Source organism: Miniopterus schreibersii (assembly GCF_964146895.1).
Source record: "Miniopterus schreibersii genome assembly, chromosome: 10".
In the NCBI taxonomy this organism is placed as follows: Eukaryota; Metazoa; Chordata; class Mammalia; order Chiroptera; family Miniopteridae; genus Miniopterus; species Miniopterus schreibersii.
The window spans coordinates 24,822,118-24,894,206 of record NC_138110.1 but is presented as its reverse complement, the minus strand read 5'-3'; positions in this window follow the sequence as shown (position 1 = coordinate 24,894,206).

Sequence of the window (72,089 nt, the reverse complement as noted above, 5' to 3'; positions counted from 1 at the left end):
GTAGGCAAGCTGTATCAGAAAAAATCCTGAAGATCCTATAAAAAATCATGTAGAAATGTTTCTCCATTATAGAGTTCTTTCCTTAATCAAGCTTCCTACACTCCCCAACATATATACCGATCAAGAGGATAGACAGTTATCTATCCAGGGAACACATTAAATGAGCACTTTTTGCTTCTGTCTTGTTTCCCCAGCCCTGCCTTGGACTGCGGCTGCCTTAGTGGATGCCAACCAGAGACTTTCAGGAATAATGGGGCTCCTCAAACACTAGTGCTCCTCAGGCAGCTTTAAAAATACCTGATGCCTAGGCCATACCCCAGACCCATTAAATTAGGAACTCTGGAGGTGAGTCCTAGACATTGATTGGTATTTTGTAAAACTCCTAAGGAATTCTCATGTCTGTAGTCTAGGCTGGAAACACCATTCTAAAGATTTAATGCTTTAATATACTTTAATCAAGTATATCTCTAAGAAAGTCTTAAAATGAAAAGGTGCTCAGCTTTGTTGTCATTGAACCACCTGAAAGAGTTTGCAATGTGAATAAATGAGCAAATAAGACACCTTTAAAGTATCCTCAAAGTGGGAGAACGTAATTTCCATTTATAACATTGTGTGCTAATCATAGGCTTTTAGTAATCTAATTTATCTAATCTAATCTAATCTCTGTATTATTCTAAATTGAGTATCTCTGATGTCTAACTGAACAGAACATTTTTTCAGAGTTTATGATAATTACATTTCCTAACTAAAACAAATGCTTAGTTTATTCCAAATAAGAAGTAATAAGTTCCTTTAAAAAAAATGCCAAAAACTAAACAGCAGCCTTGTTTTCCTTTTAAATTTCATTTCTTTAATTAATGTAGTGAGTTTCTTTTCACTTAAGAAGCACACATTTTTAATTGATTTAACTAGAAGTATATGTACAACTCATGGTTAAATATGCTCCCTATGTCCATTTTTATGGACAAATTTATGTAACGTTAAATGTGATCAAGTTTATATAAGGTCCTAAGGTTACAGCTAGGGGACAATTTTAGCCAAGTCTCTGACTTCAGATTCTGCTATGCCCTTTTAAACTTTAATATTTTCCCTGTTCTATAGATTTTTTTTTTTTTTTCTAGGCAGTTGTGCCTCCTAATTTTTTCTTAATTGTTCCAGGGAGGAAGGAAAAACTATAAAATCTTACAATTAACTTTCTCTCTGTTGTAGGCAGTTAGACAGACATGAGCTTTTCCAAACTGGATCACACAAGTGACTGTTGACCCTCCCTGCCTTTGGAAAGGATGGCTGGCTTGGTTCAAAAATCCCCAAATGGCCATATTTTAATCCAATCTGTTTTCTTCCCAAGCACTGGATATAAGCATTTATGTAAACAAGAATCTGTGCATCAGAATTGAATCTAAGGGAGTGGAAAATGTTACTTACTAGCCAGGCGATCTCAGGCAAGTTAACATTTGTGTGTCATAATTTCCAAATATTTTGTATGGAAGCAAAAATACTTAACTTCCATACCTATTATAAAGATTAGAAACAAACTTTACATATGAAGTAGTACTAGCGAAGTGCCTGGCCCACGTTTTAGCCCCTCAGAAAGCGTAATTTCTTGTTCTTGTGTTGTTATTATGATTGCTAGGCTAGCATGAGTGACTACAGGATATGGTTAAAATTCTTCATCTATAAATATGGAATTAAAAATAGCTATGTTTACAGGTTTGCTATGTGGGGAAAAAATTAAGTTATATATTTGAAAATGATCTACAATTCATAAATCATTATGAATGTTAACTATTATAAATAGCTTATATTACTGTATTTTATACTCATATAAACTATTTTGATTTTTAAAGAAGTATCTTTACGAATCAGACTTTTGGGAAAACATATAGGGGACTTAACTAAATTAAACCTATAAAATTGAACAAGTGCAAGTCCCATAGGAAAATTGATTTTCTAAAGCTGCTAGAAAAAGGCCAATGACTTAGAGGGATGGAGAGTATATTGGAGGAGCTGTATTCAGTTACCAATTTTATAAGGTCTGTTTCCTCCCTGAAATTCTAATAAAGCACTGGAGATTCTGAAACCAACATGGACTTTTCTCTTTTTTTCAATTAAATGCTCTCTTGTTTCCATTCCCACCTCCTCAGGTCATCTCATTCCAGCCTCTCCGGGACAAAAATAAAAATCCACTTTGGAGTAAATTTCTAAAGCTGACATTTTGATGTCAATCTATGTTAAATTGGCCACCCACTGAATCTTGTCAAGACTGATGATGATTTATATGACTGCTAAACTTCAGTTGAACTCAGAAAGAACTACAACTGAAATACTAGGAGACTAATTTCTATTTGTATTCTTTCCTGAAGAGAAAAGACCCCAAATTTGGCTGTAATCAGTCTATGTGCACTGTAAGTGGTGTATAAGCTGAGTTAATAAAAAGTTATTTTTACACAAAAACTTTTTATTGCACATGTAATCAGTGTTTGTTAAAAATAAACAAATAGAAGAATATAAAAGTACCTATAGTTGCCTACCCAGAGATAACCACCTATAAAATATTATTTTATATGCCCAGAGAGAAGACTAAATAATTGTTACACAGATAATGGTGTGTGACTATTTGAATTCCCAAGTGCCTCTGAGAAGAACTCGTTCTTGTAACATTAAAACCAAGGTCATGGAACAACTGCTGCTAGAACAAGATTTGCTGTGTAAAACAACAACAACAACAAACAAACCTCAGATCTCAATGTTTTTCTGCTATTTCTATTGATATCATAGCTTGTGTCAAGATGCAAAGAGAATTTAGACACTGTGCTTTGCATCAAAGGAAATGGTCCCTAAGGGGGAGATAAGGACATTATTATTATTATTATTTTTAAACATATCTTCATTGATTTCAGAGAGAGGAAAGGAGAGGAAGAGAGAGAGATAGAAACATCAAAGATGAGAGAGTCATTGATCGAGCCCGCAACCCGGGAATGTGCCCTGACCAGGAATCAAACCCCGATCGTCTGGATCCTAGGTCGACGCTCAACCGCTGAGCCACACCCGGCCAGGCAAGGACATTATTAAACAGTGAGAGATACAGACCAAAAAGGAGTGAAATGAATGATGTTCCCACAATAGTTGAATTTGGGACTGATGAATCTCCTCTTCTAAGGAATGAGAACTTCTTTGGAGCTTCCATGGGAACTTTGAATAACTGCCACCAAAAAAACATAAATGTCATGGTGGATGCTAGGCCTATGTACTGGCTTGCTAGGGTTGTCTTCACAAATCACCACAAACTGGATGGCTTAAAGAATAGAAATTTGTTGTCTTATGGTTCTGGAGGCAAGAGATACAATATCAAAGTGTTGGCAGGATTTGCTCCTAGTGAGAGCTGCGAGGGAGAATCAGTTCTGTGCCTCTCCCCTAACTTCTCTTGGCTTGTAGGTAGCCCTTGGCATTCCTTGGCTTGTAGAAGCACCACACCAATCTCTACCTTCTTTACATGGCCTCCCCAGTATGTGTGTCTCTGTGTCCAAACTTCCCATTTTATAAGGACCTGAGTTCTATGGATCAGGACCCACCCCAATGACCACACCTTAATTTAACTCATTATATCTGCAAGGCTATTTCCAAATAAGTTGTACTAAGTCAATGGGGCTTAGGCCTTCACCATGTGAGTTTTAAGGAAATACAATCCAACCCATAACGTGTTAAGAACATTTTCATATGCTTTACCCACACAATACAATATTTAGGAGTGTTTTCTTTCCAGGGGCGTCCCATAGTCTTGTCTTTGTCCACTCATCCACGCAGGATTTTAGTAATTTCTACGGCATGTTTACAATGCAGGTTAAGAATTCAGTCAAACCATTGTTTTTTAAACTAAATACTAAACAGTACACTGGGAGAGTGGGAAAGTGCGTAGGGGACAATTCCCACTCATACAACTAAGGGAATTCTACTTTAACATGTCATTTTTTCTGAGTTTCTGCGAAGAAGTATTTTAAAAACTAGTTTCACTGCCTTAAAAAATGAGAAATAATGAAATTCAAAATCAAACTGACATTAGGGGTTGATGGAGTACAGAAAGTGTTCTAAAATTAGTGAATAGTGATGGTTTCACAACGTCATAATATATTAAAAATCAACTGAATTATATATATTTAAAAGGTGAATATTAATGTATATAAATTACATCTCAATTTTAAAATGCTTATTAAATCTCATCATGACTAAAACAGGATATAAAAGTATGTTTAAGCACCTTATAATCCTAATATTGCACCTCACTCCCCCCCCCCAAAAAAATAAAAAAGGTAAAAACCAAAGAAAAGTAAAAACTATTAGGCATTGATTATCCTTTACAATCCAACCCATAACGTGTTAAGACACCATAGGAAGACCTTCTTTTTATTGTGTCTTATCTTTTTTTATTTCTTGCAAAGCATTAGGGATGGACTAGATTATAACAGGTAATCAATCCATGTATGCTAATGAAGTCATCCCAGTGAATTATAGGTCTACGTTTTAAAAACAGCCCCACTTGCAGGTAATTTTGGTCCTGCTACTCAGTAGCCTGGTGACTTTGGGAAGATTTCTATATCTCTGTAGGCCTGCAGAAATGGGGTAATTACAATAAGTATTTCAAAGGGTTTTAATAAAGATGTTGTGTGATAATGTATGTAAATCATTCATTGTAGTGTCTGTTATGTAAGTGCTCAATAAATAGTAGCTATGCATTTGTTAGCATTATTAGTAGTAGTTGTATCGTTGGGTATCATTGAACTAACTCTCCTTCTTCATGAATTATAGCTAAGAAACAACAACTGTTAGAGTGAGGATGAAAGGGGAGCCCTGCACACTATTGGGGGGAATGGAAATTAGTACAGCCACCACAGAAACCAGTAAGGAGATTCCTCAAAGAATTCAGAATAGAACTACCGCATACTCCAACTACTCCACTTCTGAGTATTTATTCAGAGAATATGAAAACACTAATTCAAAGATATATGTACCCCAATGTTCACGGCAGCATTACTTACAATACCTAAGATATGGAAACAACCTCAGTGTCCACTGATGGATGAGTGGATCAAGAAGATATATACATAGAACAGACTACTACTCAGTCATAAAAAGGTGAGATTCTGCCATTTGTGACAGAATGGATGCACCTTCACAGTACTATGTTAAGTGAAATAATTCAACCAGAAAACAACAAATACTATATGATTTCACTCATATGTGGAATATTTTAAAAAATCCAAAAGAGACAGACAAAAAAAACAAAGACAAACTCATAGAGATGGACAACAGATGGTAGTTAACAGAGGGAAAGGGGGATGGAGGGAGGGAAAAACAGGCAAAGGGGGAACAATTGTATGGTAATAGATGGAAACGAGCGCTTTGGTGATGAGCATGATGTAGTATATACAGATGTCAAATTATAATGTTGCATACCTGAAACATGCATAATGTTATAAACCAATGTTACTTCAGTTAAAAAAGAGTAACATAAAAAATTGAAAGCCTAGTAAGGCTTTTATTGCTTTGGCCTGCCTGCTGTATGACTCTTTATAAAATTCACTTATTCAGTCAGATAGACAATAAATATTTATTGAGCAGTATGCAACAACTTCTCAGCAAAGCCAGGTGTCCGTGACCTATTTCTGGCATCCGCTTTTGTCTCTGTGCACATTCATCCTGATTTCAGGCACTCGAAGCCAGCTGTCTCCCGGCCCAGTGATGTGGGTTTTCTGTTTTGTTCGTCTCCAACTTTGATCTCCTTGTTGCTCAGCCCTCCTGGCTATTATGTCAGTCTGCCTTACCACCAGCCCCAGGGGTTATGCCTTTGATTGGCAGCTTACATTAATGAACAGATTTGGAGTTCACGTCAGGTGTGAAACCTCTTGATCCAGTCATCTGTGCTCCTTTGATGTAAATCTCAGCAAATGAGATCTATTTATTCTCCTACTGGCCAAATTTACCAGAACACTAGGCAAATAAAATTAGTTCTACGATCCCAAATTCTGCCTAAAAAAGCAATACTATTACCTTGTCTTTTATCTTTTCAAGGTATTTTAATAATAAATATCTCATATTCTCATTGATTTCCATGTGATAGTATGTAAGTTACTAACCTTGATCTTCTTTCATTCCTCCATCCATCCCTCTATGTCTGTCATCTATCTATCTATTATCTATCTATCTATCTATCTATCTATCTATCTATCTATCTATCTATCTATCTATCATCTATCATCTATCTATCTCTATCTATCTATCATCATCTATCTATCTATCATCTATCATCATCTATCTATCTATCTATCTATCATCTATCTATCTATCTATCTATCTATCTATCTATCTATCTATCTATCTATCATCTATCTATCTATCATCTATCTATCTATCTATCTATCTATCTATCTATCTATCTATCTATCTATCATCTATCTATTATCTATCTATCTATCTATCTATCTATCTATCTATCTATCTATCATCTATCTATCTATCTATCTATCTATCTATCTATCTATCTATCTATCATCTATCTATCTATCTATCATCTATCTATCATCTATCTAATCTATCATCTATCATCTATCTATCTATCTATCTATATCTATCTATCTATCTATCTATCTATCTATCTATCTATCTATCTATCTATCATCTATCTATCTATCATCTATCTATCTATCATCTATCTATCATCTATCTATCTAATCTTCTACCTACTTGCTGTTTAGGTTAAGAAGTTATTTTATTTCCCTAAAAACACTCCAGTCCTGAGCAGCAGTCAGGGTTCAGTAGCCCAACAGTTGATTTCATCTCACAAGCATTTTCCTCTGTCTCATACAGTCTACAGTCTTATCAAAAAGAACACTGTCTACATTCAGATACCAGATTTAACATTTTGCTATTTTAAATTCATCATTGGAGTTCATTAACCAAATAATTTAGTTAAGAATCTAGGTTTTTCCCCTTCCTTCTATCATTTTGTACATTTTTGCTTCCTTTCTTCCTTCTTTCCATCCTTCCTTCCAAGTCATTTGAATTTGACATTTGTTTGATTTTTAAGACATTGGTCATGGGACCTAAGGTGAAACTTATTATTTTTAGTATTATTGAGAAATATCTTCTAGGGAAAGATTACCATATATTAACTTAGATTACAATATTTTAACTTAAATCTATACCAACATTTACAGCATAGGGAATATAGTCAATAATATTGTAATAACTATGTGGGGTGCCAGGTGGGTGCCAGACTTATTGGGGGATCACTTCATAAGTCAGATAAATATCTAATGCTGTCTACCGGTATGCTAATATAATATCTAATGTCAACTGTAATTAAAGAAAATAATTTATACCAACATGTTTTACCTATTTTGGTTGGCCTGGGACAAGGTGAGAGAAAAAATAATATGGAATTAAACATTACTTTAAATTAAAACTTGCATCTAATGTTATATAATATGTTATATTATATACTCTCTTTTTATATAATTGTTAAAGCCTATTGTGGAAAAGATAAAATAAATAAATAAAATCCTGTCTTTGAAATGTCAAAGTGCACAGGGCTGGTGCATCTGTTTACATGGGATTAAGCTGGCTTGGATGAATCTCTTCATGGCTCTGGCTCCTGTTGTTTGTGACCTGTTCATGCTGCTGGCAGGCATTTTGTACCCATTTCTACCATTCTGACTTAAATGTCATGACACTTTCTCATTTAATTCCTGAACAGAGCTACCCAAACATTTCCATTTCCTTGTTTCTACTTCAACCTAAATGGAATCAAAATCAGTAGCAAAGAACTAAAGGTAATTGTGAAACATAACTGACCTGCTTGCTCTACAGCATGCTTGGGTGTTGGCCATGCTAATCGCTGTGTTCTGCATGGTCAAGGAGAAGTGCTGTCAATGGATCAATATCACTCTTGCTTTCTGACCTCTGCCCCATGAAGACTACATTAGTTAGGCTCATTTACCTGGTAAAAGACAAGTGCATGCTCAAATTGCCTCAGTAAGTGAGGTTTAGGGGCAAATATATGGGGATGCAAGGAGACCAAAAAAGAGCTTAGGAGTAATATAAATAGACTTAGAGGAGAACAGACAGTAATTCATGTATATCAATGGCTTTACTAATGTGACACAGGCTGACAAGTTTCAATAGCAGTTCTATTACTAATCATTTCCTCAGAAGCAGTTATTTGTTGAGTTCTAAGCCCTAGTGTCTCTTTTTATTTTTGGTTCTGACAGTTCCCTGGAGTAGATCAGACTAGTCTGGGCTATCATCACCCTGTAGGTAACAAGTCTGGCAGAGAGCTCCCAGTATGAACCACCGCACAGTGCTGACCAGCCCACGGGTGCTGTTCTGGTCCACTCTGGTCAGGAGGGTGGAGTCATATAGTTCAGAGCCTGATGACCTAGGACCAAGACACCTTTCTCAGGGAGGGTAGGTGCAGAACAGACTTCCTATAGCAGGTGTTCAAAAATCATCTCAAGAAAAGGGATGGTATCCAGGAGAGGGATTTAAAATTATAACACTGGATAAAGCTGATAAAACAGAATTTTACCTCTAGCTTGAGAAGTAATAAACTGAAGAGAACACAAAACCATTACTTTTGGCATCAGTTTCACAGTCCCCAGAAAACTCACTTTAAAGCAAACATTACGGAATGGGAGTTCAGGAAGGAGAGGAATGCCTGCCCCAACTGTATGCGCCCTTTAGTGATGCCATACCAGGAAGAGTCAACTGAAAAGAGGGCTCCAAGTGAGGCAAGAAAAGACTTAGAAGAGGCCCAATGGGCACTAACACTTTTAAATAACATTGTCTTAAAGAATTAAATAGATAATATGAAACTAAATGAGAATCACAGCAAAAGTAAGTACATGGAAATTATAGAGACAGAATGATTTAATAGACAATAGAGCTTTATAAGTATTAGAATGGTCCAATTGAAATACATTGCCCTAAAAATTGAGTAATTAGTAAATTCCCTGTCACTGGTGGTGATTAAGGAGAAATTGTGGGGCAATATTTTGGAAATACTACAGAAGGGTTTAATATTCCAGAAGAGATTAACTCAGTAGTTAAAATAGATTTCATTTAGCATTATTTTTTTAATTCTAAGGTTTTATTTTATTTTTACCTACATTGACTTTCTCCCTAGTTACACTAGGTATTCTTTTAACACCAATGTGTGTACCCAATATATTTTAAAATTTTTCTTCAAAGCTACTTAAAGCAGTATACCTTATACTTAATGTACTTGATAAATATGTGTTGATTGATTAATCTTTAAGTGTTTTAGAACAAACCTAATAACATACTAAAGACAAAATTCAACTACAGTGCCTCAAATTTGTCCATGCGACTCTTCGGATCAAGCTTTGGGAACTTCTAGTGGCTTCTTTTGTGTCAGTCATACCTCTTCTTTTTCTATAGAGCTGTGCTTCCCCTTATTGACCAGTGGGTCTGTTAGGAATCTGTTGTCATCCCTCCCTTTTAGTTTCAAGGCCAAGTCTTCGGTGCAGCTGAACTTTGAGAGTGAGGCTGAGAGGGAACCTTTCATTATGCAGCTTCACTCCTTAACTCTCCATTGTTGCCTCTGATCATGCAAAACTATGTCCAGAATGAACTCATTTCAATTAGTGGCCTGTCAACTCAGGGAGTCCTATTTAAAACAAATTAATTCTAGACATGCACATGATAATTTAAAGCCATGTGTAAATCCACATCATAAGACAGAAATAGAAAGAATTTCTAATAGTGAAACCATCCCGTGGTGACAAGGATTATAAGTCCTTTGATGGCCTCCTTTTACTGTGTATCCTTGGAGCCTTTATTTTCTACTTTCGACAGTCAGAAAAGGTCATGGGCTTCTTAACAGGCAGATGTATAACCTGCCATTGACTTTTGTTTATTGAAGCTATTTAACTAGTAAGTTACAGGAACACTTCAGAAGAAACAGGCTCAGCTTGCCTGTGGTGTTCTGCATCACTACTCAAACATCTGTGACTATGCTACTTGTTTGGTCAGTTCTCTGGTGTGCATTGAGAAGCCTGAATTGATATCAGAATAAATAAGGTTCTATTCAGTGAGATTAGCTTTTTCATTTTTTATTTTTTTTATTTCATTATTGTTGAAAGTATTACAGAGGTTCCCCTTTTTTAGATTCTTCATTTTAAAAATATTGCCTCTTCGAGTCAGTATTTTGAGTGTTCATTTGATAGTTACTATGAGCAACAATAAAGAACACAAATAAAGTGTCTGACTAGCCTATTATTTTATAAAGTAAGAGGGGGAAAAGACCAATTTCATATTTTCCATTAGAAAGGAAGATTTTCTACAGAAAGATAGAAGACAATCAGATGATGATGGTGATGATAAAGACAATGCCGACTATGATAAGGTTAAGTATAGACCTGAGATAAACCAGAACCATTTTTTTTAGTTTAGTGCTGCACGCTGTCCTATATTGGTTCAATGACATAGAAAAATCTACTGTTAAATAAGAAATAGGGGGTGGAAGTTAACAAAATTATGGCACCAATTAAAAATAAAATTCATTCTGTAGTTTCTGCTCACTTTTTCTATAAACCTAAACTTTTCTAAAACAATAAAATTTTAATTTAAAAAAGTATAGTAGTATTAAACTCATCATTAGGTCTTGTAATTTAATTATGTACTAAAGAAATATTTATTACTGATTAAAAAATTTTAACCCAAAGGCCTTATTACTAGCTGTGAGTGTATAAAGCTACACGAAATAAATAGCAAACTTAGAAGATCCTAAGAAAATCTTCTTTAAATGTCATGTGTAAGCAAATTGATGTATATTTAGCATATTAATATTTAGCATTATGAAAATAATAGATATTAACAAATTAACCTGTCAGTCAGCAGGCATTAATGAAGATTTCTGTTTCTAAGAACTTTTAAAGCTCATGAACTATATTTGCCTAAAGTAAGCTAAGCCAATCTTTTAGAAAACTTAAGGGACTCCTCTCAATCTAGGAGGCATATTAGAATGTCTTGATGTAGATTTATGAAACACTCTTGTCTAACCTTGAACTTCTCTCTTATCTGCTTTTGTCAAATGTTTCTGCATAGCTACTAAAGCTCTTATACAAATCTTGATGATGAATAAGAGATGACAGGAAAGGTTTCTTATAATAATTGATTCACTCTGCTAATTTAAAGTTGAATCCACTGTTGAAAGACTCTTGAGCAGAAATGACACCTGATACAAAGGCACTAGGATGTTCCAGTTTGGATCAGTGTCCACCACTAAGATAGGGTCAGGTTCACATGTGTTTGCGAATCTGGAGGGGCAGCTTAGCAGAAATCTATCAGCATCAGGACCTACACCGCTCCCAGGGAAAGAGGTCTAGAAACAACAAGCTTGACTCTATTACAAAGTTTACTTCCTAGGGAGAAGGCCATCCTTCTGAACACACATAAGTGAGCCTGAAACCAGGACTGTGTTTGGAACCTGGCCCATTGCGATTTATAGAGTGAGAGGGAGAAGCCACAGTCACAATGAAAAGATATGCTTTTTGAACCAAATCTACTAAGGCAGAGTTTCTCAAACTTTAACATAAATGGGAATTACCTGAGGATCTTGTTAAAATGCAGGTTCTGATTCAGTAGGTAGGTTAAGCCAGGTAAGGCCGATAATGCTGTGATCTAGAGAACAGCACAAGGTCTCCGGTATGAGAATCTATGGACCTGAGAGATTAGAATCCAGGATGATGTTATGGTGGTCCTTTGATATGGTATAACAAATAAAAGAATGACATTTTCTATACTTTGTCACCAGACGCTGAATAGCTTTGCAATCTCACAGGTTGCGGCCCCAGCCATCTGCCTCATTCAGCAGTGTCAGCAGAGCTGGCAGATACTGAGACAGGGCTCCAGCAGCAGCAGGCCACCCTACAGGGTGACATAGATTTTAATCTTCATTTTGGAATTTACTAGCATTGCAACCATGAGCAATTCGCATAAACACTTGAAGACCTAATAACATAACAGAAGGATAATTAACTTACTCATTGACTAGTGAGGATTAAGTGAGAAAACATGTGGACTAGCAAGCAGAGTGGATGCCATATAAATGTGCATTCTTAACATTCTTTGTGGGCTCTCATTTCTTCATCTGTAAAATGGAGGCAGTGTTATAATTATTCTCTATTTCACAGGGTTGTAGTGAGAATCAAGTTAACTAATGGGTATGAAATGAACATTTGTGATGATTTTGGACACTCTCCTTACATTTTGGTAATTTCCTGTATTCCTGAGGAGGGAGACAGAAAGCTCTCATTTAAAGTCTCTTTTGTAGCTAGTTTTTTCTCCTTAGACTAGCTAGATTGGTTGCTATTTATTGCAAATAGGAACTCTGACTAGCATAGAATATATTACATTTGCAATTTCTTTGGAAGCTGCATATTGTGACAAAATGAGTATGTTCTAAACCAAATCTTTGGAAAGTCTTGGACAAACTTCAGGATCTGAATGGCATTGGCGTTTTGTGTGTGTTTTTTAAATTTCTTTTTCTGAAATTTTGTTGTTAGTATGTAGGAAAGCAATGGATTTTTATAAATTGAATTTATGCTCTGTAACTTTACTGAACTTGTTTATTGTTTCTAATAGTTTAGGGTTCTCTATATAAAGAATCATCTTGTCTGCAAAAAGTAACAACTTTACTTCTTCATTCCCAATTTGGATGCCTTTTATTTCTTCTTCTTGACTGGTCCCTCTAGCCAGGGCTTCCAGTACTATGTTGAATAACAGTGGTGGGAGTAGACATCCTTGTCTTGTTCCTGATCTTAGAGGAAAAGCTTTCAGTTTTTCCTCATTGAGTGTGATATTAGGTGAGCGTTTTCATATATAACCTTTATTATGTTGAGGTATTTTCATTCTATACCATAGTGTTTTAATCATAAATGGATGTTGAATCTTGTCAAATGTTTTTTCTACATCTGTTTATATGATCATATAGTTTTTAATCCTTTATTTTGGTTTTTATTTTTTTCAGAGTGGTGTATCACTCTGAAAAAAAATATTTATTGATTTGAGAGGGAGAGAGACATCGATTTGTTGTTCTATTTATTTATGCATCCATTGGTTGATTCTTGTATGTGCCCTGACCGAGGATTGAACCTTCAACCTTGGCGTATTGGGATAATGCTCTAACCAACTGAGCTACCCGGTCAGGGCTAATATAACATTGGTTGATTTGCATATGTTGCATCATCCTTGTGTCCCTGGAATGAACCCCACTTGATCGTGATGCATTATCTTTTTAAAGTATTTTTGTTATTTTATTTGCTAGCATTTTGTTTAAGATTTTTGCATCTGTGTTCATCAGAGATATTGGTCTGTAGTTTTGTTTTGTGGGTATTATCCTTGCTAAAAAATCACCAGAAGCAAAATCAAAAGACAAATAAAAACCTGGAAACAATATATTCAACACATAGCACAAATGTCTGATTTCTGTTATGCATAATAATCTCATGTGAAAAATGAGAAAGAAATAAAAAGAGCCTAATAAGACACCAGATTTGAATAATTATTTCAACAAAATAATAGTAATTCAAACACCTTTTTAACATAGAGAAGATAACCAAACTTATGTCTATAAGGTAAAGGTACATGATAGTCATAAGAGATCATTTTTATATACCCAGTTAAATAATTTGACACTAGTGTGTTTCGATGGGACAAAGAGGACTAGCACTTTCAAACATTGCTGACGGGAGTATTAGTTGGTGCAAATTCTATGAAGAAATACTAGCCATAGTCATTAAATTATTAAATGTGTTTGCATTTGAGGTTCAATTTTTAGGAATTCATGCCCAAATGTGTTACTAGTGACCTCAAAGTAATATTCATAAGGCTATTTATTGCAACATTGCTTAATATAGAAAAAAGAATAGAAATAACCTAAATATCTATTAATAAGGAACTGATTAAATAAATTACAGTAACTCCATACAATAAAATGGGGTCAATTTTGGGGTTGGGGTTATACTTAATGTGAATGCTGAGATGTCCAGATAGCTTAAGTAAAAAAATCAAGATGTGAACAGTGCTTACATATCATTGTACATTTCAGTAGGTAATATTTAGTTTTATAAATATGTTTTGTACATATAGAAAGCATTTATATGAATACATAAGAAACTTCTAATCGTAGAAGACAACTGGCAGATTTACGAAAAGCAGTCTGACATTTTAGTTTGTAAATGTCTATATTTTGACTTTTGTGCAATGGGAATGCAGTATTCATTCAAAAATTGATTAATGACAAATAAATCAAGACAATTAAAGGACAGACTTCTGATACGTGACTTCTCTAAATTTAGGATGCTAGAGGCAGAGCTAGGGACAGAACCGTGTGTGAGAACAAGATTTTCTGATTCCAAGATCAGAACTTTTTCATGATATTACATGCAGATTTTTAAAAAAATTCTCCAGGGATGACAGAAGTAGCTTAAGTAATAGAATTTTATATTAATGTGAACATTTTTACATCTTATACAGATGAGAAAAAACAGATCGTATTCTTCCAGAGGATAACCAAAGAATCACAAAGCCTTGTACATCTGGAACTTATTGATTTGTCCTACTGAAACCTAACACCGTGTATGCTGTACATCGATTTTTCAGAAGAATGCCTTGAAATGCATCTGCACAGCTTCCCCTGCTGAGTCTGTAGACTTGCTATTAAAATCAGCATATTGTTTTGAATAAAGCTCCACTGAGAGCCAATTAGGTTTTAGTCTGGGTTAAAACTGAATGACCAGGAATCCATATTACATGATGTTAGCAAGCATTAACTTGAAATCATTAACCAGCTTTTACAATGAATCACAGCTTCGAGGATTGCCCATCTTTAATGCCTTGCAAGACAATTACATTTCTCTTGCTAGAACATGCCCCCTGCTAGGATGTATTTTCAAACTAAAATGTTTAAAACCACGAAAAGGTCAGTACAGTCTCTAGTCTGTTATCTTGAAATCTGTATATACACAGTAGTTTGCAAGATTCAAAAGGCAGCTTTAGTTGAAGAACAAATTGAAAATAATTAAGAGGCTACTCTATTTTTTCCATGTTGCTTAAGTCAATGATGTCGCCAAAGTATTTTTTTCTAGCAAGTTTTTCAAATGGCCATGGTAAGTTAAGTTATTTCCTGTCTGGCTACCTCTATAATAACAATGATTCACATTGAATGATACTGTAAGTATAACACAGGTAATATTTTTAAGAAGTTTAATGAAAGTATTTTTGATTTCTATGTCCAAGATCTTAATTGTAGCAACCCAACCAGTGCCAAAGTAGGACGAGTTCTACCTCAGAGGGTCCAGTGAGGACCCACACAGTTGTGTGAGGGAGACGGAGCTTCCCTCAGGTAGAGTGCTTAGGAAAAGGAGGGGAAGAAAAATCTCTTGAGAAAGGAGAAATAGCCAGATATACAAAAGTGCATTTTAAACCAGAAGAGATATTGTAATACCCTAAACTCACCACTAAAGGAAATAGAGATGACCGAAATTAGCATAATTCCAATCATTAAAGAAAATAACATCATTGTTGCATTTCACATTCAGAGTGTGCAAAATTTAAATCTACCATATGTGCTTTAAAACATACAAAAATATTTTTTAAAAACATATACATCATGGCAAGGGATATGTTAATATTGTTGGATTGGCCAGCTCAGTTCAATATAATCACAAGTGTCCTTATAAGAGAGAGGCAAGAGGCTCAGAGTCAGTAGAGGGAGATGTGTCAAGAAAGCAAGAGGTTGGAGGGATGCAAGGAAGGGGCCAAGATTGAAGGAATGCAGGGAACTTCTAGAAGCTGAAAAAAGCAAGCGAATAGGTTCTTCCCTCAGAGCCCCCAGAATGAACCAGCCCTGACGATACCCAGTGAGACTGCTTTTGGAATTCTGACCACTATGACTATCAGATAGATGATGAATTCGTATTGTTTTAAGCTATTAAGTTTGCCAACAAATGCACTGAACATATATTTTAATGAAGTCTGTTATAAATTTATTTAAATTTTTGTTTATTTAATTAAAACCCATTTAGGATCAATAGGAAATCAAGAACAAGACACCTCACCTTGCTCAGAGTTAGAGATGGCAAAAACATACAGAAGGAGCGCTGTACAGTGTGTGAGAAGGTGGACGTGAGGACAGGGTTGAAAGAGGAAACATAAAAGAAGTGTGGATGGGCTCTTGGTCTGCAAGATGAGCGTGGAGCTGAGGAAGCTCTGACGATATGGGAGAAGGCATGAAGGAGGAAGTGTTAAGAGAGGGATATTTACAAAGTTAGATATATCAGATTCAGTTTAAAATGCACTAGCCAATCAGCCATTGCAGGCTTAGCTCTGTAATTCTGAAAGGAAAAAAAAAAAAAAAATGGAATTCATGAGGAGTTGCTAGCATCCATGCACATCCTTTGTCTGTTTAGACAAATTTGATGAGTTAGACACAGATTTTGAATCCAATGGTGTGAATTACCTATGGCTCTGCTGTAGCAGACTGGGGATTTTATAGGACTAGATACTTTCTAGAGCTGAAAATTTTGACTCTGCAATTTTATTCTAGAAAAACCCCACACCACTTTAAATACAGGTCATATAAGTTCTAGGACACCTACAAAGAAAAAAATGCCAGATAAAGAAGAATATAGAGTTAGTGAATGACAGGGCTGGAAAAATCTTCTTAGGTTATTTAATCCATCCTCCTCATTTAGGAAAAATTAAACAGATCTAGATAAGAAAAGTATGTTATCTAATTAATATAGCAAATGTGTAGCAGAAATAATACAACCAGGACTCTTATTGTATGAACCATGACTCTACTACATACCAATTAATGAACCTGAAAAAAGAATTGCCTAATTGATTAACTAGTATGGGTGAATGTCATTCACAGAAACTGATGGACAAAACACCCCATTTTGGTCCCAGGATTTACTAAAATAAACAAAATATGAATTAAATTACTTCTCTGTGCCACACACATTGCCGCCAATACAGAAATAATAGGACACCCTGCTCTTCTTGGGAAGGAAGCACATCTGTAAGCTTCTATACATATGTGGCTATTCTAATTTGACTCTAAATTGGTCAATAGCTGGGATTTAGGCATTTCTCAAAATATCTGCCATATCAGTGAAAAGGACCACGTGGAATTATTTGAATAAATAGGAACAAGGAGAATTTGGGCGAAAAGTGGCAAAATATCCTAAGGGAAAGGGAGTCAGGGAAAATGTTGACTGAAGAATAGTGCAGTTACCTTGTACAGCATCACGGCCATCTTTTCAGATGTATTCCAACGAGGTCTAATGGTTTGATATGATGGGAAAAATTATCACTAAGAAAAATTATTAATATATTTCTAGATATTTTGTTCAACATCGTGAGACAAGTCAAAAATGCATCAGCACCTGTGACAACAGGAAGGAAGCCCCACTGTCCCATAAACAGGGTGTGTTTGGCACACTGGAGCTCTGCAGTGAGCATGGCACTAGGCATCCTGGGCTAGGGTGATGAAGGGCTCTGTTACTCAGCAGCCATGCCCTGGGCAGCTTGCTGGGTGAACTCAGGCAGCAGTGTGGAAAGAGCTTGCAGCTTCTCAGGCAAAGGTGTTCATCAAATAGGACCAGAACAGGGAAAGAAGAAAATGACAAAGCTGCTCAGTGGCAAAAGTCACTGGAGATCCTCAAAATCCTTGGAAGGATTTAAAAGGCTAGAGGAGCTGCATTAGTGGATAGAACGCAATGCAAAGAAATGCTATGTATTAAAGTTAGCATGACTCCTGTGTATCTCCAACAGCTAGTAATGATCTGGGAAAATGTGGGTTTTACATATGCAGGTAGCTAAAGAGATATAAACAGACAAATAATAGAGTATAATACATGCTATAGTAGGAAGTTATACAAGTTATATATAATTTATACACATACGTATTCACACAAGTGACTAAGGGTCATAAAACCTGTGCGTTTTATGTTTTAAACAATTTCTTCTTGCATTTTTCCAAAATACATATTCTGCAAATGAAACTCAGCCTTTCTACCTACAGCAAGAATAATAGAAAATTAAAATTTTATAAAAGCATGTGGCCCGTGTCAAATCATAATGACTTTACCTGTAATAAAGGGTCTATTAATATGGATGAGTTAAAAATGATCTAGTTAATCGGTTTGAGACGTGATGAAAATCTATCAGAGCAGAAAAGGAACTAAAAGTCTATACTTTCAAAAGCCGAGAACAATTAAATCTTCACAAGGCCAATGTCCAAGGGAATTTCACAATTGTGAGCAAGTGATGATGAGGAGACTCAGAGATATTGCTCAGTTAATTCCCTGCCATCATGAGATTGCTTCTTGTGATGGGGGTAGAGCTGTAAGTATGCTGTCTCTTCCCCAGTACACTTGTTACTAAAGGGACAAAAGTCTTTTGTTTCCTATAATCCCAGTTATCTCCTAAGAGTGGAGATTTTATATATATAGAGAGAGAGAGAGAGAGTTAATACAATGGCAATTGTACTGCTTGGTGCCTTGCGGGATTTTGTACATGTTAGATTTTTTAAAAACTGCTTGTTAGGATCCACTAGTGGATTTTGAAATCAATTTGGTGCTGCAATCTGTGTATAAGGAAACAGACTAGACTAGACTAGACTAGAATATACCAAAGCACCTCTTACCTAAGAAGGGTGCAGTGTGGACCTTTTGGTTCATTTCTGTGCATGCATTTGTACTGAACCAGTGTTAAAGGTGTTTCTTACAGTACGTCGTGGTGAAACAATGTTTAATGCACTGAATAAAATGGTGAGGCTTATGTTCTCATTTTGCCCCAAGATAGGAGTTCCTACAGTGGTTCAATGTAGTAGACAGAGGTCACCGTGTGGAAGTAATTTTATAACATTATTCTCCAAAAAATTGTAGCACTTTTGTCATTTTCAGCCTTTTTGCAAATGACTTCACAAGGGACTTAACATGATGGTGCCTCATTCCAAATATTCTTATCTCCACAAAGGCTGCCTCTTGCTAAACCTCTAGACTAGCTTCAGTTTTCAGTTTTTAGAACATCTCTGTTTCAAGATAGTAATTCTTGTTTGTATCTCATCTCAACTTTCTTACACCATTTTCCTCAATTGTTTCATGTTTTGATATTGTCAACAATCATCTTCAACCTTCTTATGTCACAAAAATCTAGCCTATGTTGTACAATAACAGGGTCTAAAAAACATTAAACATCATGCAAGAATAACATGTCTAGTGCTGGGATATGTGTTGTAGGACATAAATACTTAATTTTTCACTGTCAGGAAACATACGATCTAGAAGAAGAAAAAACATAAAGAAAGATCTTTACGGAATACAACATTATGTAATTAAAGACTAAATTGTGTGGGTTGTATAGATAATAATAACTATAATAGTTCAGGTGGTAAATTAATGTGAAAGAACAAGAATAACCAAGGAATATTTTAGGATGGACACAAAGCTAGAGTCTATCAGTAATACTCCAAGGTGAGTTAGTTGAAGATTTTTTTTTTTCTTCTGGGAAACAGGGGGAAAATAGGACGAATGACAGTTTTGATGACATGAAAATGAGAGGATGATGGTTATCCCAGAACATGGTATACCTTTGAAGGAAAGCCTGGCTGAGATTCACCCTGGCAGAGCCCTGAGCACCCAGGGGGACGCCTGAGGGGCTTGAGGAGAGTGGAAGGCTGTGGAACACAAAGGTGAGTGTGTTAAGGGTAATCCAATGCATTTGAAACTTTTCCCAAATCAGCGCATAGTAATTGATACTAAAGCAAAAAGTGGAGAAAGGTCATAAGTTAAGGAGGTGTGTAGAGGGGAGGAATTGTTTGCTCTCTAAAAAGAGAAAATGCTACAGATTACTTCAAAAGATTATCAGTGTTATGTCCTAGAGACATGTCTCTTTTTAGCAGAAAGCTACATAGAGTTTATATACTTGGAAAGACTATTCTTCTTTATCAGACAGCTTAGCCAAAGGAAGAAAACTGGCATGAAGATAAAAGGACCTTTCTTCTTTCTCCTTTCTAATAGAATTTTCCAATGTGTAAGAAGAGGCCTAATAATTCAATAACATTTGGCTTAGTCTTCTGTTAACTGTTGCCATCTATGAGGAACTGATTTCAGTAATTAAGAGACCAGATATGCTAGCAGGTTGAAGAATTAGTTGTTGAAGTGCAGAGGTAAGCAGATCGGGGCGATACATCAGCAGTGTGTTGTCAGCAATGGCACAGGCTCAGCCTCCTTTTCCCTGCACCATCTTTAACTGGTGGTTTTTATTCCCACGCGCTCCATGGTGAAATATTGCTGCTGGAGCTCTAGCCATCATGTCCATATTCCAAGTGGGGCAGTGGAAAAAGAGAAAGGGGTCTTGTAAAAAGGCAAAGGCAAGTGCCAATTGTCTGAAGCAGATAATCTCCCAATTTTCTTCCAACTCTCTGAGTCTAAAGGCATGGTTCTGAGGCAACAGAAAGTATATTCTAATATTACTATAGAGCCATTAAAACAACCTCTGTACTCTTAGCACTATGATAAAGACATAAACATTCTGTTAGAAGAAAACCTAGAGAATGTATATGCTTAGGTGTTAGCATTTAGAAAAGTGTGGATTATATCTTAATTATTATGATAATCAACATAACAAAGTACCTAAATTTGGATGAGGGAACTGAGGCTTAAAGAACCTGCTAATATCACACAGCTAGTAAATGATAAGACCAGAATTCGAATGAATTTGATAACAACAAATGCACTTAGTTCAATATAGACTAAAAAGAGAGAATCCAATCAGTTTATTTTAAACTGCTTCCTTGAAACTTTCATAATTGGAGATGAGGTTGGCAGGGAAGGAAGCCTGCAGCTAGAGTCTCCACCTGTGGCCGTCAGAAACAAACATCCTTTCTCATTTGCAATGATTTCAGTTGAGACACTAAAATATGGCTGCTAATTACCAAACCAATTTAACAAAGAGCAAATTATTTGCTTTAACAGCTCCTATAGCAACCAAACTGGAACACCAGGAATTTCCTCTAACTAATAATCTTTCCCTTCTTCCCAGAATGCCAAAAGAAGCTCAGAAATATCTCCATTAAGAGACATCAAGAGACTCTATAGTGATAGAATCTTGAGTTTGCCAAATAAAACCGAGCTATTTGGTTAGTGAGGACTTTTTACAACACTGATCATGAAAAATGGACATAAAGCTTAAAGCATGAAGAGAGCAATTCATTTGTCTCATTAAAACAAACTATAATATCTCATTTTTCCATGTAAACTTACGTGAGGATTAAACTATTCCGTTAGAATTCCATTAGTAAATAAGAGTAGTGCTTTTATACCAGCTGACGGACATCATCTCCATTAAATTTCATAATTATAGAGTGACCTAATCTTTTCATTGTATTTGTCCCCACTAAGTATTTTCCTCTTCAGTCAGATGCTACTGAACAGAAGGCAGAGATGAGTAAATAGAAAGTGAGTCAGGTAACAGTCATCAACAGATTAGGTGGAAAGCAAGCATGACATTTTGATGGAAAAGAAAGCTAAATTGGAAAATAAAAGAAAAAATAAAACAGTAGAGAAAAAAATATATAGAAAGAACAAGAGGGGCTGGGGCAGAGAGAAGAGGAGGAGGGGGGGTTGGAGGAGAAGAGAGGGAGAGAGTGCGGAAGGAGGGGGGGATAGGGGAGGCATGGTGATTTTAAATCAACCCCAAATACAAAACTTGGAAGTGAGAGCTCATTAAGAGTTAGAAGGCCCCACACCCTGTCAATATTTCTCCCCTCTCGTTCACGTTCCTTCCTCAGCTGCCCACATAAACACAGCCATATATCTGGTGTGGGACACTGAGACAGAAACGAAATGAAACGAAGCAATCAGTGCCTGACGAATTGCATGATAAGGCTCTTATCATGGTCCTGAAATAGTCACTGTGCGGCGTTGGATCAGTTATGTGATCTCTTGGGCCTTGCCCTATGGGCCTTCCTTTCCTGTGTATTAAATGAAGACAATAGAATGATGAATAAATGTAAAGATTGTTTTTAGCTTTAATATTTTAAGTTATTTTTAATCTCTCTCTCTATCTCTCTATTTCTCTCCCTATCTCTATTTCTCTAAGAATATCCTCATAGAGACAGACATATCCTTGTGAGACAGTCTTTGGGTACTGTGGCCAAAAGAAAAGGTTCTACTGAAATTAGCCTCACAGTGTGATTTGATAATAAATTCCTAACTGGGCAGGTCATGGTGGGTAGTCATGGCCCTGGGAATAAACTTTAGTAAAAGGTTCACCTTTGCCTTAAGAAAGACCCATCCCTTGTTTCTGTGCATACCTTTGAAATGAGTTTTTTTTATCCCTCCTTACCACCCTTTTCAGACCCCTCCTTCTAAAGTGGACCACCCTCAAAGGAGCACGCAATCTTAACTATCCTGTAAGCCAATCCCCACCTTGCTTTCTCCCTCCTGTATGTAATCTTCCTTACATCCTTGCCTTAATCTCAAAAGCATAAAAGAAACTGCAAACTGTTACTCTCCGGAGCATTTGAAATCTTTCTCCTGGCATAAACATTCTCTACAGGTTTGGACATTCTTTTCTTTCTTTTTTTTAACCCTCACCAGAGGATATTTTCTCCATTGCTTTTCAGAGAGAATGGAAGGGAGATAGAGACACACACACACATTGATTGGTTGCCTCCCGGGGATGTGCCCCTACATGGACCGGGGATCCAGCCTGCCACCGAGGATACATGCCCTTGGCAGGAATCGAACCCAGGACCCTTCAGTCCATGGGCCGACGCTCTAACCACTAAGCCAAACAGATTAGAGCGGTTTGGACATTCTTAAACATTGACAGTACCTATCTTAGTTGTTCAAGCCTCGGCCCCACATGTTTGATTCAGAGCCTTCTGGCAGAGCATGCTGCGATAACCAGCCAGAACGCACTTACCTACGATGACTATGCAGGAAGGTTTGCCTCAGCCTCCCTTCGTCCCTCTTTGCTGCTCACGGGCTTGCCTACGGCATCCTTTCTCCTCACGCCCCTGAGCTCCTGCTGTGCGTGTGGAGCATCTCACCCCTGACAACACCTCCCTTCAACTGGACGTTCTCAGGCCACTTGCACTTCCATAGGACCCTGCTATTCACCAGGCGATGGGTGGCTAATATTGCATAATCCACTGTCATCACTGTGAATGTTTTAGCAAGCTTGTAAGTGAGCCATACCCATCAGAGAGGTAGCATAAATATGAACAAACTGAGACTTGCCACCCTCTCTGAATATTCTGGGATTTTTTTGTTGGTACCAGAGAGTCAGAGCACACAGTGCAAGTGAGGATGGAGTTTTCTTCTGAAGATAATCGATTATACAACCGTTAGTCATCTTGGAAAGAGCTCAACACTCAACAAGGAAATGAACATGTAGGGAAGTGAGACTGAAGAAAAATATTCTTCATTCAAACTAAGCATGGGTTGAACCAGGTGTTGAACCTTTGGGTTTCTGAACAAAAGTATTTGAAAGGCTCTTTAAAAAAAACTATCTCCAAGGTTTATATATTTTGAAATGAAAACTGAATAGATTCACAATTTCTATACGAGACTTCCAGAAAGCCCACATCTACCCTTCACTTAAAATGATCTTCCAAGACCGTCAGACATATAGTTTAATATAAATCTATTCTATCAAATTAAGTCCATAGTCTACATGAGTGTTCATTAAAGTTCTCAGGCCAAATTAACTTTGAACCAGAAAGCTTTCCAAACCTAGCTTGCTAGGGAAACATATTGTTCTATTAAACATCTGTTTGAGATGTACATCAATTATTTTAAATTTCAATTTATATGGCATTAGATCAATGCTTACTTAATTACTTTCTTACGTTATGGAAGTAGACATAATTTAACATTATTTCTGAGTCATTATTTATTACCTTCAATTTTACTATAATAAAATTATGAAATATATAGCCTAGCTCCCTCTGCAGGAAAGAGTCATACACAGATTTTAAAGATCCTTTTGACTATTTAACGTTCTCTGTGTCTTTTTTTGTTATCAGGTATAATTTGATTTGTTCTATGTTTTTCCCTTCTCATAATCTATTTCACCTCTTCCCAATGCTGCATTCTCTCTATTGTAGACTTGCAAACTTAGTGGCAAGTAGTTATACTTGTGTTCAGACAGCACCATGAATACATTTTGAGCCACTGAATGAGGGGCATATTGACACATGCTTTAGGACTTCTATTTTTTGTTCATGCATAAGTGTTTCAGATTTTATTTCATTCCCAGACCTGTTTGAAGTCTGTGTGTTTAAAATCATGAGATAACCAAATTCCAGCTTGTTAAGACTTCTAGAAGTCTAGAGATGGAAGCTTGCTGTGGGATCATGATTTCGTGGCAGATTAGATGGCTTTTGTCATTATTGCTAATCAGGCAAACTTTCACTTTTATGTCATTCTCTGCCTGACAAATTGATAACTGCTTCTTTCGCCACAGTCTTCATTATCTGCTGCGTCTCTCTTTCATAGAAATGTTTAATAGCTTTACTCCAGCAGGCACTCGATTAAAAGTCAGTGAGATTCACTCAATGAATAACACACTGTCTGAGTATAATTAACTTTGAAAAAATAAAAATAAAAGCAACAACCTGTTTTTAATCTCACATAAGACAAAGTATTTTGCCAGCAGCAGAAGAGAATGTGCATATACCTGTCAACAGATGGGCTTGGTAGTACACCTGGGTTCTGACTTTAATGTTAAGTTTTGATTAATTAAATGATTTTTGTTTGGATAATAAATTATTCCTCTCAAATTGCAGGTTAGGGTTTGAAACAGCTTGCTGATCATTTGCCTTTCCAAAGTAGAGAGTCATTAAGATCCAAATTAACTGCCATATGCTGGGTTTCTTTGTTTTGAAACTGTTAAAAACGTATTTCAGGAGACAAATGGCCTAGTCAAGGACTCTGGGGGAAGTTCGTTGATGTTATCTGAGGATGCTCGCGCTCTGTCATCTATCCCAGAAGGAAGAATGGTCCTGTTACAATAAGGTGACAACCAGGAACATACCGATAAAGAAAGCAGTATAGGTTCTCTGAGGATTCTTTTCCCTGGTTATCTGCTGCGTGAGCCACGGTCGCTGGGACAATGGTAAATCAAGCACTAAGATCTTGATAGGGTGGTAAATGATCAGTTCCATCTGCTCCTTCATATGACCTAGGCTACCACTGTCACAATGGAGCATCGTTTTCTGCTATCCATCTTCACACCCAGACCAGATTGTTTGCCATTTCAGCTAATGGCTTGCCACCATTGAACCAACAGTGGGACATTTGCTACAAATAGAGACAGACTTGGAGAATGGCCAGAGGGTGAGGAGTCCGTACATTCTTCTAAGCAAGTCTGTATAGACAGCCTGGCCACGCCTGGGGGTGGAGAGATGAAAATTACAGTGTGGGAAAGAGAATTCGGGCTGACTTCCACATAAAACACATTTCAAGATGGATGACACCGAACAAAGAGCCTCAAATAACATTAAAGTCCTTTGTTGGACTTCAAAGGGAAATAGGGCAAGAAAGGTGTGAGTTTAAAGTATTATGTTTCCATAGTCATTCTTCCCAGCCATTTTAGCCCATTGAACATTTTTACACTTTATTTGTACAAAAGACAGCACTTGTGATTTCCATGACCTCTTCCCCTGATCTCGTTTTGGCCAGAAATAGAGGCCCTTACCTATAACCTATTTTATCACAAACAAAGTTTTCAGAAACACTTATCTCCTTCTGGGGTCAGATTTTGGACGTGCTAACAGATTGCCAGGGGAACCTGAACTTCACCAGCCTGGATGTCCACTGCTGTGGCACCAAAGACTAAAAACATGATGCCGATGTCATTCTGGTGCCAACGTCAGCCCGCATGTAAATGAAATAATTGCTAGTGTGTGTTCAGGGCTCACTCTTCCTGGAACACTATCCCAAGCACTTTTTCTGTATTAACTCATTTAATCCAAGTTTAATTTCAAATGCCAAATTCTTAATACGTGTTTCTGTTTGTTTTTTTAGGACCTCTACTTTTCTTTAGTAGACAGGATTGATTGATTAATGGGAAGGGGTGGGGGAAAGACATCAATATCGGCTTTCAGATAGAGAAATAGCATTAAAATTGTGTGCTTGTGGGGAAGGGGCAGTGTGTGGGTTTTAACCTCCTGACTATAGTGTGGAACCCGGGTCACAGAACAGACTGCAGTGTGCGGTCTGTATCACAGAACAGTCTTGGACTATGCATTAGGAGACCAAGACCTAATGCCAGCTTTCTATTTGTGCCTGTATTTGCAGCCTGCAGAAAAATCTGTTAATTGTATGGCTCTTAGACCTCTGACCTCCTGATTCTGAAAAATAGGGGGTGGTCCAAACAGTTGTTAAGGCTGCTTTCAGCATTAGCATTTGGTAGTTATGCTTTTAGCATGTGATGAATTTCTAATTGAAGAGCATAGTTGCTGAGGACCTATGAGGAGAGTGTGAGCAGAGCCATTTAAACACAGGCGGGCATGTTATATTTGAATTTTCAGGAGCTCGTTTCTGGCTTTTACTCTGTAAGAACTAGAAGCTTCTAAGTAACTATTCATCTAGACAGTCTTTGAAGTCACATTATGTATTTTTTTCTATGCATTTATTATTCTGAACCAGAGGAAATGAATTTTACTTAAAATTGTAGAATAAAATTATAAAAACTCTTTGGAGTTAATCATTATGATCACATTCATGAAAAGAAGAGTTAAAAGAAAACAGTCCACAAAATTTTGAGTTCAGCAAAAGCTTGCACGTTTAACATCGGGAGGTATGAGCCATTGGTATTAGCTCATTTAAGTATGGCAGGCGGTGCCAGCCTGCCTACCTTCAAGGGTTATTGTGAAGATCAAATGAGCTAATATATTTGAAATAATACTTTTTTTTTTTTAAATTAGAAGAGCTTCAAGATATCTGTTGAGGGCTCCTTTCACTTCCAAGGATAAGAGCAGATTTTAACCTGGAGCTGCAGCACTGATCCCACATATTTGAGATCCTGCAAAACCAAATATTAAACAGGCAGGGGCCCAAGACATTGCCCTGAGTTAAATGTATTTCCCTCACACTTTCTAATAACTGTCATGTCCTTTATATTCACAAAATGCAAATGTCTTGTGGAAAATGCGTGTTCTCTTAAGCCTTACTCTGAATTACTTTAATTATAATATCAGATCAATTCCATGAGGCAGAGAGTTGTAATGAATATTTGGGATTTAGAAATTGAGAAAAGGGAAATTTTAGAAAAAATTTTGGTAAGAAGTGGGTGATGTGAAGAAATTTGCTTTCTTAAAGACCAGAGGAAGAAGGCAGATGGTGAAGGGATCTCAGGATGGACTTGGGAGAATCATGGAGAAAAACCGAGCAAACAAGCATCGCCAAGGTTTATGGTGGCTTCTGGTGGGCCTTTGAATTTTTTGAACAGAGCTGAAGATCAGTTTGAAAATCTGTGAGGCTTAGCTTTCCCAGGTCTACCTTATTATTTCTTTTATCTTAACAAGGTAAAGAAAGCAAAAGAGAATTTAGAAAAAGAATTATGTATCTTGATTTCCTGAAATTCTTCATTTTCATTTATAGCCAATATAGAGCTAGGATGCGGCCAAAAGCTCACCTGAGCAAGTCAGATTACTTTATTTATTTTACAAGACTCAAGAGCAAATTCTGTATAACCATTCTGTTGACTGACAGGCCAGAAAGGACCTCCGTCATTCCAGGGATTTCCTGGTGTCTCACTCCTTTAGACCTCACCCGACTTCAAGGAGATCTCAATAGTTGTGGTGGTGGTACTCCCAGTCCTAGAGTCACACAGTCTGCCACAAAGATGGTAGCATTCCAGGCTGCTTGCCCCACTCCTACCCCAAGAAATATCATGTTTCATGCTTGGGCCAACCTTAGACTCTAGGACACTGGTTTGCCTTCCTAATCTCTAACCCTCCTGTGAGCATTTCTGCCTCCTCAGCAGAGCTGCCAGGAAGAAAATAATAGACCAATCCCCATATCAGCCCATCTATCAGCTCTAGATATCTCTTCCTGTTCTAGGAAAAAGAATCCCTTTACGTTATTTCAAAGCAGTTGTTTTATACTTGGGAATCTTAGATTTTCTCCAAAGGTCTGTGAAAAGCCAAAATAGGTGACTTCGACTTTTTATTTTGCCACGTGTTTTCCTCTGAGACAAGAAGTAAAAGGCCATGCACCTGCTGCAATAGGGGAATAGCGAGGGGAAGAAGAAATGAGAAAAACATTAAATAAAATATCATGCTACCCATGCTTGGTGCTTACATACATAAAAAGGTAATGAGCCTAAATAAGTTGAGAATAATACCAACTCCTATCCACCAGTAGGTGGAGATGTATGTAATCTATCAACTAACTAGTGGATAAGGTTTGGGGACAAAACTAAAAATGAAACATGATATAAGATTACTATTTGCCAGGTACAGGTCCAAAGGTTTTGCATGTATTTACTCAATATACCAAAACTCCCTTCTAAGGGAGTAATGCTATTATGACCATTTTATAGATGAGCAAACCAAGGTTCAGGGAAGTGGAGTAACTTGCCCAAGGTCACACAGCTTGGAAGTACAGGTGCTCAATCAGAACCTAGAGAATGGCCTCCAGAATCACACTCCTAAAAGTATAATACAAATGCTTCTTTATATTTCTCTCCATCTACAGTAAAGGGATTTCTCTTTCCTCCCTCTTTTCCCCACCCTTCGATTTATAAACAGTAAAGAATTAAATGCAAATTTTCAAGTCCTGTGCCATGTGTTAATCTTCAGATAGAATAGAAAAAATCAGTACATTCTGCTTTCCTTTGCTTGGCTCTCAGATAACTGTTTTTTAAATGAGCAGTCTCCTCTCATCTTTCCAACTCTTTTCTCATGCAATTCCCTCTACCCTTATTCAAAAGGTACTTGTCCTTCAAGTTCAGGTCCACATGTTCCACACTCTGTACAAGATCTTCCCTCTTCCCACTCTACTCAAGGATCAGTATTCTCATATTAATTTTCTTATACTTCTGTTACACCGATAATCACTTTCAAATTGTAATATACTTGTGTGCCTGGTCCTACACAATGTGCATTTCTTGAGGTAAAGGTTATCATATATCTTCACTTTACATCCCTAACACCATCTTAACAAACAATAGTCACTTAATGTATGTTGTGTTTTGTGGGGTTTTCTGTTTGTTTTTTAATGAATGAATGAGCCATTTTTACTGGGAATCTGTGGGGAAGGAAGAAGAAAAAGTGATCAGTGCTTGCCACGGTTGAAATTGTTGAGCTTTGGATGGGGTTTGTAGCACATGTTGTGAAATTTATACTCTTCTTGCCTTTTCCCAAATAGAAGCAGCTGTCCCCTAAATTGAAGACAGAAACTTGGTCTGAAAAGCAACACTTGCTCTGTGCCTGCAGATGACTCCAGGAACAGCTTGTGTGGGTGCAGATGCACCTGACAGTGAATATTAAAGGTTTGGCCTGCTTCATTTCTCACTTTCACAAGGAATCATATTTAAATAAATTTTGTCTCACCAAATAATGATCTCATCTCTGCTTTGCTAAATACCACATTTTCTTTAACAGACTGCTTTCCGGGAACTGCAGACTGAGACGTGGTCAAGGATAAGGGGTCACAGAGTCTTTCCAGACTATTTGCCTCCAACTGCAAATGTCTCAAAAGGCAACTTAACAAAGCAGCCCCAAAACAACTCTCCAGCTCCTGTTTACCTAGGAGGTGCTATTTAAACAGGCCTGGCTAAGTGTTCCTCTGAATCAGAGAACTCAGTAGACTAACACATTATGTCCAAATGCTGATGTTTACCTGCTTAATTTGTCTTTCTCAACTTTAGGGGCACCCCACCCCACTTCAGTTTTAGCTACAAATGTTATAACTGTTCAATTAGAATGAAGTTTTTTCTAGGCAATGACTAGACTATCAGATCGCTCTCTGCATTTAGAATCAGTCTCTGTTCAGATCTCATTTCCACGCAAGGATCACTTCAAAACAGAAAAACCATTATTTACATTTCAACTACACCTCAAGGAATAGGTTTCATTAGGGTTCACAGTGAAGGAGTTTGACATGTGCTCATTGTTAGGTTAAAAAAATGGAACAGAGTGCACTAATACTGAGATTCTGCCCTTATTTTTAAGACATCACTTTGATTTTGATATTTGTTATACTCAATGGCACAGTTCTTAAGACACCAATGGCCCCCATACAACTAAATCCCGTGGGCATTAATCATTCTCAATCTTACTTGACTTCCCAGTAGTAGTCGATACTTTTAACCACATTTCCACCTTGAAATACTTTCTCATCTTGCTGCTCTCCATGACACCCCATCTTGTTCCTATTCTTATGCTCTCAAATGGAGCTCTAAAGGGATTTCAACATTGAAGGTCTGATGGAGTAAAATGAGACCAAAGAGACTATCAGAGGAGTCTTCTGATCCTAGTTTATTTCATCACGTTCATGGCTTTTTCACTCACTCCTGATGTGTCAATTACTTTAAAATTTATACACACATATAGTCATATCTGTCCTCTGAGATACACATCCATAAATCTGCCTGCCTACTCAACTTCTCCAATGTATATGTCCAGCTACCTCAAATTCTGACAAAGTGAACTTACGCTTGACGCCATTCCTCAAGTCTATTCTCTGGTCTTCCTAGCTTGCAAAACAAATCCACTACTTCATGTGCAAACCAGAAAGCTAAGGGACACTTAAAGCATCTCTCAGTCCTTATCTGCCCTTATTTAATAAAATTACAAAATTCTGATTTACTTTATGAACACCTCTTGGATCTAACTACTTGGCTTTACCTAGTTTCTATACCCTAAAAAGTTGCAATCCTTTCCCATTTGGATTATCATGAGAGCCTCCTAATAGAACTCCCAATGTCACATAGTCCTTTCATTAACTATTTTACACTAGGTAACCAGAATGACATTTTAAAATTACAGATCTGGTCATATGGCACTTCTAACTAAACTTCTCAGTGAATTCCTGTTGCCCTAAGAATAAAGACATAGATCCATAAAACAGCCCGCAGGTCTCACTTGGTCTTGCCCCTGCCTTCCCCCACCTCACCTTGTGCTTCTAGGTCTATGGCCAGGTGTTGGCTAGAACAAACAATTACATTTTCCTGGCAGTGCTGAGCTTTCTCAGGCAGGCATTTCAATGGGGGACTGGGATCATCCTAGGGACATGGTCCCAGGCTGCTAGAAACCATGCTATTGTTGGGCCAATTGTGAATATTTATCTCTTACAACTCAGAAGGTCTCTCTCTCATCAGGATGGAGTGGCTAGACAGAGTTCTATAGTCCTCACTTGCACAGTGCTTACCTAGAGTAGGCACTCAGTAAACACTTGCTGAATGACTGAATGAATCCCGAGTCCCTCCATGAGCATGCTCAGAGCACATACTGAGGAGGAGAAGCTTGGCATGGTATAGTACACCAATTCTTCTCAAACACCTTACTCCTATTCTACTACTGTCAGGATTTCTATCTCATTCCATTATTTCACTTATTAAGGAAGGATTGTGGGATATTTAACAGGACATGTTAAACAAAGTGAGTTTTGGGTTCATTTCCCATTACTTTGTCATTTCAAAGTACTCTACCCCACCATCCCCATATCCCACCCACTGTTGGTCTGAAAGTCAGGACACTTCTGGTTGCAGGTACAAAGGTCTGATTCAAATTGACATAATACAGAGAGAATGTATTGAGTCATGTTACTAAAATGTCTAGGGAGAGAACTGGCTGCAGTACTGATGGATTGGGGATTAGATGATGATTTCAGGGCTCAATTTATGCTCTGTCTCTGGCTCTGCCTTCTGCTGTGTTGGCTTCGGTCTCAGGTTCCACCTGATAGCAAGATGATGGGAACAAGTCCAGCTCATACATCCACTCAACTTTATATTCAGCAGCAGAGAGTAAATCCACTCCCCACAGGCTCAAACAAAAGTATTTGCATTGAGGCTTGGGAGCTTGGATTGGCCTGGTAGAAGCATGTGCCCATCCCAAACCCATCCAGTGTTAGTGAGTGGAATGAGCTAACTGGTTCATAGGCATTGCTCACATGTTCTATTACTGGGTCTAGGTTAAAGTCAGCTTCCTAAAATCTACAATCCTAAGAATAAGGGAGATGGGTGGGAGCCCTAAACAGACATGGGGACAGTTTCTCATAGTGTTTGATGGAATGTTTTGTAGTTCAAAATACAACAAATAGACTCTATATTGACTTCTTATTGCATTCACCAGGTACACAGTTTCCTTCTCTATACCCGTTACCAAAAAAGCGGTCTTTTAACAAAGTAATTTTTATTCTTTTAATAATATATTTGTCCATATTAGATGTTGTATAGGTTTCTCAGCCCCCTGCTGTAAATGCTTTTTGTTTAATTGTTTCAAAAATAAAAATGTCCATGAGCTCCCACCCACTACCTTCATTTCAGGACTAGTGACAAAAGCAAAGTCATCACTGATTAAGCTCTTTGGGAATGACATGGACACTGTAGGATCCTCAGTGTATATATGACCTTTTCCTCTGGCATCATCCATACTTCTCTTTGTGAAAGAGCTTGAGAAAGAGAGGCACATGGCTTACCTGCTAGGCTTTCTACCTGCATGAATACAGATGTTATGTTTGAGCTCAGACTTCAATAGAGGGAGAGGGTAGGCATTTCTTCCTCTCCTCTAAGACATAGAGAGACATTTTGTGCAATAATAGTGCTTCTGAGCCTAACAGCACCTGCCAAAATAGCACATTTGTAACCAGAAAGTAGCTCAACTCATTTACCAGAGCCACTTTCAACATATAATTAGAATTCTGCTGTCTCAACTCAGAGCTCTAATGTCAGAATTATTTCTGGCTGCGTATCACAAACACGATTCTATTTAGTAAACATGGCTTTCCTGAATGCTTTGTTCTGGGAACTATTTACCACTGATTTGTGTCCAGGTACATTTATCATGTTAGGCCAGCACAGTAATTAAATGGCTGGAGTCATTCTGTATATGAATACACTGTGTTCATTATTACCATTCCACTTAATTCAGCATCATCTGTAGACTTCTAAATATGGCTTCTGCATCATCATCTGGTACATGCTCCATAACATTCCTGCAATTTAAATGTCTTTCATTTCCAACTGTGATTTTTGCCCCTATAGTTTCATCAATTGTAGATCACAATAAAGATTTGTATAGTAATAAAATCGCAGCTCTGAGAAAGATTTAAATGGTTTGTCTCCCCTGCCTTTAGTATGAATCTCATATCAAAATATTAGATTTCACATATTATTGAGTAAAATGTTCAGTCTTCATCCAGTGCTTGTTGGGCCTTATATTGTAACTATAAAAATGCTCTGCTTAGTTCTCTTGTTGCAGGGAGTGTAACTGACTGAGGACTCGGTTGCTATCCCTCTGGATCCACCACATTTGCACCAAGGTCATGTTTCCTGTGACTGCTCCCAGGCAATGGCTGACCATTTTGGGGGCTAGAAGTAAGCCCATTCCAGCAAGTGCTACTCTCCCAATGGACTTGGGCTTCCTATTAGCCTTGCCAAAAGCGGAATAAGCCAGTCAGAGAAAGACAAATATCGCATGATCTCACTTATATGTGGAATCTAATGACCAAAATAAACTGGTAAATAAAATAGACCCAGAGGCACGGAAATATGGAACAGACTGAGGAATCTCAGAGGGAAGGGGGGGGGGCGGGGTGGGAAGAGATTAACCAAAGAATTTACATGCATTGCCCAAGGACACAGACAATTGAGTGGTGAAGGCCTGGGGCAGGGTGGGAATTGGGTGGAAGGGAGCAATTGAAGAAAGAAAAGGAGGAATATTTGTAATACTCATAACAATAAAGATAAAAAACAAACAAACAAAAAACAAACAAAAACCTGTGTTGCAGTCAGAGACTCTTCCCACCCCCATTCTCCCTTCCATCATCTCTCCTCCTTAGGTGCCTTGCTTGCATCACAATGTGAAGGCTGTCGTCCCCCCCCCCCCAGCCCCCAATACACCTCTGTCACTTCTAATCCCATCTTGATGTCTGCTTCTTAAAGGGCACAAACTAATGCAACTTGCTATTAGAAAAGCCATCCAGTTTGTTGCTTGGTAGAGTAGAGATGGAAGGGTAAAATAGTCCTATACCTGAAGAGGTGTACTACGGTATTTGAAAGCATTCCTTCTTATTATTAGAGCAGAATCCCTGTAACTTAATAGGTCATCACTCACCCATGTACCTAAGTTTTTGTATCTTTTACTTTTACCAGATTTTAATGTTATAAGGCAAATGTTTTTCATGCTCGAACATTTCTGAAGTTGTGATGTATTTTACAAGTCAGTGTCATAATTTAAGTGGCACCCTTCTTACCTTAGGGGTAAGTAAATTAATTGAGTATTTTACAATCATTGGCCTCTAAATTCTATCAAGTCTGTCTCTTTTCTCTACACATTCCTCTGTACTTCGTGTGTGTGTGTGTGTGTGTGTGTGTGTGTGTGTGTGTGTAGCCCTGAACCAAGCATTTTACAACTTCCCCAGCTCCATTGGGTTGGTGATTTGTGTAATGGAAGGGGATCTTTGAAGGTGTCCATATTTCAGCTCCACTTAGCCATTCTGGTACATTTATTTCCTAGATATCTGAAAGAAAATCTTAAAATTGTGATCAGAAATTTAAAATGCTTGTCTACCACGAGATTTTTTTTTTTCTTCCTCTACTGGACCTTTGGTCCATTTTGGGAATAAAGTGAAGACTTATGATAACAATGTTCTTTGGAAATCTAGACTTCATCTATTTTGATCAAGTCAAGTCCTCATTTGCATTCGTTTTTGGTGCTTGTGCTTCCAAGAAGAAGCGAAGATCAAGATATAATTTTTTAGAAAGTGTAACCACCATAGATCAAAATTGTAGTACAATCTACTGACTCACAAGTTAAAGGTCAATGCCATTAGACAAAAAAAGTTTTACTGATACTTCTTGATAATGAATGGCGTGATAAAGAACATATTGCACAGAGCCATATTTATTTGAGTAAAAATCAATATGATATTAAGCAGCCTTAAATATTTGATATTTAGTAACAATTACATGAGTGACCTTGTATCTTACTAGGAATCAGTACCATCATCTCTCAGTTCCAAATCCACCCTTCTGTGTTCTGCTTTGTGATGCTGGGCCCAGGGCTCTACACACCACATTTCTGCTTTGCCAGTGGTTCCCCATTGGGCTCCACACTTCAAGGAGATTGCGTAGCTGGAGGAGGCAGAAGGGACTCCTTCCTTTCTGTTTGCTTTTCCTGTCAGTATCACCATAGCAACACTTCTTCACTTCAGCAGCAGCAATTCCTCCTGGGGCAGCTGCCAAATCCAATTTGTGGTTGTTCCAATGTTTGCAGAACTTCAGAGACAGCAGACAGTCAGTTGGTGATGGTGCCCCCCTCAGAGATATGGGTCTTAGTCCCATAGGGTCTCTTCCCCAAGACAAAGACTCCAGCACTGGTCAAGCAGTACCTCTTCCTTGGAGGCCAGAGTTTCAACTCCTTGGGGTCCTCCTCTAAGCTTCTGAGATGTCATAATTCCAATCTCATCTCTTGTTTGTAGTCCTGGGCAGGGCGACTGCTTCCGGCAGCTGCTGCCTCAGTGATACCTCAGCGTGTGTTGTAAGCTGGAGCTCCTTGACCAGCTTCAGTAAGCTCCTTGTGCTCTTCTCTCCCCTTCTTTGCATCCAGGGATGTCACGTTGGCGGCTTCACATTAGCCATGGTGATCATATGTACACCACTGATATCAGCAAACACTAAAAGGCTGGGTTACCCCCACACCCACACCACAGAGCCATCTTACCAGCCCGCCCGCCACATCTTAGAGTTCTCTTATTAACGTTTTAGTTGCCTTGTTAATAACTTAATACTTAGTTGAGGTGGCTTTAACTTAAAAAAATATCTCTGTTCAAACAACTAGTGAGGTTTTTGACCCCTGACTTGACCCTAAATGATCTAGTATCCCCTTTCTCAACTCTAAAGCGGGGGGGGGGGGGGTCAATATTTTACATCATAAGTTTTATGTGAGAATAAGATGAGGCAACATAGTTAGGATGCTTAACTTAGTCTATTATGAGCATTCTACACATGACTTTAGGGGCCTTACAATTTCTTAAATTTGAATTTATCTTTTTTTCAGCCCACATTTTTCCTTTTCTTCATTTTAAGCCATTATATAGTTAGAAAACTCTCAAAGTGGGAAAATTTGACCCCAGGAGAACAGTTGGTATTTGGTAGTGTCTGCTGACATTAGTGGTTGTCACAAGTTGTAAGGGAGGGTGCTATGGGCACCTAATGGGCAGAGTCCAAGGATGTTGCTAAATCATGCATCACACAGGACAGCCCCCACAACAAGAAATAATCCATCTCCAAATGTCAGGACTGTGGAGGTGGAGACACTCTAAGTTAGATTCTTAGCATTTCCTTTCTTCAAGGATTTGACTAAGCTGAATACAAAGTTTGTAAAAGCCTGGGCTGACTGAAAACTGATATTAAGAAGGAGAGGAGGGGGGCTTTACATGTAATAGCTAAAAACAAGAAACAACACAAATGTATGTCAATGGGAAAATAAATAAGAAAGGGTGATCTACCCATACAATGGCGTACTGGTCAATAATAAAAAGTAGCTACCTACTGATAAACACAATGACTTGGATGACTCTCAGAATAATTATGCTGAGTCAAAGAAATCAAACAAAAGAAGAATATATTTTTTGTTATTCCACTTATCTAAAACTCTAGACAATACAAACTAATTTACAGTTTAGATTAATTTATAGTTGGAGGGTGAGGAAGGCAGGAGCAAGAATTACAAAGCCACATAAGGAAAATTTTGTGGATAATATAATCCCTAACTTGATTGTGGTGATGGTTTCGTAGATGTACAACTATTCAGAACGTATTAAATTTTACAATTTAAATATGTACAGTTTATCACGCCAATTAACTTTCAAATAAGGCTATTTTTAAAAGTGTCTCATTGTGAGTCTTAAATGCTATGGTCACCCCATTTAGCATATGCCAAAGGAATTTTTGTTGACTTGAAATACTGTTTCTTTTTCAGTAGCACCAAAAAAATAAAAAAAAAATAAAGGCATGCCATTAGATAGATAGAAAGGGGGGAAAATTAGGAAAAAGAAAATCTCTGTCATAGTGACAGTCAAGTTAACCTAAAATTTGAAGGGTGTCAATGGGGGACATCTGTAATACTTTCAATAATAAAGATAAATGGAAAAACAACAACTATGCTTACCTTAAAATCTAAAGTTGCCTTTAGTAGACAAATCATAAAAGAACCTCTAAGATAATTTGTGCATGAAATGATAGTTCTGTTACCAGGTCAACCTTACTTAATTTATTGACTTAGAAATGGATATGACTGACTGCTCAGAAGTAGTTTATTTTCCTTTAATTGGCCTCTTAACATGCCAATAAAAACAAATTGACCATTGCAGTGATGAAACTTGGGCATATCTCCATGGCTACATGTATCAAGACCTCTATTCTTACTGTTATTATAAATGTTTGAACACTTTACATTACATTTGGGTGCTTCATTTTCCCATCTGGGTGGAGTTAGAGTAATTCACCTCTAAAACTTTCCCAATTCTAAATCTAGATTTTATCCAAATCTACTTGTACCATTTCTGCTCTGGTAAAACATCTGCTCTCTTTTCTTTGGTCTCTGTCCATCTTCCGTCTCTCTTCCATTAAATTTTTTCCTTTCTCCTGTCCTCTAATGTCCTTTCTGTTTATGTGTGACCAACATTAACAGGTTTTTCATCATAAATATTCTGTACCACATAGAGGAGCCCATTTTCACTGCTAATGGGACCAACAGAATGGTCTACATAATTCTCTAAACAAAGCCTCACTACTGCTGTGAGCCTGAAAGAGCTGTGCTGCCTCCTGTTTTTGCCAAGGTGCCGACTTGTCTCCACTTTAGAAAATCAAATCCTTATGCCACCTGGTGTCTGTCAAGGAAAACACAGGCAGAACTATTAAAACTGTATCTCCGACACAATCAGAGTGGCGTGTCCCAATCTACTGAGGGTACCTATGACTCACTCTCCCCTGATGCATCCTTCCATGAGGACACGTTGTTCCTCATTTGAGCCTCACCACTGAGCAACACTAGCCTCAGCCTAGACAGGGACTTGTTACTGCTCATTCATACTCCCTACTTCCCCATTTCCTAGGGGAAAACAAACGATTTCCCTTATTCCCTCACTTCTCTGTTCATTGTTATAAGATGAAAAAACTCTAGAGCTGGCAGGGGACCTCAAAAATAATCTAATGCTAGCTTTTCATGAAGTTCAGCCTAGAAGTTAGTGGCAGATTCATCATAAGAACATAGGCCTCTTTCCTCCACCAAAAAAGCTTCTGCCATTATGTTAACCATGCCGAATCTCATGAAATTTATAGTTAATTCGGGAGCCAAGGCACAGCTAAGAGAAATAATGAGGAAGCTTAAGTAAAAGAAAGAACATACTTTGAAATCTATCAATGAATACTGCATACTTTTTAGTCTGTCATTCAAAATGAAGAATATTAGTATAGTTATGTTTATTTACTTAGTTGATCAAAACAAAATAGGGCAGATATTGTTTGCCATGACTTAGTGGAACTTGACTAAGAGCCGAGGCATTCACTGGGAAAGTTCCAGGCAGAGGAAGACCCAGGGCTGAAGAAAGGGTTGTGGAGAGTGGCAGAGTTCAGAGATGTCATGAACTCAAAGCGTTCCAATATTCTGGGGAAAACAGCACATCAAAAGTAGAGATGGCGAGTAAAACTCATAATCAGCAGAGGCAGCAACCAGGTTTCCAGTTAAGGCTTGAAAGGCAGAATTGCCTCTAATTCTGGAAGAGGGACCACTGGGAAGGATTAGGACAGAATTGTATTAGACTCTCAATTTCATTGCTGCAATAGAAAACTTGAGTTCCAGAAATTAATTGTGCTACATGCTAAAAAATAAATAAAAATTTAAAAATGAAGGCATTTGTTCAATATTTCAGTGTAGGAGAACTTGGGTACTCAAAACCAAGCTGAGTCCCTCTGAGTCCTGACACAGGAGCCAGGAAACTTGCCCTATCATTCCAAATCCTTGGGCTTATGTGTGCCAGCAAGATTGTCTCCAGCTATTTTATATTAGGGAGACATCTCCTTTTTCACTCTCTAAGATTCCTTCATTTAACTCTATTTACTAAGGGCCTACCCTGTGTTGGCATTTTTTGCCAACAAGGAGCTGAAATGTCACTGGGAACTAGATGCAATCACAGGATGAATTAGGTGAATTAGATGAAACTACAGATTAATATCTAATTGCCTGATAGTAGGTGTGGCTGCAAAATCATATATTAACTGTGTCAGCTTAAATTATTTATAATTGATGCTTTGTAGAAGTAGATTCAAGTAATAGCCTCAAATTCAATACCTTTACCACAATATTTTAAAACAAAAGTAGCTTTTGCCAGTTGCAGACACCAAGTTAATAAGTAAGGAGAAAACATCACTAGCAACATAGCAGGTAAAGAGCAAAGGGATTTTATTAAGTGAAATTGCTCCAAGAATAGTTGAGGAACAGGCAAAATTAGGGCATCCCTGGGTAGTTCATTTTACTTAGAGCCTGCTGAGAAACGGAGGCACCTGAAATCAGTTTTCTCTGAATGTAATGCCTTACTCCAAAGGATATTGACTGGTTCCCAGGATAAGCAATAGCATAAAAATTTATGGAGCCCAGCCGGGCGTGGCTCAGAGGTTGAGCATCGACCTAGGATCCAGGTGATCAAGGTTCGATTCCCGGTCAGGGCACATGCCCGGGTTGCGGGCTCGATCAATGACTCTACCATCATTGATGTTTCTGTCTCTCTCTCTCCCTCTTCTTTCCTTTCTCTGAAACCAATAAAGATATATTTAAAAAAAATTTTTAAGATTTATGGAATGAATAAATGAATGAACATGTCAGTGATGCTAATCACAGGTTATGCTCCATTCTCTTTGGATTGCGATGACAAGTTGAGTAAGCAGCCAAACTAACTCTTTCTCAGTTTTCGTTAGCAACTTGTACCTTACATATGTTCTTTTTCACCACCCCCTTCCGTTTTACTTGGTGGTCATCACAAGCTTTGAAATATATATATCTTTTCATTGAAAAGGAAAAAGGTTGGGGAACTGCAGAAGGGAGAGTTAATCAAGACGTTAAATTCTATTAAATCTGATGAGGCAGCCTTTGGTGCCCACCAGCCCATCTCCTTGACAATCCAACAGACTGAACTGTTCAAAATGACTGACAGCTCCATTTGCCAGGCAGCCACTCTGAGTGGCAGTTTCACTGGCACACTGTCCGTCCTGAGTGGCGTTTCAACATCATGAACACCTAGTTTGATTGACAGCTTCACATGCAAAGGAGCTAATCCAGGGTATCTCTGAGAAGCTGAGAAGACGGTGTGAGGGAGACGCGTTCTCTGGGCTTTGGGTGAGCCCCACCCTTTTCTCTGTGAACATCTCATTATCGTCACTAAAAGAGTATAAAACACACGCCTATACAGAAGACAGCACTTGATTTCTCACAGCTGTGCTTCAAGTCAACACGGTTTTGTGTTGTGCCATATGAAAATGTTTCCATCCCTCAAACTGACATAAAACAAACATATTCCAAGTTATTACTGAAACTTCACTTATGCCTCCTAAATGGCCTTATTGTTTCATTAGCCATCAAAGGAAACCGATAAGACCCAATGCTTTCTACTTTTCATGTGTGGGGCATCATTGCTGTAATATTTGAGCAAACATTTTTTACTTTAGCTTTGAGTTCACTGGAAAAAAAAACAACACGCCAATGACAGGAAATGCCTGCCTAAAATTTTAATCTAAGCCATAATAAAAACTAAAATTATTCACTGAGCATGTACAAGTGAGTAACACAGTGCCAGGGACTGGTTATTAGAAAATATAGTGTCTGGACAAAGTTTTTTCAAAAGTGTTTAGCAATACACCCAGAGCTGAATTATGTGTTTAGTTTCAGGCACGAGTTATTAAGGAGATTATGGAGTTAAAATGCATTCAGAGCATGGCAACCAGAGCAGTGATGAAACAGGCGATAAAATTATGTATGGTTTGAGTCAATGAACTGGGGATGTTTCAGCCAAAAATTATTATAGGCTTCAAAGGAACATTACAGTTGATATCAAATAACTGACTTTCAATTTGAAAGACATTTTTTTGAATAATAAAATAAAAACAAATAAAGAAGAAAACAAAGGCGTATAGTGAGAAGTCAGTAGAAGAGCAAAATTAAGCTAAATATAAGAAAGGATTTTCTAACAATTAGAGAAAGTAAACAAGCAATGGTTTAGCTCTTAAATAGCATTAGGATTTAACCTGAAAAGAATGTTATTATCACCAATTATGAGTATAACAATAACTATCACCTACCTATTGCTCTTTTGGGCTGTTTTAAAATATATATTTTCTAATTTTCTCTAACAACTTCCAATACAAATTTTCTTGGTCTTTTCAGGCTGCTATAACACAATACCATAGACTGGGAGACTTATAAACAACAGAGATCTATTTCTCACAACTCTGCAGGCTGCAAAGTACAAGATTAAGGAGTCAGCAGAATGGGTGACTGGTGAAGACCTGTTTCCTGGTTCATAGAAGGTCCTCATTTCTGTGTCCTCACATGGCAGAAAGGGGGCAAGGGATATCACTATGGTGTATTTTATAAGGGAGGGCTCTGTCCTCACGACCTAATCATCCCTCAAAGGCCCCGCCTCTATATATCTTTATACTGGGGATTAGATTTCTGCATATGAGATTTTGGAGTATATAAATATTCAACCCGTAGCATAGATTCACACACACACACACACACACACACACACACACACACACACACACAAATTAAGTAATTTGCCTAAGATCATATGGCTACATTTTTATTTAAAGTATTTCCAGAATGTGGTAGATAGTTACATTCAATGATTTCTTACTTTTTTCTAGGTACCTGTTGAATTCTGTGAAATTGATCAGATATATAAATAAGAGAAACCATGAAAAAACTATACTGCCTGTCTAGTGTGAGAGATCAGAAGAAAGGTGTTAGCATACTTCTGTTATCTTTAATCCAAATGGGGCTATGTATTTGTTTAACAACTTTTAAGTAAGGATATTAGGCTCAGTGACCTTATGGTTTCTTCCAGCACTAAGAACATGCAGATTTTCTGTCAATCTAGTGCTCTATAATTTTTATTTTTTTTTTTTTAATATATGTTTATTGATTTCAGAGAGAGGAATGGAGAGGGAGAGAGAGAAAAACATCAGTGAGAGAGAATCATCCATCAGCTGCCCCCTGCATGCCCCCTACTGGGGATCGATCCCACAACCCCAGGCTTGTGGCTCAACTACTAAGCCTCGCCGGCTGGGCAGGGCTCTATAATTTTTAAAGCACTTTCTTAACAGTTTTCTTATGTGACCCCACCAAGCATCCTGTGAAAAGAGAATGACCAGTACTAACATTTCTGTGTGGTAGACAATGAAACAGCAGCCCCATGAGGGCAAGAGCCTTTTTAAAAGTCATTAAGGACTTGAGCTAGAGAGCCCACCTTGAACATGACCTTATGGCCTCTGATCTACTGCGCCTTCTGCTAAACCCTGCCATGTTCATTCCATTTTCTTCTTTTCAAGTGGTGTTAAAAATTCTTGTCCACTTTGCTTCTTTTTCTGTCACATCTTTACTTTCAAAGATTCAAGCTACTGGATGGGTGCTGGCAAGAGTGTCCCTTTCTCAAGCTCATAACCTGTGACAGTGTTTTATTGAATTCCAACTCAAATATATAATTTCTATATCAGTTTTAAAGAATTTTGTGGAATGATCCCAGGTTATTTTTCTAGGTTTATTTTACAACAGCCTCTACATTAGGCTGCTCCAGCTGCCATAACAAAATACAGGATATTTACACCATGGAATGCTATACAGCTATTAAAAAAAGGATCTCGTACACTTTGGGACAAGATAGGTGGACCTGGAGAGTATTATGCTAAGCAAAATAAGCCAGGGAGAGAAAGGCAAATATCACCTGATTTCACTTGTATGTAGAATCTAAGGAACAGAATAGATTGACAAACAAGATAGGACCACAGACGTAAGAGCATGGAACAGACTGACAGATCTCAGAGGGAAGGCAGGAAGGCAGGAAGGCAGGAAGAGATTAACCAAAGAACTTATAAGCATATATGCATAGTCCAGGGGCACAGACAATACACAGATAAAGGCCTGGTGTGGGGTGGGAGATGGGTGGAGTGTCATACTACATATTAAAATCCTGGAAAAGACCAACATTCAAGATTCAAATTTCTACTGAATGTGTATCACCTTTGTACCATTATAAAGTAAAAAAGTCTTAAGTTGAACCACTGTAAGTTGGGAACCTTCTGTACTTATCATTTGAATTTTCGTTAGTGGTTTACACATTTGTCACTCCCCACTAGGAGACTGAGAACTTCAGGGCAACTGTGTCTTCTTAACCTTTGTATCCCTAAGATTCAGGCTGGCATATGGTAAATGCTCTGGAAATGCTGAATGAGTGAATGTGAGAGTGGAGAGGCCCTAGGAGTCAGATGTGTGACTTGCCATCGGAAATGTTTTGTATTTCAAGACATCAAATAGGGATAGATTGCCATCTAGTGGAAAACGTGCAGCAATGCTATCAGAAAATGGAACTCCTGGGACATTACACTGAATTTTTACTGGGCTGCATAAGCCTTTATAAATGTCTAATAACTGAAGAGACAGTATAATTGCTATTGCCTAAAACTTACTACAAAAATACACAAGTATAGATCCATTATTATACAATATTTTAAAAAACACTTATTTGATGAAAAACATTGGTGCAAAATCCTCTGGACTTGGTGAAAACAGGATGCACCCTCCAGTGTGCTCAGATGCGCAGACGTACATCCGGCCTTTCAAATATTGTTCCTCTTGTTACTCTCCTTCCTCTGCCTTCCCTTGTATGTCATTTGCTCCAGTTAGTGCTCCACCAGTGGACACAGACACTCTCAGCTGCAGGCAACTTTTATCTGGGCAAGCATAGTTTCTCCCTCACTATCCTTACATTTTCTAAAGTTTAAAAATGTTTTAGGACACCAATGACTTTTTTGTTGAAAAGTATTAAAAACAGAATCTGTGTTTATCTGTTTGTATACCCTATGCACTGTGTGTGTCTGAAATTAAAAAGAGGACAGTAGCATCTTAGAAGCACATTTGCCAATAACTGTATGCTTTGAATGACCTCGCACGTTATGTCCTGTATCTGGCCACCTATTTTATATGATGCAAAAAGTTAAAAATTTCTTTTTATCAAGAGATGTTTATTTAATGATATTTTATTAGAATCATGTATTTAACTTATATGGAAGTTTAATATATGGCCCCATATCCTAGAAAGCTTTTAATCTATTAAGGGAGCTCATGTTTTTATTCAAAAATCTATGTTAGGAATACTTACAGTTCCTGCCATATTAGAGTTTTAGGTATTTAACTTACTCCAATACCACACATACACAATCTCCCCCCCCCCCCCCCCAAAAATATGAAACAACTGTTTTAAGGAATTACACAATAGGTATCACAGGGCTGTGATTTTTTTTTTTTAATATGTTTTTATTGATTTCAGAGAGAGTAAAGGAGAGGGAGAAAGAGACAGAAACATCAATGACGAGAGAGAGTAATCAGTTGGCTCCCTCCTGCACGCCCCCTACTGGGGATCAAGCCCTAAACCTGGGCATGTGCTCTGACCATGGAACTGAACCGTGATCTCCAAGTTCATGGGTTGATGCTCAACTGCTCAGTCACGCCAGCCGGGTGGGGGCTGTGACTCTTGAGAAAAGAAAAAGGCATAAGATAGTTTCCCATCGACACTGGCTCTCTACCTGGAATATTTTCCAAACTGCCATAGCAATAGGAAATATTCAAAATAAAACATAGAAAGAAAAGGTACATAATGATAAAATTGCTCAAAGCTAATAATAAATACAAAATTTTAGATGCAGCATAAGAAAAAATTACATACAAAAGAACAAAGATAAAGATTATAGCAGATTTCTCGTATAATATAATGCAAACAAGAAGTAATGAAGTAATATCTATAAAGCATTGCAAAGAAAAAATCCCTGATAACCTAGAATGCTATCTCTAACAAAAGTATCTTTCATTAATGATGCTACAGTCTGAATGTTCATATGTATGTTCCTCAAATTCATATTTTAAAATCTTATCCCCCAACTGTGAAAGAATTGGAGGAAAGGCTTTGGGAGGTCATTGGACCAAGAGGATGGAGACCTCATGAATGGGATTAGTATTTTTATGAAAGAAACCCCAGAGAGCTCTCTCACTCTTTCCACAAAGTGGAAACAACAAAAAGATTGTCCTCTATAGACTAGTAAGTGGCTTATCAGACACTGAGAGCCTTGATCTTAGGTTCCAGTCTCTAGAACTGGGAAAAATAAATTTCTGTTGTTTATGAGCCACTCTAGTCTATGGTATTCTGTTTTAGTAGCCTGAATGGACCAATAAATGGGGGTGCTACTGTAAACAAATACCTAAAAACACGGAATTGGAGTTAGAAATGGGTAATAGGTAGAGGCTAGAGTAGCATGAGGTACATGCGAAAAAAAGTCTACAGTGCCATGAATGAACCAATTCTGGAGCTCAAAAAGAAGAGGAGAGCTTTAGAGAAAGTCTCAATCATCTTTGAGAATATCTGCATAACTATGAACAGAATGTTGGTAGAAATACAGACCAGTAAAGGCCATTCTGATGAGGTCTCAGACAGAAATGAGGGGCATGTTATTGGAAACTGGAGGAAAGGCAATCCTTATAAAGGATAAAAAACTTGGCTGAATTGTGTTTGTGTTCTAGTGTTTTGTAGAAAGTAGAACTTGGAAGCAATTCAATTGGTTATATGTCTAAACAATGTGTTGAAGGTGTGGCTTCGCTCCTCCTGATTATAGTAAAAGATAAAAGAAGAGAAAGGGCTTAAAGACAGAATTGTTAAGCCTAAAGGAACTAGAACTAAAGAGCTAAAAAATTCTCAGCCTATCCCTTTTGCCAAAAAAAATGAGAAAGCTTGTTGAGACAAATGACAATAAAATAAAGACATTTGAGAGAACAGTAAGGATGTGGCCAACAACTCATAGATAAGGAGCTTGGTGTGGGTAGAGACTGTGGACCTAATCAGCCACCTCAACAGAAACCAGATGCTGTTCTTCAAGACCAAGGAAGAATAATCCTGAAATTGATTCACAGACCATCAGGGCTGCTTCTTTGGTTTCTAAAGGGAGAGCCATCACTTCATTTTCAACAGGACAAATGACCTCCTCCTAAATTCGTGGGAGTCTAATCTCTGCCCATCAAAGCTGTGGGAGCAGGATGACCATATCAGTGGGCCCAGGAGGTGTGATCTCCAAAACAGCAGGCCTGGAGGGCAGAGCATTGAGCCAAAGAGGAATATTCTTGAACCTTAATATCTTATAATTTGAACTTCGTTGGGACCCATTACATTTTTAATTTTTTTCCCCTATTTTTCCCTTTTGGAATGGAAATGTCTATCTTATACTTGTCTCATCATTGTTTTGAAAGCCATACCTTGTTTGGTATAACAGTTTCACAGCTAGAGAATGAACTATACCCAGGGTCTCACCTATATCTGATCTAGATGACATTTATATGAGGCTAAATTTTAGACTTTAGAATTGGTGCTAAAATGAGTTAAGACTTTGGGGCTGATGGGATGAAGTAAATGTATTTTGCATCTGAGGATATGAATTTTGAAGGGACTGAGATGGAATGCTATAGACAGAATATGTCCCCCTGAAATTCATATATTGAAGAATAAATTCTTACGTGATGGTATTAGGAGGTGAGGGCTTTGGGAGCTGATTAGGTCATGAGCATGGAGCCCTCATGAATGGATTTAGTGTCCTTATAAAAGAAATCCCAGAGAGCACCCTTGTCCCTTATGCTACGTGAGCACACAGATAGAAGATGGTGTTGAATGAGGAAGCAGGTTCTCATCGAACAGTAAATCTTCTGTTATCTTGATTTTGGACTTTCCAGCACCCAGAACTCTGAGAAACAAATTTCTGTTGTTTATAAGCTAGCAAGTCTATGTCATTTTGTAATAGCAGCCCAAACATACTAAGGCAAATGACAATAAAATAAGGCATTTGAGAAATACTAAAGCAGAAAGAAATAATCACCAGTGGACCCATGTTATACAATAGATTGAAAGAAGACCTTCAGACAGAGGAATACAATGCAATATGTGAATCTGAATGTACACAAAGAAATAAAAATCACCAGAAATAGTAACTATGTAGGCAAATATATGAACTTTTGAATTATTGTTTAAATTTGTTTAAAAATAAGTGGATGTTTAAAAATAATAACAATGGATTGTGGGACTTATATAAAAGATTAAAATACTTGACATCAATAGCACAAAGGCTGAGTGTAGAAAATTGGAATTGCAATTTTGTTGCTAGGTGCTTTTATTACACAAGAAGGTGTAAAATACCACTTGAAGGTGGATTATGATAAGTTAAAGTTACACACTATAAAGCTAAAACATCCACTAGAATAATAAAATAAAGAGTTATGGCTTCTAAACTGACAATAAGCTAAAAAGAAATCACAAAAATTACACGGTTATTTTAAAAGAGCACAGAAAAGAAGGGAAAAGAGAGCAAAGAACAGTTGAAATAAATAGAAAACAAGCTGAAATATGGTAGGTTAAAACTAGTGAAATAATTATATTAAATATAAATGGTCTAATTACATTAAATTAAAAGACAGAGATTGTTAGATAGAGTAAAAGATCATGACCCAAAGGCATTTGGAGATTTACACTCTTGTCTCTTGGTAGTCAGTAGAACAACTAGACAGGAAAACAGTAAGGACATAAACAACATTAACAATACTATCAACCAATTTGCTCTAATTGACATTTATAGACTGTTCTACCCAACAATAGAATACACATTTACAAAGCTAGATCACATACTGGAATATAAAACAAGTGACAATAAATTTAAAATGATTTGTTATAAAAAATATCTTCTGAGAACACAATGGAATTAAGTAAAAACCAATTTAAAAATTACCCAAACTGAAAGGATGGTCACATCAACAAATGGTGCTGGAAAAACTAGAGACACATATGCAAAACAATGAAATTGAACCCCTCTCTCACACCACTCACAAAAATTAACTCAAAATGGATCAAAGACCTATACCTAAGACCTGATATCATGAAGAAGAAAACTAGGGCAGAGGCTCCTTGACATCGGACTTGGCAATGAACTTTTGGATATGATACCAAAAGTTCCAATTGACTATAAGCGCCAAGTAAAGCAAAGACTAAAAGGAGTAGGGGATATCACTACAGATCTTACAAACATTAAAAAGAGGTTTTTGTGAACAGATTTTTGGTAATAAATTTGAAATTCAAAAAAACAATAAATTTTTAAGCAAATAATAATTTGCCAAACTAAAACAAGATGAAATAGAGAATTAGGATAGTCTTATGCCACCAAAAATGAATCTAGAGTTAAAATGTTTTTACAAAGAAAATTCCAGACCCAAAAAGGAGATAAAAAGTAAACAAGCAGAAGTGTTTATGTACACAGATGGAACAATTTTGTACATAAAATTTTAAAAATAATATATTTACAATCTATTGGAATTAAAACTATTGGAATTAAGAGTGTATTTTGTAAACTTGTTACATAGCAAGTCGATTTATAAAATTAATTGTGGACAGTCCAGAAGGAGAATTTCATATGTACAGTCTCTTCATTTATGACAAAGATGGCACTGTAGTAAATGGAATAAGTGGTGGTATTTTCTATAAATTGTGCTGGATCAATTAAATTGACTATCTACATGGGGAAAAAAGGAATTTTGATCCCTATCACCTCCTACCATAATAAAAAGTCAATTCCAGACATAAATCTAAATGTGTACAATTAAATAATAAAGCTTTTAATAGAAATCAAAGGAAGAATTATAACTCTATGGTCAAAGACATATTTATCAAACAAGGTATAAAACGTGACATGACAGGGAAAAAATGACATGTTGAATTACTTTAAAATGAAGAAAGCCTCTTTATCCAAGGGCATTATTAAAGGGATAAAAATGTAAACTGCAAAATGTGAAAAAATATTTAAAATTTGTGTATCTGATAAAGGACCTATTCCCAGAGTACATATGAAGAACTACAAATCAATAAGACAAAGGTAGAAAACCTAATACAAATATGGGCAAAAGACTTAATCAGAATCTTCACCAAAGAAGATATGCATTTAACCAGTAAACATAGGAAAAGTCCTCAGTGGGTTATCAGGGAAATGCTAATTAAAACTACAGTTCAACTCCACCAAAGAAACAATGAAACTGTACAGCAACTAAAACTTTCAAACAATGGTGGTGCGACCACTTTGGAAATTTTTTGACAGTATCTAATAAAGATGGGTACACATATAGATACAGACCCAACAATGTGACTGTTAAGTATATATTAAGTATATAACAGATTTTATACTTACTTTCTACTAAAATATAGGGACAAGAAAGCCCATAGAATCACCCTAAATAACCCTAAACTGAAAACAATAAATAACCAATACAATGGGTAAACATAGTATATGGATCTATAGTAGAATTGATAAATATTTGCGGTACATTCATACAAAGGAATATTATGCAGCAATGAGAAAGACTGTACAGTTATAGGTAACAACATGGATGAGATTCACAAACATAATTTAAGTAAAAGACAAAATACAGAAATGAGTGGCTACTATATAATTTCAATAACGTAAATTTCTAACGCAGACAAAACTAATTTCGGTGCTAGAAGTTAGGCAAATATTTAGCTAGCCAGGCAGTATGCAGGCTGGGAAAGAACACAGAGGGCTTGGGTAATGTTATTGCTTGATCAGGGTGATGGGTGAACAGGTGTGTTTACTTTATAAATTTTCATTAAGCTGTTTACTTATAACAGGTGCATTTATTTTTTTGAGGTATGGAATACTTCAGTAAAATTTCCACTAAAAAGGTAAATCAGATTAAGTGCTCTCCTCTTAAAACACTCCAGTGACTTTCCACTATAATTAAAATAACACTTAAAATTATAAAATCATAATTATTATGCATAATTTAATGCCAAAATATTGAAAAATAGATAGATTATATGTTTTCTGGAGATATGTTGTCAATATTAACTCCAGAAGAATCAGAGAATCTAAAGATTCCAATCATTACAGAATAATTGAAAATACATTATATCAGGCCCTGAGAATATGATGGACAACATTACAGCAATTGTTAAGGAACAGATAATGCACATGTTAAATAAACTGTTCCAAATCATGAAGATAAAGACAAGTTCACCAAACACTGATGCAAACTGAAAAAATGAGCACTGGTTTCCTCTTATATTCATTTGGATAAATAAAAGTAACATGAATAGATTTATTTAGAGGATAAATCAGTGAATGAACCCAGCACAAACAAAACAAGATGTAACAAAAAGCGATGTGATGTTTAAAATTGTACTTTTCCATCCCAGGTGGGGCTTGGAAGTGAGGAGGGTCTGGGGGTGGTGATGGCTCAGGAGAAGACAAAGGGCCTGCAACAGCTGAGTCGAGGACAATTCTATGACAATACTTTCATTTCAAAAGCAGGAGAGTCAGCCTCTACTTAGCAAAGGGCTTTGTACACACCAATTATGAATGTACCTTAAGTCCTGTGTCAAGTATTTTCCTCTCCTTCTGGTTAGTTTGTTGGCCCCAGGCCAACAGATTTGGTGAGTTTCCCAGGTGGGGCCCAGGGGTTAGCACTTTTGGTAAACTGGTGACTTAGGGTCACATTGGAAATGATAGAGACGCGATTACTTCTTTGAACAACAGGTGGCAGTAAAGTCAAAAGAAAGATGGGATTTTTCGTAGCCTGGGCACTTGCTGGGAAGCATCTTTGACCTTTGATCTCTGAATGGACACAGGGATATAACCAGCCTCACTGAAAGCTTGATGGTTCCAAACATAATTCTTATTACACGTTTATAATAGCACCTGTTATTATTTTACCTGATGACACCTTATATTTATTTAGTAATTTAAAATATTAAAAGCTCTTTTAAAACACACTGAGAAGTACAGGTTGGTAGTTACGATATAGTCAATAATATCGTAAAAACTATGTGTGGTGCCAGGTGGGTACTGCAAGTATCAGGGGGGAGCACTCTGTAAAGTATATGAGTGTCTAACTGCTAGGCTGTACACCTGAAACTAATACAAAATAATATTGAATATAAAGTGTAATTGAAAAAAAATAAATAGAAAAAAATGCATATTATTGTATCACCCTCCTTCTCCATGAAAACTTTACTTACTGTGCCCACCCACCCCCTCAGTACAGCTACTTGGTCTGGGTAGGTGTATTAAAATAATAATGATTTGGATGTGTGTGTGTGTATACATTATCATTGTATCTATTCAACTGGTGGCCCTTAAGCTTACGCAATGTGTTCTAGGACAGACCGAGAAAACAACGGTTCTGAGGGATTGGAATAAGTACAGAGATAAATCAGGGCAGAGTCATTTGATAAATGATGTAAGTGGAAATAATAACATAATGCCAGTCTAACTCTGGAGAATTAAGAATATTTTTCTGCATGAGGTGCCATGAGGGTTGAGGCCGAAATTTCAAAAAGAGAGTCAGTCAAACAAAGGGGTTGGAAAGAGATAGGAGGGGGGAGGGTTCCCAGCAGAGAAAATCCCATTACACAAAAATTTGCAAGTCCAGGGATAGCATGGTGACTTGGGAGAAACTCTAGGTAATTTGCTGTGGTTAGAGCAATGATTTAAGGTGCGATATGAAGGAAATTTAGTCAGAATAATAAGAGACCAAACCCTGAAAGGTCTCTTGTGCGAAGCTCAAGAATTTGGAAATACCAAGAAGGAAGTTACTATAGGGTGTTAAGGAGGCAATTAAAAAGCTCAGTCACATCCATTATGCTCTGTGGTCCTCATAAAACCATGTAAGGTTTCTTGGGGGGAGAAAAAACTATAAAAAAACATTAGGTGGCTTCCTCCAAGATCATGCAGCTCTGTTAGGCCCTGACCTAGAAAGGGAACCAGGATTTCTCTATGCCCAGCGCTCTCTCCGGGGCATGGAACATCCTTGCACCATAACAGAGAAGAGATGAGAACCCTAAGCCATGAACACCTCTGCAACCCACCAAACGCCCACTCTGAGTGGGACAAAGACTTAATGTTCCGCATGAAGTATCTCCAGCCCTTAACCCAAACCCCAACCAACACAGCTATTCAACCTGTGGAACAGGTAGGATGTGGAACCGATGTTAGAGAATAGAGGGCTTCAGGGAACGCAAACGCCGGCCTTGGAGTTTAAAGACGTTACCCATTCAGCTGAATCAAGGGAAATAAACTAACCTTCTCTGTTTTGTCTTGATGTTTGGATATTCTGTGGTTGAGAAAGCACAGTGCTTAGAAGGATATAAAAAGGGCAGAAAATGAAATGTTCCTGTAAATTTAAAGCTTTCCCCTACCTTGAGTTGACCTTACATCCAGACTGAAACATTCTCACTTTATACATCTAAACAGCTCATAGGAGGTTCATATTAATATTCATACTTCACAGATGAGGAAATTGAAATCCAGAGAGGTTAAGTGACTTGCACCTACACAGCTAATAAATGTCAGGCAGACAAAGCAAATTGTGAGACAAAAAGATTAAACTTTTATTTAGCCTGTTTATATGGATAGCATATAGAAAAACAAAGGAAGATTCTTCATCTTTGTAGTCATATTTTATTTTCTGGTTATAAAAGTAATGTGTGACCATTATTAAAATTCGACAAGAAAATGGAGTTTTGTGTTCCAAGCAACTAAATAGCAACACTATAATATAAAAGGAAATTGTTCTAAAGAGAGTGTTAATGGGTGCCTAACCGATATTCTGGTCCCTCAAAGTTTCTCAGAAAATGACCCTATCAATAGGGAGAAATAGTAAGAAACTGAAAACATAGCTAATTGATGTATAATAAAATCATCACTCTACAAACAGAGGATATACCATTTTTAAAAAGTCCTTGGAAAATGTAATGTGTTAAAAAAATCTAAAAGTCATGTTGTTTAAGTTGTGATGAAACTTCAAGCTAAACGTTAAATAAAACAGGAATGGCCATAGCACGTGAGGTAGACAATGATGAAATGAGAACAGGTTTTATGATGTTTAAACCTATACTGAGAGGGAAATTCATTGCTTCAAATGCCCTTTTTAAATTATTATAAAAATAGAAAATGTAAGCACATTCATTTTGAATTAGTGACATTCTGTATATCACATGCCTGACAAATATAAGAGAATGACATTAGGAAAATGATAGCATTATAATATCTCAATCACGTTTGAGTGATATATTAGTAGAACTTCATTAATAGCAAGTGACAAAAACGCAGCACAAAGCAGATTAAACAGGAGGATTTTTTTATGTAATGAATTTTGTAAAAGTTAATAGACATGACAAGAAATAAAGGAATCAGGGCTATTGGGGACCAAGAGGACAGAAAGCCTGTACTTGTAACTCCTCTCTCTCTTTCTGTCTCCCTATTTCTTCTTGGGTTCATTGCTTCATGCGACTGCAAAACAGCCACAGAAAGCTGTAGGGTTTTTGACTTGCAAATCTGTGACCTGAGAGGTAATAGGTTTTTCTCACAAACCAGTATTAAAACAAGTCCATTGAAGAATATTTTAGTCTCATTTGGGTCATTTACCAAATAAAAAATCAGATATTCTCCTGTCCTTCAGAGAAGAGTAAGTCTTCTTAAAAAATGGTGGAGAGATCACTGTGAAAATTTCAGATTAAAAGATGATACAGACCAATGAAAATGAAGGTAAGTGACAGGAAATGTATGATTCTGGGAGTGAGAGCCAGACTTCAACCCTCAGCTTGAACTGGAAGGGATGTGGTGTTGGACAAAAAGAAAGTAACAAAAACCTTTCATGAAAATAGAAGGAAGTAAATAAAAATAATAAATAAATACACTTTACAGTAAATAAAGATGTATTTCAGAGTCACATATATATATTATATGAAAATAGGAAGCTGTGAGTTTAATAAATAATGCATTAAGTGGTTCTTTGTAATAGCTCTTTAGCAAATGTAATTAAGAAGGCAAGAAAACACACTTAGTATTTGAAAGAAGTAAATATATCTACAGGCAGAGAGGAAATAAAAAAATAATTCTTTTCTGAAATTTTAGAAAACTTTAAGAAGATGTAATGCCATACTCATGGGGAGTGGCTCTAGGCTTCATTTATGGACCTGAGGTTCCAAATAATAACCCACATTTGACTATCTTTTTTTATCTGCCTCTTACCTCAAACTCATTACGAACAATGTCTCTTCTTCTATTCACCTAAGAATCCCCTGGGGGTGTCTCATATGCATTTGTATCTAAACACAAGTCCAGTAAGCTGACTAGTTAGTTACTGCACAACACTGGCTATTTCTTTCCTTTTCTAGTCTCCTGTTGAGTACTGTAGGCCACTGGACTTCACTCTCTTCCAGCAGGGACTGAGTCTTTCTCTGGACATTTTCCAGATGCCCCTGTGTCATCCAGGAATTGCCTTCTTCTGCTAGAGCCCACAGTAGATAGGAATCCAGGAGATGAAAAGCTTAATGTTTTCTGTTTCAAAAGGAACATTCTTATAAAGTACACCAAAGCAGTGTTGCTCGGATCCCAATGTCTTATAGACTTTAGGAAATGAAACAGCTCTTTACTTTTGACTTTTAGACTCTATTCAACATGGTAGTCAGATCTAAATCCAGATGGGATCTGGCCAGTGAAATAAGTTAGAATGATAGATAATGTACTTTTCTCAAAAATGACTCTCCTCTTTGTCAACCAAAAGGACACATTTGTTTATTTCAGTGGAGGTGAGTTTATTATTATTTGCTCCCATTTCCTTCAGAATGATTTGTTCCCTCGGATGCAAAGCGAAGTGCAATTTTCTGCAGAGCAGTAACCTGGACTTGAGTCCAGGTGTTTGGGTTCTAAGTTTATTTTTCAATGTACTGGTAATGATCATAGATAGTATATGTTAAACACACACACACACACACACACACACAGAAGAAAACACCCCCCCCCCAAAGATAGACAAACAAAACTATCTGAAACTAGAAGAAACTAGATCTTCATGAATTGCTTCCCCCTTCTCAGTTGTAGTGGGGTTCACATTACTATCTTGCTCTCACTGAAACTTTCCTTGGTCCAGTGTTCTCCCAAGTCTCTAAACAAAACTATCACTTGCAGTCTAAAACAATATAGCACTAATTTAATTCCATTCTGTCTCATGTTGCTCTTTAATTGGTTCAAATATGACAGTCACCTCCCTGACTACGCAATGAGTGGTGAACAGGCAGGGATCACGCCTTACACTATTGTGATCTCAAAGTGTCTAACCTGGGGGTGCATATGGAGCAGGGGTTCAGTAAATACTTATTTCGATTCATATCTAATAGACATGCTGAACCATTCTTTCCTCTTCCCCAGGATTAGATACTAAAATCATTAATGTAAAAATCAATTTGTATTAGAAATTTCTCAAATCATATTTCTATTTTATTAGCATGTAATTTTCTGAATATGCTAGAAAAATCTCTGCTTGTTAATGAATTCTGTTTCAACTGCTCTCATTATAAAACTTTCAAATCTCATTAACTAAACCAGGCATTAAAAATACAAGGATAATAGGATAAAATGGAAACATGTTGATACAATTAGATTTGGGTAACTTTCCCCTTTTACTGATGGAAAAAAACCACTGCCTGAGTAAATGATAACTCAAGCATAGAAATCATAACTTTATACAGTACAAGGAATCCACTTGTCTACATGTTCTAGAAGAATCAACAATTTTCTATGGCAACCACATCCTAGCTGGAGCGATGGATAGAAAGAAGTATGAAAACGTGTTGTATCTTAACAAGTGCATTTTAATGATGTGCATTTTCAACTGTGATGTAAAATGAAAATACGCACCACCTAAAGATACCCTTTACTAATTCCAATCCTCATATACAATGTTCCAAGCCTTTATTTAACTGTACTTATTGGAAATTTAAACTCAAGTTTATTGACTATGATCTACCCTAGACCTCTTTACCACACTGTTTTAGAAATTTAGGAAACAGCTCTTAATCAAGCAGTGTAGATTTCTAAAAAGTGTTGGCCTTACCCTAAGCACTTTTTCTTCCCTCTCACTCAGATATTATATTTCCTGGAGGCAGAAAGAAAAAACAGGACATCTGAACAATAAATCACCTAGTTTTGGCATATTTAAGTCCATTAGAGAATCATAAAATGTCAGGGCTAGAAGCAATCTTCAGATCACTCCAGAGCAGTGGTTTTCAACTGGTTGCCCAAAGAGGTACACTGGTGTACTGCAAGAATTTTTAAAACATGCAGTACCTGACTGTTCGGTCAGGGACACTGAACTCTTTTCCCTTAAATTGTCAAAAAATAAAATAAAAAAAAATGACATCAGCCAACACAACAATAGCTGTCCAGTGTGAATGAATCTAAATTATACCAATTTGTTTTTGTCAGGTCGCCCCCAAAAATATTTTTTGGTGTGCCTCCGAATTTTAGTAATTAGTTTATATGTGCCATGAGATGAAAAAGGTTGAAAACCACTGCTCTAGACCTACCTACCATCTAACTGAGAACAATGACAGTGTGGGAGTAGAATTATTTACTCAAATTCTGGTGCTAACTCAAGGCAAACTAATCAGTTCCTGACATGCATAGTAATACTCTTTCTAACATTTCCCAGCTAGCTGTATGTTGAATAAAACATTCAATTCAGGCCTTAATCTGTCCCCTTTTCCCCCTGTTTGCTGACATTACATTCTGGTAGGACCTTAATCTGTCCATTGGCTATTTTTGAGTAAACCTCTCTGCGTTCCTTCCCCCACTCCTGGTGCTCCTATGAACAGAGCTTGGGTTAGGGAAGGAGCTGAAGGAAACCCTGGGTGCAGACTTAACCTGCCACAAGCTATCTATGAGATTTTGACCAAATCTCTGTAATTCTTTGGGTCTCATTTCTTCACCACAAAACAAACAAAAAAAATGAGTAAGGGAGTGTATTCAAAATGTGGCCCTCGGATCAATGGCATTGGCCATACTTTGGAGCTTGTTAGAAATGCAGAGTCTCAGGCCCACCCCAGACTACTGAACTGGGATCTTCCTTCTAACAAAATGCTTAGACGATTCATGTCCACATTCAAGTTGGAGAAGAGTGAGGGGATTTCTAAAATGCTTTTTCTCCTGTTACGTGTCATTTACGGTTTTTGGTGACGAGACGGTTCTACCGTATCAGTTTTGCCATTGAGAAGAGCCGCACTGTTGGTGATCCACAGAGACAAGGAAGCTTTTTCCAGGGCCCTTCAAGTCTCACCATCTAATCACCATCTTGCCCTCCATATAGTCACGGATTTAAATGAAACTGTACTCCCACTCCTGTTCTGTTTCTGCCCATGTAATGAAATACCACTTTCTCTAAGCTTTGTCTACATGACCTCATTCAGCTGGGAGATCCTCCTGCCAGGCCAGCAAAGGACCGATGGTGTCCTTCCTTTTGCAGGACAGCCCCCTAGGAAGGTAAGTGACCGGGCAAAGGCTACCTGGCAAATGGTGGGTGGAAATGAAAATTGAGGGAGATGGCTCACCACCTGGTGAGGCCCTGAGACAATTGGAGCGCTCTGGGCGGAATGCTGCTCCCATCTGTATTATGTTTCAGCGCATTTCCTGCCCTGCAGCCATCGTTGCCGTTGTTGTAATTACAGGCTCATACTCAGCTGCCTTGAGAATGCTGATGGTTGTAAAAAAAGAACTCTGGCCACAGTGGGTGGGAAGGGTGGGCAAACTGTAAATCTCCGATTGTGTAAGGCTGGAAATCTGTGATTTTGGCTGACTCCCCACCACAAAGAAAGATTTCACATGCCCATTGTGCCCCCATCAACCCTTCTTTGGTTAATGTTGTTATAAAGAGGTTAAGCAGAAATGAGTGGGCAGGAGCTGCTGCAGATCCAAGTGGAGAGAAAGCAGAAAACTATTTCTGGATTAAGAACAACAGACTATGTTGGTTAAGACTAACACCCAAAATTAGGAACATGTTGCGTTACAGGATTTGATGGAAATATATTTTTAAGGAGACTCTGCCTCCAACAACACCAACTCTACCTAAACTTAGACCACAAGCAATTCATTCATGTGAATCAAGGGATTATTTATTTAAAGATTCCTTCTCTGAATTTTGTTTGATGTATCTTTTTCTTCTAAAAGGAACCACATTAATCCCAAATATAGAAAAAAATAAATGGCCTGAAGGATAAGACACCCCTGTCCCACTGACCAGAAAGCCCTCACCTATCAGTTAGTGCCCTTATCTCCACTGAGCCTGTACAAAGATCTAGATGCAGAATTTTCTCAGCACAGAAAAGCAGACAGCAAACGCCACTGGCAGATAGGGACAATGTGATAAGACTTAGAACTCCTCCTTAATTTAAAGAAACATTAATTTTGCAAAAGTTAAAGTTTTTGAAAGTGGGTAATGACATTAAGTTGATTTATGTAGTGTTTTTCCAATCTCCCTTACTGTATCCCCCCACCTATATTCATTTAAACCTTTATTAATACCAGAACTTATTTTATAAACAAAAAAGAATAAATGAGAAATAGGGATATTCCCTGTCCCTACATTAATGCCTTGGAGTTAAAGAGATTTTTTTGTTGTTGTTATTGTTTGCTTGTTGGTTTGTTTTTAAGATAAAATTCAACAGATACAAAATGTTTCAATCACTTTGGAAAAGAGTTTGGTAGTTAGGTAAAAAGTTTACTATTAAAGATTTCCCATGCAACCTAACAATTCCACTCCTGAATATCTACCCAAGTGAAAACACCTGTTTGAACAAAAACTTTCATGTTACTGTTCATAGTACCATTATTTATAATAGTTAAAAAATGGAAAATGATTAGAAAAAGGGTGGTAACTCCTACATACAATAGGATGCTACCCAGCATTAAAAAAGAGTGAACTATTGATGCATGCTACCACAAAGATAAACCTCAAAAACATTATGTTAAGTGAAAAAAACCAGGCACAAAAACCACATACTGTACAGTTTCATTTATCTAAAGTGTACAGAAAAGGCAAATCAATAGGCACAGAAAGTAGATTAGTGGTTGCCTGGGGCTGGGGGTAGAAATGGGGATCAACTGTTAATGGAAATGAGAGATCTTACTGGGGTGATGAAAATGATCTAAAATTGATTATGGTGATGGTTGCACAACTTGGTAAATTTATTAAAATTCCAATGGCTGACTTTATGATATGCAAATTACACCTCAATACAGTTGTACAAAACATTTCAACTGACAAGGACAGGGAAGCACTGCAGCATTAAATGAAAAGAAATAACAGAGAAAGAGTTGGGAATGTGTATTGAGGGCTATCACTAGCAGCTGGCCAAATTTATTATTTTCCTGAGAGAGCTAATAAAGTCAATAATACTAGCCTTATTTTATTTTTTTTAAATAGATCAACCAATATTTTTTAAAAATTTATTGATTTGAGAGAGAGAGAGAAACATCAATTTGTTGTTCTGCTTAGTTATGCATTCATTGGTTGATTCTTGGATATGCCCTGACCAGTGACTGAATCCACAAGCTTGGCATATCAGGACAATGCTCTAACCAACTGAGCTACCTGGCCAGGGTCAAGCCTTATTTTAGAAGAAGAAGTGTACATGTGACAGTGCTAGCCAAGACCTAAAAATAAATGTTCTCTGTTGATGCCTCAGAGCTGCCTGTCATACAGCTATACAGGGCGTAGAAGATCAGGTTAATATTTTTTTTCTCTCTCATTGATTCTCAAACCTGGAATCAGATTTCTTAAAAATTCTTAGGTCTGTAATACTCTCCTTCCTATTTTCAATTAATCCGTTACATCAAGACCATAGACTTTTTATTTACCTAGAGAAATTTTTTCTTGGAAGCAATAAAAGCTAGGGGGCAGATTGGGGAGACATTTACTTGATCAGAGTCTGAACTCAGGAAGGATATGTCCAAATCTCACCCTGTTAACCACTGATCTATAATTCCTCATCAACTTAAAATCCCCAATCTGGAACTTTGGGTTTCAATCTAGAAGAAATGAGTTTTGAGTCTTCAATAGGAAAATAGCACAAGGCACTGTAGCTATGCAAAGTCTGGCTTGGAGAAGGGAGATGTTATCTTGATGACTGCATGAAGAATTCTGATCACCTGTTTTATTGCAGTGAAATAGAGAAAAGTATATATTAAAGTATTTAGATTTTTAAAATAACTATGATTTAAATCCATTCTATATGAAGAAAACTTTGCAACTCATTAGAATGATGGTACTATTAGCTGAGGTAGAAAAATATGGATGGAGACCAGGTTGTGAGGGAAAAAGATTATGAGCTAAATTTTTCACAAATTGAGGTTGAAACAATCATCCAAGTAGAAATTCCTAGAAGGCAGTTTGCTAAGTATGTTTAGAAAGGCAAGGAGAATTACTGGACTAGAGATTCAAATTTGAGAGTAAACAATATGTAAAAGAATAATTGAACGCATGTGATGTTAAGAAATATATGAAAGAATCAGGAGAGAGAATATTGTGAGAAGAGATGTTATGACCAAACTTTGTGTCAGTAAGGAAAAAAAAAATGAGGAAAAGTGGCCAAGCATATAGAGATAACAGGTACTGTACAGAAAGAAAATAATTTTTATCCAGTGGAGGTTCAATTGGCTCCCCTACCCACTGTGGAAGGAACCAGTTTTGTACTCATTTCAATATTCCTTATCTATAATGGATTCTTCTTTGAATTAGTTATCACATTTTTTCCTGTTTCTCTCCTTTAATTAATAAGTTAAATCAAATTTTGACATGTGTCATTCTACATATATCTGAAAGTCATAACTCTACCTCTTTAAAAAATTGTCCTGGAATAAGTCAGAACATTCCATTTTGTAACATCTCGACAATTATTAAAATCAAAAGGAAATGGAACTTTTACCTTTGAAATACTGTGTTTACTAATTGTTGTTTTTTTAATGTATCATCAATCTCCAAGTCACCCAGGCCTTAGACTTTAAACTTTTGTTTTTGAAACTTGGTCACCCTTACACATTCATATCCAATTCTAAGTACTCAATTCCAGTGACTATGTCTATCATATTATCATAATCTCTTCAGACTAATACTTTGCATGCATCTGAGAAGGGCAAATAGTATCAAAATGTTTGATAGTATGAAAGTAGAATAATATCTATCTTCCATAGTATAGCTTTCAGGATCTCCATGGATTCCAATAGTCTGGATTGCTTATAAGCGATGCGAGGATAATTTAATTTAAAAGAGAACTTAGTAAATCAAGATAAAAACTAGTCAAAGAATAAACAATTCCCAGGAATTCCAACTTTGGAAATAGGATAAAATCAATTAGGAGCCAGGGTCCAAAAACCATGATATCCAGGCACCAATTGAGTCCTTTGCCACTCTGCTCAAGATTTAAAGATCTTATAGAAAAATTTGCCCAACTTGGATTAAATAGTCATACCTTGGCTAGGGGGATAGAGCTTCTTTGTTTGCATAAAGCCCCAGTAATTTATGTACAATGAGTAATTCTCTGAAGGAAATCAGCATGTGGTTGGAATCGGTTAAAAGATACTGAATGAGCAAAAATAAAAACCAAAGCCCATTAGAACTATCGTACTTTATCTAGCCTTCAATCTTATTTCTTGTTACACTTCCAGTAATTCTCAATTGCACCTAAATTGTTTCTGGTACATGATCCTTATGACAAGATATGTATATTTTTGCCCATAATATCCATTTTATTTGTAATGCACTATGCACTTTCCTCAGCAATTTTATGTCTAAATTCTATTCATTTTTTAATGTTTACCCTAAGTTCCATCTCTTCAATGAAAATTTTCATCTCAAATATCACTCCAAGTACCACATTATAAATATTTGCATACAGGTACTTTTTTTTTTTTTTTTTCCTTTGAGTGTAGACACCTGGAACACAGGGGTTGAGTTTTATTCAACTCTATACCTCCCTACAAAGTTTAACATAGAGCTGGGTACATAGTAGCTATGCAAGAAATAATCGTCAAATATATGAATATAGCAATAACAAACATGCTGTTCTACTGAGTAGGAAAGAACTGCAAAAGGGAGTCTCCTCTTTTTGCCTATATTTAAAAGGATGCTCTGTTCATGTTTAATCCATTCTGTCCTCTGTTTTAGTGCAAGACATTATGTCCAGCAATTAAGCAGTTAGAAGCAATAAGTGAGATGTTTTTCTGTGCCATTCAGAAGCAATTGCCAATAGAAATTAGCATTTTACTTCCACTGGAGCCCTCAGCAGCTGCAAAGAGTGACTCACTGAATGGCATGTGACACTGATTATATTATCTGGTGATAAGGGGGTCACAATTAAATAAAACCCTTTGCCAATGTGTGTGTTGCAACTCCAACCCAGATGAGCAATCCTCCCCTTCCCCACTGAGCTAATGCAGATCTTGGATTAATGGGAGACAGACTTCTGCCACCCTCTGTCATTCCAGCAAGGTTCTGCTCTATAATAGGTGGTAGTAATTCAGTTGTAATTAAACAAGACCTGATATATTATTTCCTAATGAACTCAAGTGAAGTCATCTTCCACTTCTTCCCAGTGCCTCTAATTAGGCAATAAGGACTATATCATGAGCAATAAAGATCACTTTGCTGGGCTAGTGATGAGGGATTAGAGAGCACACAGGGAGGCTCTGATGGCCCAGAGTGAGAGGCAGGTAGGCAGCAGTTCTAAATGGAACATCCCCCATTCCTCTTGCCATCTGCTCCCAAATTACCTAGGTGGCAAGCACTGATGGGGAACAAATTGAATTGAAGCTAGAATAAGAAGCTTGAAGCCATCAGTCACCCGCCCAGCAATTTAAATCTGAGTTTTATGTGTATGAGTTCTTTGTATAATTATTCTGGTGATTTATTTAATTCCAAGATTTTCATTTCCACTATCTTGTTGAATCCTCAGGAACCTTGAGTGGATTAGAATAGCTGGCTGTTTTCCTTGTTTCATGCATGAAGAGATTGGGATTGCAAACGTTGAGGTGGCATACTCTGTAGGAAGGTGACAGCCTTCACAGCTGTCCACCACTGAATCTTTCCTCTAGTCACTCCATAGGTTTTGATTATATTTGATTTCCTGCAATATGAACCAGTAGATCTGCACACCTTGCTTCCTTTGCAGACTTTTAGGTGAGAAAAAGATATTGTCTTTGTTTACTACCCTTCAGTTCATCTAATGCAGGGATAGACAATCAGGAACTCTAGCCCTCCACCTGTATGTGTAATGTATGTGGCAAACTAGGCACTGTCTATAGCACATCTTTCTGATTTTGGATTCTATGGGAGCTGTTTCACAACTCTGTAGGTTACAGGTAACTGAGAGCAAAGCAAAAATAGTTTGTCCTTATAGACATGCAACTAAATTCTGTCCAGTGGAGGGAAAGCCTCCTTCCCTCCTGTGAAAAACCTGTTTGTTTTTTTTCCTCCATTCATACATTTATTTTAATATTCTTGATCTATAAATGTGTCTACTCCTTAACTTTTTCTTTGAATTGGTTGTAATACTTGTCTGGTTTCGTCCTATGAATTTTAAAAATTCTTGGAGTGATGTCAGAGGAATGGCAGCGTGAGAGATCTTCTTGGTCTCCCGTGAAGCTTCAACAATTTGAACAGCTATAATTTAACAAAGGATTCCCTGCTCAACAAACAAATATGCCTGAGAGATCTGCATATTGAACTATCTAAAGGTGGGCAAGTGGGAGTGAACTGGGGAGGCAAGAAAGGAGATGAGCTCAAAGGAGCCATGGACGCAGCCCTGCAGCCATGGTTTAGCCCATGGAGGGGAGGAATCACATTGTGGCTGGCACTCACTTCAGTCAGAAGGAGCAAATTCCTGCAGGAGTGGGCAGTAGGGCTGCCGCTGAGCCCAGGGACCTGGGAAGAGACAAAGCACAAAGATGCAGCCAGTTTTTTGGCAATCAGCATCAAGACAGAGAAACAAAGTCATGGAGCCTGGACACCTCCCCTTAACCTTGCAGAACTCTCCTCCCCTCACCTTTTGTGTCAAGTTGCAGAGCACATTAGCTGCAAACCAGAGAAATGGTGCTATAGAAACACTTTTTCCGAGTGAAAGGCATACTCTGCAACTAATTCCAGGGTTGGGTGGAGGAGCAGGGGGGATATGAGAAGGTCTGCTGGTAGCCATTGCTGGGGGGGGCAAAGCAACAAAGTAGTGGCCAGGTTACCCCAGCTCACCCCACCGCAACACATAGAAGCTGCACTGCAGGCTGCATCTGGCTATGGGGAACAGCAATGGGATGTCACAAATTTGGAGCCCCACCATTCACCTAGTTCCCCTGTGGGGTTGATTTCTGGGACCAGAACAATCACATCATAGGGGAGGTGCCCACCCTCCCAGGGAACACAGGCCATTTTCCACTTCCCCGTGGAGATCTGAAAAGCCAGGGAAATACAAGAGAGCTAAAAAATGTATCATTCAGCGCCACTACTGAAAAACAATAGAAATACTTCTTCTTATCAACCTACCAAAGAAACACCACACATACATAGATGCCTAGATAGAGAAGGAATCCACCAAATAGCATGGATGACCAAGGTAATGAGGCAAATCAGAAAGAAAATGAAAAATCTCCAGAAAATAAACTTAAAGACATGTTAATATGTGATAGAAATGACAGAGAATTCAAGATTTCAATTTTGAAAAAACTCAGTGAGACGCAAGAAAACACAGATAGGTAGTTCAATGAACTATAAAACCAAGCCAACAAACAAAAAGATTACTTTACCAAAGAGACTGAAACTTTTAAAAAGAGCTAAATAGAAATTCTGAATTAAAGAGACCAAGAATGAACTTGTGAGTATAGGAAATAGAGCTGACAAGATGGAAGAAAGAATTAGTGATATTGAAGACAGATATCTAGAGCTGATGCAGAGATAAGAAGAGAAATCGTTGAGCATAAAAAAATAAATAAATAAAATAACTCTACAAGAACTATCTTTAACCCATATTTATTTTGTATTTGCATGAGAGTCATTATTTCACTCCTTTTAAAATTATTCTTTACTAATAAATATTTATTGATTTACATATTATTTATGTTTTGTTGCACACTACAACAATGGAGTGGAATAGTTGCAGTGAAGACCATATGTCTACAAAGTAAAAAATGTTAATTATCTGACCCTTTACATCAAAAGTTTGCAGACCCTCATCTAAAATAGGATAGATATCCAGTCAAGCCCTGTGTATTTGGAGCCACTTTTAGGATTTTTCTTACATGTTCAGGTATTAGGATGATGGCATAAATAATAACCAATACAATAATCCCTTACTTTTCCATAAATTGTTTAAAAAGTTACTTTGGAATATGAGATATGTTTTTGGACGGGATGTTAGGAGACTTGCTATGATTAGCTGTGGGACATTTAGCAAATTTTCATATTTCTGAGCATGAGCTTTTTCATATGTAAAGTGGATATATAATTTTGGTCTCATTTTAATATTCTTTTTATGTTTATCCTTTAGAGATTACCAAGACTGAATTTTTTTCCTGGTTGAAGCTGTTTTTGGAGGCAAATCAGGATAAAGCAGATCAAATCATTCTGTCCTGAAACAGATGGGACTTGTGTTTAAAATCTATTATAAAATAATCACATTGGTTCACAAAATCATCTCCTTCCACTCTTCCCCTATCTGAGAATAACTGAGCTGTTAGATGTCAAACAGAAAGTCAGCACTGATATTGTTGAAAAAGAGTAGCAAAGGGTCCTGAGCTGGGCTTTAGAGGTCCTGGCAAGAAAATTAAAATCTGAGTATTATTTGAAGAGCATGGCCAAGAAAATTCCACAGTCCATCATTTCAGCATATTAGTGTATGGTAAGCAGTGTATATATTGTTACCTTATCAGCTCAAACTCTGAGGTCAGACAGTTTTATTTTGGGACCCCCCTAATCTCATAGTGACTTCTCTTTCCTCAGCTGTCCTCTCTTTCTCAAGTCCCAGTACCTAGCACTCTTATGCTGTATTCTGCTTGGCAACCATATCTGCCCTTGCTGAAGTTCCTTATTTAGTTCTGTTATGAACTGTCAGTGTCTCAACTACAAAATCAAATTTCCCTTACCTGACATACCCAGACTTCATTCATTCATTCATTTATTCATTCATTCACCCATTCATTCACCAAATACCGTTTTGGCAGAAGGGGAGAGGAATCTCTCTGGGGCCTCTTTTATAAGAGCATTAGTCCCATTCGTGGGGCCTCTGTCCTAATGACCTAATCATTTCCCAAAGGCTCCACCTACAAACACCATCACATTGGAGATTAGGTTTCAGCATATGAATTCTAGGGGGGCACAGAATGTTTGTTCTGTCCATAGGACTTACTAAATGCACATCATTAGTCATCTAAGGTACACTGAATAGCAAAAACAAATGTAGCTCTTGCCCCTATGGAGCTTTTAGTTTAATGAGGGGGGATAGTCATTATACAAATAGTTGAGTAAAAAACATGTAAAGTTTCAACTGTGAGAAATTCTTTGTAGAAGAAATATAAAGTTCTATGAAAATGAGGAGGGAGAAATTTCACTTAGTTAAAAGCTCAGTGAAGGTTTCCTCAAGGAAGGGACTCTTGAGCTGCTGGGTTCTGAAGGACCAGTAGGACATCTGATGTCCTACATGATGAAGGGAGAGAGGAACTTCCTGAGCAGAGCAAAGAGCACATATAAAGCAGCGCTAAATAACTAAAGAAAGATATAGGGGGCTTAGATGGCATGAATGAAGGGCAATGTTTAGGATGAGTCAAAGATGTATACTGATCCTGACCATGACAATGCAGAGCTTTAGGAGCCATTTAAAGGGCTGTCTGCTTAATCCTGAATAGTGATGCTACCTAAAGGGAGGGTCTTGTCCACTGTGGTGTGGAAAAGAGATTTAAGCTGGTCAGAGTGGAGTTGAATAGATGTTAGTCGCCCATTGCAACTGAGCATTCAAAAGAACTAGCAAATGCTGTATAGTGTTTATTATGTGTCAGGAATTATTCTAAGAAATGTACCTGTCTACACTCATATTCCTCCATTTTTCAGAAGAGCAAGCTAAATGCTCAGAAAGGTTATGTAATTTTCCAGATCACGTCTTTAACAAGCAGGGGAGGAGAGGTTCACACACTGGCAGTCACACTCCAAAGTCAATACTCTTAACAACTATGCTTTTTCCTTCTGGAAAATTTGTCAAAACAACTATGAAAGTTGATAGTGGAGGGATTTCCCCATTTCAGCCACACCCACACACCCATATACAAATTCGGGGGCTGTATACATAAGTACAAATTAGCATATGCATACACACTGCTGTATCCCATTCAAATGTCCCATCAGATAGTTTGAAATTGCAGACAAGATCTTCTGGGACAGGGGAATATAGAAATAATTATGGTTTAAAAAGTATATATTGAAGAGAGTAGATCAATAGAGAAAACATGTTTACTGTACAGAAGAGGTCCTTGGGGGTGAATTTCTGATTGTCTCAATGTGAAACCTCAGCAAGTCCTAAAGGCCACTGGGCATGTAGCACTTAAGAAAATCGATGCATGTTGCATTCCACCTGGATCGGTGTTTACAGTTAATCGACCCAAGCCTCCCTCATGGGGCACTGAGACCCAAGCACTTATTAGTTATAAACTTGAATAAGTTACCTAACCTCTCTAAACTTGAACTTTCTCTAAAATGTGTCGATAAGATCTAACAAAAAAAAATGTTTGCGGATCTTCAAAGAGATCACATTTCTGCAAATATTTTAGTTTTTCTCTCACTGGCTAATTTCGAAATTGTCTTCCTTACTGATTTTCTCCCTCCCTTTCTCCCTCTCATGCTCCCTCTCTCCTTCCCTTACCGGTTTTGTTCATTTTGTCTTTTGACTTTTTCTAAGAATTTTTACATCAATAAAGAAGAAATAGATATGAAATACCACAGCATTTTATTGTTGTTTTGTCCAACTATCTGTTTATATCTGTATTTTTATACCTGTCCACCTATCTTTTGACTGAAAAACACAATACAATGTGTAAATTCCCATATTGGTTCTTTGACCAAAATTTGCTTATTTTAAAACAAATTATAAGGGCCCTGGAGATAGATCAAAAGACAGTCAACACCATGTTCCTTTTTCCTTTGTCCTTAAAAGGGAGAAAGAATGCACCCCAAAGACCTCTATCTGTTCATTTCTCTGAGTCCACTTCTTCTTTCAAACATATTTTGGGGTTTTACTAAAGTTATAATACTTTTAAAAAGGCACTTTGTTTTCAACAGGGCATATATATCTTACTTCTGAATTTCTGCTTTAGAACTATGATATTCTAAATTCGACCTTCTAAGAACAGAATGGTTGTTACAAGCACACCTATGCTAAGTAGATAGTGCTGTTATGTTAAGGACTTTTGTTTACATAAACTCAAGGGCTGTGGCACTTCATCCCCATCTTACTGACATCAGCATTGGCTGAGGATTGCTGCTGGGAAACCCCTGTATCTTCCTGGAGTTTCACCCTTTTACCATGCATTATGAATAATTGGATTAATTATTCAGGACTAGATTTATGTTTTCATCAAGGCAAACATGCTGACCCCTTCACTAATCATCAGGATCTCTTTAAGAAAGCCTTAGCTGCTGAACCAACTGAACAATAACCCTTGAGGTTTGAGTTTATTTTAAGGACTAGTGATGATCCACAGGATGGATTCTGAGCTGAGGTGAGCTGAGCCTACCTGGGGCCCCCCCACTGCCCTGCTTTTGGAAATATGCAGACCTCCCCATATTGTGACACAAGCTTGAGCATTTGCCCCATAGGTAAAGACAAGCCAAGGGAACTTCTTGCTGCAACTGCTAGTTTGTGCAATTCTTTTAGATTGCTTGCAACAGGATAGTAAAATAAACTCTTTTTGAACTCTAAAATGATGTATTTAGTAAAAAAAAATTCACTGACATATTACCCTTAAATTTGGAACATGGGAAGAGATGTTTTACTTCCTACGTACAGCCTCACAAGTCATATCACACAAGTCAATTCTTAGAAAATATATTTTCAAATCACATATCTTATAAAGAACTTTTACCTAGAATATATAGAAAACTCTTACCACTCAATAATGAAAAGTCAAGTAACCCAACTCAATATAAAATGGGCAAATAATGTGGATGCACAATTCTCAAAGAAGATAGACAAATGGCCAATAAGCACATGAAAAGATGTTCAATATTATTAGCTACGAGGGAAATGCAAATCCAAACCACAAGATACCACTTCTTACCCACTAGGATGGCTATAAAAAATATAGATTATAACAAGTATTGGAGAGGATACAGAAAAATTGGACCCCTCCCCCCCATACACAGCTGGTGGGAACATAAAAAGGTGAGATCACTTTGGAAAACAGTCTGGCAGCTCAAAGGTTAAACACAGAGATCCCATATTACCCAGAAATTACACTCTTAGGTATACACCCAAGATAATTCAAAGCATATGTTAACATAAAAACCTGTACATGAATGTTTATAGAAGAATTATTCATCACAGCCAAAGGTAGAAAAAACTCAAATACCCATCAGCTGATAAGAAGATAAATAGAATTTGGCATAGCCACATAATGGAATAATAGTAAGCAATAAAAAGGAATGAAGTACTAATACGTGCGACAGTTTCAAAGTTTCAAACTAAACTTTGAAAACATTATGCATTATGCTAAGTTATAGAAACCAAACACTACATAATGTATGACCCTATTTATTTATTTATTTATTGTTGTAGCTTTCTTTTCTATATATATTATTTATCTTTATTGTTGAAAGTATTATAAATGTTCCCCTTTCCCCCATTGATTCTCTCCCCCTGCACCCCTCCCCCCAGGCTTTAACCACTCTATTGTCTGTGTCCATGGGTTATGCATATATGCATATAAGTCCTTAAGTTAATCTCTCCCTACCCATCCACCCACCCCTGTCTTCTCTCTGAGATTCATCAGTCTGTTTCAGGCTTCTATGTCTCTGGATCTAGTTTATTCATCAGTTTATTTTGTTCATTACATTCCACATATGAGTAAGATCATGTGATACTTGTCTTTCCCTGACTGGCTTATTTCGCTTAGCACTTTCCCTGACTGGCTTATTTCGCTTAGCATAATACTCTCCAGGTCCCACCATACTGTCTCAAAGGGTAAAGATTCATTCGTTTTTACAGCTGCATAGTATTCCATGGTGTAAATGTCTGAGAAGATGCTTGATATGATTTAAATTTTCTTGAACTTGTAGAGACTTGTTTTGTGTCCTAACATGTGGTCTATCTTTGAGAATGTCCCATGTGCCCTAGAGAAGAATGCATATTCTGCAGCTTTGGGGTGAAATGCTCTGTAAATGTCAATTAATTCCATCTAGTCAAGTGTGTATATGATTCTATTTAAATGAAATACCCCAAATAGGCAAATTTAGAGAGACACAAAGTGGATTAGTGGTTGTTTAGGGCTAGATAGTTTGAGGAAAAATAGGGAATGGCTGCTAATATGTATGAGTTTTTTTGGGGTAGTAATATTTTTTAATTAATTGTGGTGATGGTTATACAGCTCTGAATACACCAAAAAACCACTGAATGTACACTTCAAATGGGTGAATTGTATGATGTGTGAATTTTATCTCTATTGCATCTCTCTCTTTCCCTATATCTATGGCACAGGGATTTTATAAAGTACTTTCACATGCAATGTGCTCTTAAATTCTTCTAATTCTCACCTCTCTGGTAAGATCTTTTCTGAGTTCCCTATCTACAATAGTAACACCAAACCCTGTTTCCTACTTTGTGTTTTTTTTCCTTCAAACACCTATCATAGTACATCAGATTTAAGAGATCATTCATTGTAAAAGATAGTCTTATATCAGAGATCAGATGCATCTTAGATTTGCCATATAGAGTATGTGAATATTAACTGGATATTTATTGGTTGTGTAGTTATTAACGCCATTTATTTTTGTCTGTCTCCTCCAATGTCACCAGGGTGGTGCTAAGCTCATCACTGTAGCTTCTCTGCCAAGAACAGTGCCTGGCATCTAGCAGTTCTCAGTGAGTATTTGTCAGAAGAGCAAATGAATCGCCTATGTAAGAAAAGTTCACCATCCTTACTCTGCTATACTTATATCATCCTCTAGGAGCAACCGAGAACAGGTTACAAGTGGAGGGCAGTGATTTGGCAATACTTATGCTAGAATCCTGACAAGTTATCTCCCACTTTGCCTGGCCACTGGTTAAAAAGGTGAGAAGACAAACATGGATCTTATAAAAGTCATATAAACTTTACATCACAATCAGTAGAGTGAGTAGATCTTCAGCAAAAGTGAATTGTCAACTTTGAAATTCAATCTTCCCTAGGTAAGTGACCATTTGGCTTCCAGGAACCTTATTCGTACTCACTCAGGATGTTTTGAGGGAGATAGTGCATGCATGCCTCTGTGTGTGTGTGTGTGTGTGTGTGTGTGTGTGTGTGTGTGTATGTGTGTCATGGACAGTAAGTCAGACTTTGTGATAGATTACTTGCCTCTGCAGGCACCTCTTCAGAGAAACTCATAAGCACTATGATGTTAGTGA